This window comes from Raphanus sativus, chromosome 8, assembly GCF_000801105.2.
Source record: "Raphanus sativus cultivar WK10039 chromosome 8, ASM80110v3, whole genome shotgun sequence".
Lineage (NCBI taxonomy): Eukaryota > Viridiplantae > Streptophyta > Magnoliopsida > Brassicales > Brassicaceae > Raphanus > Raphanus sativus.
In genome coordinates, this window is record NC_079518.1 from 1,880,079 (window position 1) to 1,935,727 (window position 55,649).

General features: G+C 34.0%; 6 protein-coding genes, 1 long non-coding RNA gene and 1 pseudogene across 9 annotated transcripts; 3 read left to right on the plus strand and 5 right to left on the minus strand.

Annotated features, from left to right (window-relative positions):
• Positions 1-713: 713 nt before the first annotated feature.
• On the minus strand, positions 714-2,866 carry LOC108819665 (G-type lectin S-receptor-like serine/threonine-protein kinase At1g61360; annotated as a pseudogene).
• A 3,791-nt stretch (positions 2,867-6,657) lies between these two features.
• LOC130498761 (G-type lectin S-receptor-like serine/threonine-protein kinase At1g61360) lies at positions 6,658-11,099 on the minus strand. Its single transcript, XM_056992321.1, has 8 exons — positions 11,032-11,099; positions 8,468-9,057; positions 8,264-8,374; positions 7,980-8,149; positions 7,702-7,912; positions 7,389-7,626; positions 7,157-7,307; positions 6,658-7,070 (listed from the first exon to the last, which is right to left on the minus strand). Exons 1-8 carry the CDS (start codon positions 11,097-11,099, stop codon positions 6,765-6,767), a joined length of 1,845 nt encoding a protein of 614 aa, XP_056848301.1. The 3' UTR covers positions 6,658-6,764.
• A 1,615-nt stretch (positions 11,100-12,714) lies between these two features.
• On the minus strand, positions 12,715-15,865 carry LOC130494745 (G-type lectin S-receptor-like serine/threonine-protein kinase At1g61360). The gene is made up of 7 exons (XM_056991993.1): positions 14,525-15,865; positions 14,321-14,431; positions 14,037-14,206; positions 13,759-13,969; positions 13,446-13,683; positions 13,214-13,364; positions 12,715-13,127 (listed from the first exon to the last, which is right to left on the minus strand). Exons 1-7 carry the CDS (start codon positions 15,792-15,794, stop codon positions 12,822-12,824), a joined length of 2,457 nt encoding a protein of 818 aa, XP_056847973.1. The 5' UTR covers positions 15,795-15,865; the 3' UTR covers positions 12,715-12,821.
• Positions 15,866-17,399: 1,534 nt separating this feature from the next.
• On the plus strand, positions 17,400-22,342 carry LOC130498762 (G-type lectin S-receptor-like serine/threonine-protein kinase At1g11300). Its single transcript, XM_056992322.1, has 8 exons — positions 17,400-17,914; positions 18,361-19,194; positions 20,741-20,848; positions 20,930-21,108; positions 21,177-21,387; positions 21,458-21,695; positions 21,826-21,955; positions 22,031-22,342. Exons 1-8 carry the CDS (start codon positions 17,482-17,484, stop codon positions 22,340-22,342), a joined length of 2,445 nt encoding a protein of 814 aa, XP_056848302.1. The 5' UTR covers positions 17,400-17,481.
• A 408-nt stretch (positions 22,343-22,750) lies between these two features.
• LOC130494279 (MLO-like protein 2) lies at positions 22,751-26,741 on the minus strand. 2 transcript variants are annotated; one of them, XM_056992179.1, is made up of 14 exons: positions 26,373-26,738; positions 26,125-26,182; positions 25,262-25,515; positions 25,072-25,188; positions 24,930-24,990; positions 24,683-24,846; positions 24,308-24,411; positions 24,180-24,229; positions 24,062-24,102; positions 23,808-23,981; positions 23,682-23,717; positions 23,529-23,596; positions 23,383-23,443; positions 22,751-23,288 (listed from the first exon to the last, which is right to left on the minus strand). In XM_056992179.1, exons 1-14 carry the CDS (start codon positions 26,493-26,495, stop codon positions 22,932-22,934), a joined length of 1,668 nt encoding a protein of 555 aa, XP_056848159.1. In that variant the 5' UTR covers positions 26,496-26,738; the 3' UTR covers positions 22,751-22,931. The 2 variants fall into 2 exon arrangements, with proteins under 2 accessions (XP_056848159.1, XP_056848158.1); XM_056992178.1 differs by having other exon boundaries at positions 23,682-23,981; positions 26,373-26,741.
• A 2,061-nt stretch (positions 26,742-28,802) lies between these two features.
• On the plus strand, positions 28,803-32,102 carry LOC108822239 (G-type lectin S-receptor-like serine/threonine-protein kinase At1g11330). 2 transcript variants are annotated; one of them, XM_018595269.2, is made up of 7 exons: positions 28,803-30,221; positions 30,312-30,404; positions 30,497-30,690; positions 30,763-30,973; positions 31,056-31,293; positions 31,367-31,511; positions 31,594-32,102. In XM_018595269.2, exons 1-7 carry the CDS (start codon positions 28,943-28,945, stop codon positions 31,900-31,902), a joined length of 2,469 nt encoding a protein of 822 aa, XP_018450771.1. In that variant the 5' UTR covers positions 28,803-28,942; the 3' UTR covers positions 31,903-32,102. The 2 variants fall into 2 exon arrangements, with proteins under 2 accessions (XP_018450771.1, XP_018450772.1); XM_018595270.2 differs by having other exon boundaries at positions 28,804-30,221; positions 30,500-30,690.
• A 7,352-nt stretch (positions 32,103-39,454) lies between these two features.
• Positions 39,455-40,470, plus strand: LOC108821607 (uncharacterized). Its single transcript, XR_001944606.2, has 3 exons — positions 39,455-39,932; positions 40,034-40,103; positions 40,197-40,470. It is a non-coding gene; the product is annotated as an uncharacterized LOC108821607 (long non-coding RNA).
• Positions 40,471-46,125: 5,655 nt separating this feature from the next.
• On the minus strand, positions 46,126-48,563 carry LOC108819666 (pectinesterase/pectinesterase inhibitor 18-like). The gene is made up of 4 exons (XM_056992324.1): positions 47,964-48,563; positions 47,611-47,613; positions 47,235-47,502; positions 46,126-46,820 (listed from the first exon to the last, which is right to left on the minus strand). The coding sequence occupies exons 1-4, from the start codon at positions 48,561-48,563 to the stop codon at positions 46,126-46,128; spliced, it is 1,566 nt and encodes a 521-aa protein (XP_056848304.1).
• Between the last annotated feature and the right edge of the window lie 7,086 nt (positions 48,564-55,649).

A 55,649-nucleotide genomic window follows, 5' to 3' on the forward strand; every position in this document is an offset into this window, starting at 1 on the left:
TTTACTTTTGTAAATATAATATATATTATGTAAAATGAATAAACATAGAAAATACTGCAAGAATCAAGTTTTGAAAGACGGATAAAAATTTAACATAAATTAAATAAAAAATAATTATCAAATATGATTTTCATGCACATATTAATATGTTTAATAACTAAATGCAAATACAATAAAATAAATATATAATAAGAAACAACAAATACGTATGATGGTTTAAACAATTGATTATTTACAACATGGAAACTATACATTATTGTATTTTAAATAGCTTTATAAATATTTAAATATATGATTAAAATTAAAAATATATACTACTAATGATCTAAATAAATATATATGCATATAAAATTGAAAATAGAATCCGCACAGTTGTGCGGATCGAGATCTAGTATGGTCTTAATTGTGATAGTCTCTACTCTATAGGCTATAATTTACCTAGGCATATGTTTTGACCCCCACCTTTTGAATGGATTTTGGTTAACTATTTTCTGGTTAAGTTTTTGAGTGTATATATACATATAATTACTTTTATATCTTCAAAGTGCTCTTTTATTTGCTATTAATTTACACTATAATATTCCTGGTATTTTAAACTTAGTATGATGTTATTTCCATTGTGAAAAAACAATTTCAGTTACATACAAAATCCACACTGAACCTGTTAACCATATATATAGGAATCGGTTCAATACTTAATTAGGGGATTCTGGTTACTCCTGAACCGGTTTGTTTTCATCATCAGAGAACAAATACTTATCATCATTAGACTTAAGGGACAGAGAATCCTCGTCACTAGTATCCAAAACAAACATTGGTTGTTTCGGCTTTGGAAGATCCATTGTAGACGTCAGCATGGTGACAACTTGTTTGATGTTTGGTCTGTCCATTGCTTGGTGCTGAACACAGAGCAAACTTACCTGAACACATCTCATTACTGCTTCAACTGAATCTGACTCAGAATCAACTATGTCTTGATCCAGCAGTTCTACTCCTGTTTCACTCCATGATTCCCATGCCTGTTACAAGTACAAAACCATAACCATCAAGAAACCAAGATTTGTCTCAACTTGATTGTAATGAGATTGTAACTATGTTTCTTACGTGTGCAAGAAGGTTCTTATCTTCTTTTCCATATCTGAAGCTTGATATCTCTTTTCCGGTTATAATCTCCAGCATCAAAACACCGAAGCTCTAAATGTCAGATCTCTCAGAGAATGTCCCTGTCCATGCATACTCAGGAGACATGTATCCCCTGTTCGAATACATAATGATTTTAGAATAAAAAGAAGTGAAACTTTGATTTCAAGATGAGACGAGAGGAGTGATTCTTACAACGTTCCAAATACTCTGCCAGTGCTGTCTTGATTCTGAGTTCCTTGAAACATCCTCGCCAATCCAAAATCTGATATCTTTGGATTCATCTTCTCATCCAAGAGAATGTTGCTGGCCTTAAGATCGCGGTGTACAACTCTGAGGAATGAGTCACGGTGGAGATAAACAAGTCCACGAGCAATACCTTGAATGATGTTGAACCTCTTAGGCCAATCAATCTCCAGCTTCTTCTTCAAATCTATAAGATTATCATGTAAAGCCACAGAAAAAAAACAATGACAAACGCAGATGCACACATGAAGAAGTAGAGGCTCACCAAAGAGAAAAGTATCAAGGCTTTTGTTCACCATGAACTCATAAACCAATAGCTTCTCTTCTCCTTCAATGCAATATCCTAAAAGTCTAACCAAGTTTCTGTGTTGTAGTTTTGAGATGAGTTTTAATTCGTTCATGAACTCCTCTGTGCCTTCTACTGAGGTACTAGAAAGACGTTTTATAGCTATCTCTTTTCCATCTTGTAGCTTCCCCTGTAATTAGAAAGAGTAGTAGAGAGAGAGACAATAATAGAAAAGAGCTAAATAGAGACGATCTTTGTACCTTATAAACTGTTCCGAATCCACCTTGACCTAGTTTGTATGGTATGCATCTCAAAGAAATTTAAACCCGAGACATCTTGTAACTTCAAACTACTCTTCCAAGAATCTTCTGAAGTCTCCATGGCTACACGAGCTTCACCTACGAGTTACAAGTATCCATCCATGTATTAGTACTTAAGTTTCCAGCATTTGATGATTGGTTCCAAAACTCAAAAACAGAGGAGCTTCAAGAAAAAAGATCAAGAAAACAAATTAATGGACAATAAGTTTTGGTTGAAGTTCTGGAGTCTCACCATTTTGTTTCAGTCTGTATCTCCAACACCAAAATGCTGCAAGCCCCAAGATTATAAACATGCATAGGCTGATAGCACTAACAACTACGATTTTGATTCGCTTGCTTCCAGCTGAGAGAATCACCAAGAAACTAAACTATAAACCATATTGCTATTGAAAAAATTTGTGATGTCTATAAGCCTCACCTAACTCAGAACGTGCAAGACGGATAAAAAGAAACTCTCCTTCTTCAGTAAACTGAACCATGTCCAAGAGCTCCTTGTTCCACACCAAGCATCCAATTCCTTTGATATAAGCTAAGGCCAAGCAAGAACAGTTCCTGAGACATCCTTGACGGCACTGTTCTGCATCACCAAAGCTTACCAACTCATAAGAATCCGGTGGCTTCATATTAGCAACACGGTAGAATCCATCTGATGTATCTTTTCCCCGACACGATGATAACTCTGTTCTTCTCACACACCCACGAGTCCAGTTCCCACTATTCCACTCATCATCTGACTTTGGCACAAACCCTTTCAAGCATTCACACGTTGGAGTACTTTTAGTGGACCTGATACACAAACCATTAGGTCCACATGTACCGTATAGATCACATGAGCTTCTAGGACCTTCGAAATGCTTGATCCAACCAGTTGCTTGATCCAACCAGTGGTGCCACCGTTGCTTGTGTATATCCAACGATCCATCTGGTGTTAGCTTTATGTATGACACATCAAAGTTTTGAAACACCGGATCGTTATTACATGTAGAACTTTTATGAAATCCTGACTTTCTACATATTGTCTCCTGTTATGTATCTTAACTATGAGGATTAATCTACTAGGTATTTCATAAATGTAAGAATGTATTTAACTTATATATTTATTATCCTGACGAGCAAAAAACGTTGAGATGGAGACAAAAGAAGCCTATAACAAGCTCAATTATTACTTGCAATGTTCTAAAAATCACTGCGGTAACTAAGTGTTTTGTAGAGGGTTAAGGACAAGGCGGATTATTCGGGATTTATGTGTTAACAAATTATTATTTGGAGCCACAGTGAACCATCAGTTTGGTTTATTTTATGTAATTTTGGATAAATTTAGTGGGTGTTAGATAAAATGAATAATAACTGAACCGGATAATACCTTATTAAATGAAGATTTACATATATTGGAATCAAATTAGTTGATTTGAGATCATGCAATACCCAACTATAATCAAACTAAAATTTTATATATGTGTGTATATATATATTGAAAATTCTTTTTATATGTAAAAACTTAATTCGATAAAAAATGTCACTATTAGTTTTGCAAAGTAACTTTCATTCTCGTCAAGTCTTATTACAACACAACAAAGAAAACACAAAAATACCAATTCTAACTATGTTGAAGCAAAGAAAAAAAGATTTGTTTTTTTTGTTCATTTTCTTTTCTAATGTTTTTGAGTGTTTGTAGAGAGTTAGAGAATCGTCCAACGAGAAAAAAAAATTGAAAAGGCAAAAAAATAAAGATGTATAAGATGAGAATGAACATGGATTTTGAGAGAAGAAATTGAAAAGACAAAGAAAGAGATGAATAAGATAAAAATGAACATGGATTTTGACAGGGAAGTGAAAAAGAAAAACTATAAATAAGAAAGTAGAGTCTTAAGGATTTATATAATTAAATTAAACTAAGCTCTTGTGAATGTTTTAATGATACAATCGTTTATCTTTTGGTTGTTTTCTTTTAGATTATCTCTCTCTTATGTGTTTCATATTAATTTATGTTGAAATGATCGAATATAGATGAAATCTTTCTTACAAACAATAAAGTCTATATATGAAATCTTTCTTACAAACAATAAAGTCTTGAATAAATCAATTGCAAGAAAAACACATACGGAACTAAATCAATATGTCACATCAAATGCCTTAGAAAACAAGTTTACCGATCTCTCTATTAAATTTTCTACATTAAATATTTGGATCTCTATTTTTCTGGGAAATTTGGTTTTATAGACCAAAAATTTACAACGTTTGTCCTAATGAGATAAAAAAGTTGTACTATTTTTGCTTTTATTTTCCTTTGTTTTCAAAAAATTAATGAAATAGATAGTTTTACAAACTTTGAAAATTTTGTACTATTCTTACCTTTATTTCCCTTCCTAAAAATTTTTTTTGTGAAATTTTTTAGTGTCTATAATTATTTTACATCTTCAATAATATTCCTGGTACTTTATTGTATATGTTCTTTATTTTCTTTGATCAATTTACCTTTTAAGGAAACAATTTCAATTACAATTTGGATACACACTAAACCATATATATATGGTATTGGTTCAATACTCAATGAGATTCAGCTTTCTACTTAGCCAGTTTGTTTTCATCATCAGAGAACAAATCCTTATCATCATTAGACTTAAGAGACAGAGAATCCTCGTCACTTGTATCCGAAATGTATCCTAGACATTAATAAAGTACATGAGATCTCATAAAGTATTTACCTAAAAACTCTTTATTAATATAAAGTATTAATAATATCTCTATAAAATCAGTAGACCTCCGAAACTGCTTATAAGAAAACTTAGAAACCTTGGAAACTCCTTACAGCACTTTTTTCAAAACAAAAAAAAACTCCTTGCAACACAAGATGGATACCAACAGGAACTCTGTGGAAGCGAATGCTTACTCTAACTCTACCCAAGTGAAGAAGACAGGTTTACTGTCTTTTGGTTCATCATTTTAGTTTTTTTATGCTAATAGAGGATCCGTGATCAGAACAAAAGGGCTTCAGTCGTGTCAGTCACTGGATTCTCAGAGGTTAGAAGTCGCTTAGGGTTAGAGGTCATTTCGGGCTTAGGGTAGTAGACATCATTTTATGGTAAAGCCTGTCACTATTAGTCATCATCACTGTAAGTTATCGTTGCATAAGGGACTACAATATATTTTTGTAATGATTTCTTGTTTATTAGTATTAATTTTGACTATTAATTTTCTTCTCCCCCCTCACCTAAACAACTGAAAAATGTTACACAAACATCAAATACTATTCTAAAACATACCACAAGTAGTTCTTATATGTTAAAAGGTATTTTGAGCGGAGGTTTTAGAGATGTATAGATTTTTACGACGAGTAAATTTGAAAAATCGCAACGATATTCCTTATCTTATAAAAGTCTTAAAATTTTCTAAGAATATTCTATTTATTCGAAGTTAAACTAAAAACAATTACGAAATCTTATTCATATTAAATATAGTTTTCTGTAAATGTAAATAGTTGCAAATGAATTGAATGCTGTAAATTACAAAAAACTTATACACCATAATACCATATGGTGATTATAAACTTATATACCATAAACCAATTACGATATAAACAATTATCTAGAACAGATTTTAATAAATAAGAAAGTATAAGACCATTATGCTATGTTTTAACTTTTAATGATAAATAAGAAAGTAAAGTCTCATGTCTTTAATGTGTTACGTAAGTATAAGACCATTATGCTATGTTTCTCGCTCACAAATAAGAGAACAAATGTTAAACGAAGGGCGCCAGGAGGCCACCACAAGCATTTTAATAAGAAGCTGACTGGGGCAGGGGGACGTGCCGTCGAAATTTAAATAGAGCTACTATCTGTTTGCCACCACGCGGCAAGCCTCTTAACTTCTCATCGACTGGTTCTGATTCCTGGATACACTAATCCATGACTGAAGTTTAGATTAAACTAGAAAGCAAGACAGGAATTGTTTTTATAGCATTTTTTTCAATTAAAAGTAAATTTTTTTAAAGTAACTATAAAAGTCAAATTATATATCATAAAAATTAAAAATGGAAATAAAGATAACAAAAACGAATAATAATATATTTAAAATAATTTTCAAAAAAAACAATTTTGAAAAATACTATATTAGATATTATTTTTTTCCCTTACTTTCCTCCCGTAGAATAGATCTACCCTAGTTTGTTTAATTAAGTTAGATGTTCATGTCCGTAGAATATTTTTTTCAATTTAGATAGGATTCAGTTTGATTCTTTTAGATTTTGGTTCAGATATAGAAAATAACCAATATCTTAATTCACTATTAGAAAATCAAAAATACACAAAGCATTCTAAAATATCTAAAAAGTCAGTAAAATACAATTCTCTTTTTTTGGACAACAGTAAAATACTATTCAAACAAACTATCTAAAATATATTAAAAAGAACTTGCCGAGCCATATATTGACCATTAAAAAAAAACAAAGAAACTGGCACTTATTAATCGTGATAGTTTCTACCCTATAGGCTATACTTACCTAGGCCTATGTTTTGACCCTCCCTTTTGAATGGGTTTTGGTTAAATATTGGTTAAACATTTTTGGTTAAGTTTTTGAGTGTACATATATAATTATTTAATATCTTCAAAGTGCTCTTTTATTTGCTATTAATTTACAATATAATATTTATGGTACTTTAAATATAGTATGATGTTATTTCCCTTGCGAAAAAACAATTTCAGTTACATTCTGGATCCACACTGAACCATATATATAGGAATCGGTTCAATACTTAATTAGGGGATTCTGGTTACTCTTGAACAGGATTGTTTTCATCATCAGAGAACAAATCCTTATCATCGTTAGACTTAGACCCAGAATCCTCGTCACTTGTATCCAAAACAAACATTGGTTGCTTAGGCTTTGGAAGATCCATTTTAGATGTAAGCATTGTCACAACTTGTTTGATGTTCGGTCTGTCCATTGCTTGGTGCTGAACACATAACAAACTTATCTGAACACATCTCATCACTGCTTCAACTGAATCTGACTCAGAATCAGCAATGTCTTGATCAAGTAGTTCTACTCCTCCTGTTTCACTCCATGATTCCCATGCCTGTTACAATGTAAACAAACCATAAACATTAGGAGACCAAGATTTGTCTCAACTTGATTGTAATGAGATTGTTCTGTGTTTCTTACGTGTGCAAGAAGGTTCTTATTTTCTTTTCCATAGCTAAAGCTTGATATCTCTTTTCCACTGATGATCTCCAGCATCAAAACTCCAAAGCTATAAATGTCAGACTTCTCAGAGAATGTTCCTGTCCATGCATACTCAGGAGACATGTATCCCCTGTTCCAATACAATAATGATTTTAGAATAAAAAGAAGTGAAACTTTGATTTCAACATGAGACGAGAGGAGTGATTCTTACAACGTTCCAAATACTCTGCCAGTGCTGTCTTGATTCTGAGTTCCTTGAAACATCCTCGCCAATCCAAAATCTGATATCTTTGGATTCATCTTCTCATCCAAGAGAATGTTGCTGGCCTTAAGATCGCGGTGTACAACTCTGAGGAATGAGTCACGGTGGAGATAAACAAGTCCACGAGCAATACCTTGAATGATATTGAACCTCTTAGGCCAATCAATCTCCAGCTTCTTCTTCAAATCTATAAGATTATCATGTAAGCCTCAGAAGAAACAATGACAAAAGCAGATGCACACATGAAGAAGTAGAGGCTCACCAAAGAGAAAAGTGTCGAGGCTTTTGTTCACCATGAACTCATAAACCAATAGCTTCTCTTCACCTTCAATGCAATATCCTAAAAGTCTGACCAAGTTTCTATGTTGTAGTTTTGAGATGAGTTTTAATTCATTCATGAACTCTTCTGTGCCTTCTACTGAGGTACTAGAAAGACGTTTTATAGCTATCTCTTTTCCATCTTCTAGCTTCCCCTATAAGCATAAAGAGAGTCTCATCTAGTGAACAAGAAAGACAGTAATAATAGAGTTTATTTTATACCTTATAAACTGTTCCAAATCCACCTTGACCGAGTTTATTTGAGATGCTGAAATTATCAGTTGCAGTTTGTATGGTATGCATCTCAAAGAAATTTAAACCTGAGACATCTTGTAACTTCAAACTACTCTTCCAAGAATCTTCTGAAGTCTCCATGGCTACACGAGCTTCACCTACGAGTTACAAGTATCCATCCATGTATTAGTACTTAAGTTTCCAGCATTTGATGATTGGTTCCAAAACTCAAAAACAGAGGAGCTTCAAGAAATAAAGTTTTGGAGTCTCACCATTTTGTTTCAGTCTGTATCTCCAACACCAAAATGCTGCAAGCCCCAAGATTATAAACATGCATAGGCTGATAGCACTAACAACTACGATTTTGATTCGCTTGCTTCCAGCTGAGAGAATCACCAAGAAACTAAACTATAAACCATATTGCTATTGAAAAAATAAACAGAAGAAATAAGATTTGTGTTGTCTATAAGCCTCACCTAACTCAGAACGTGCAAGACGGATGAAAAGAAACTCTCCTTCTTCACTAAACTGAACCATGTCCAAGAGCTCCTTGTTCCACACCAAGCATCCAATTCCTTTGATATAGGAAAAGGCCAAGCAAGAACAGTTGCTAAGACATCCTTTACGGCACTCTTCAGCATCACCAAAGCTTACCAACTCATAAGAATCCGGAGGCTTCATATTAGCAACACGGTAGAATCCATCTGATGTATCTTTTCCCCGACACGATGATAACTCTGTTCTTCTCACACACCCACGAGTCCAGTTCCCACTATTCCACTCATCATCTGACTTTGGCACAAACCCTTTCAAGCATTCACACGTTGGAGTACTTTTAGTGGACCTGATACACAAACCATTAGGTCCACATGTACCGTATAGATCACATGAGCTTCTAGGACCTTCGAAATGCTTGATCCAACCAGTTGCTTGATCCAACCAGTGGTGCCACCGTTGCTTGTGTATATCCAACGATCCATCTGGTGTTAGCTTTATGTATGACACATCAAAGTTTTGAAACACCGGATCGTTATTACATGTAGAACTTTTATGAAATCCTGACTTTCTACATATTGTCTCCTGTTATGTATCTTAACTATGAGGATTAATCTACTAGGTATTTCATAAATGTAAGAATGTATTTAACTTATATATTTATTATCCTGACGAGCAAAAAACGTTGAGATGGAGACAAAAGAAGCCTATAACAAGCTCAATTATTACTTGCAATGTTCTAAAAATCACTGCGGTAACTAAGTGTTTTGTAGAGGGTTAAGGACAAGGCGGATTATTCGGGATTTATGTGTTAACAAATTATTATTTGGAGCCACAGTGAACCATCAGTTTGGTTTATTTTATGTAATTTTGGATAAATTTAGTGGGTGTTAGATAAAATGAATAATAACTGAACCGGATAATACCTTATTAAATGAAGATTTACATATATTGGAATCAAATTAGTTGATTTGAGATCATGCAATACCCAACTATAATCAAACTAAAATTTTATATATGTGTGTATATATATATTGAAAATTCTTTTTATATGTAAAAACTTAATTCGATAAAAAATGTCACTATTAGTTTTGCAAAGTAACTTTCATTCTCGTCAAGTCTTATTACAACACAACAAAGAAAACACAAAAATACCAATTCTAACTATGTTGAAGCAAAGAAAAAAAGATTTGTTTTTTTTGTTCATTTTCTTTTCTAATGTTTTTGAGTGTTTGTAGAGAGTTAGAGAATCGTCCAACGAGAAAAAAAAATTGAAAAGGCAAAAAAATAAAGATGTATAAGATGAGAATGAACATGGATTTTGAGAGAAGAAATTGAAAAGACAAAGAAAGAGATGAATAAGATAAAAATGAACATGGATTTTGACAGGGAAGTGAAAAAGAAAAACTATAAATAAGAAAGTAGAGTCTTAAGGATTTATATAATTAAATTAAACTAAGCTCTTGTGAATGTTTTAATGATACAATCGTTTATCTTTTGGTTGTTTTCTTTTAGATTATCTCTCTCTTATGTGTTTCATATTAATTTATGTTGAAATGATCGAATATAGATGAAATCTTTCTTACAAACAATAAAGTCTATATATGAAATCTTTCTTACAAACAATAAAGTCTTGAATAAATCAATTGCAAGAAAAACACATACGGAACTAAATCAATATGTCACATCAAATGCCTTAGAAAACAAGTTTACCGATCTCTCTATTAAATTTTCTACATTAAATATTTGGATCTCTATTTTTCTGGGAAATTTGGTTTTATAGACCAAAAATTTACAACGTTTGTCCTAATGAGATAAAAAAGTTGTACTATTTTTGCTTTTATTTTCCTTTGTTTTCAAAAAATTAATGAAATAGATAGTTTTACAAACTTTGAAAATTTTGTACTATTCTTACCTTTATTTCCCTTCCTAAAAATTTTTTTTGTGAAATTTTTTAGTGTCTATAATTATTTTACATCTTCAATAATATTCCTGGTACTTTATTGTATATGTTCTTTATTTTCTTTGATCAATTTACCTTTTAAGGAAACAATTTCAATTACAATTTGGATACACACTAAACCATATATATATGGTATTGGTTCAATACTCAATGAGATTCAGCTTTCTACTTAGCCAGTTTGTTTTCATCATCAGAGAACAAATCCTTATCATCATTAGACTTAAGAGACAGAGAATCCTCGTCACTTGTATCCGAAATGTATCCTAGACATTAATAAAGTACATGAGATCTCATAAAGTATTTACCTAAAAACTCTTTATTAATATAAAGTATTAATAATATCTCTATAAAATCAGTAGACCTCCGAAACTGCTTATAAGAAAACTTAGAAACCTTGGAAACTCCTTACAGCACTTTTTTCAAAACAAAAAAAAACTCCTTGCAACACAAGATGGATACCAACAGGAACTCTGTGGAAGCGAATGCTTACTCTAACTCTACCCAAGTGAAGAAGACAGGTTTACTGTCTTTTGGTTCATCATTTTAGTTTTTTTATGCTAATAGAGGATCCGTGATCAGAACAAAAGGGCTTCAGTCGTGTCAGTCACTGGATTCTCAGAGGTTAGAAGTCGCTTAGGGTTAGAGGTCATTTCGGGCTTAGGGTAGTAGACATCATTTTATGGTAAAGCCTGTCACTATTAGTCATCATCACTGTAAGTTATCGTTGCATAAGGGACTACAATATATTTTTGTAATGATTTCTTGTTTATTAGTATTAATTTTGACTATTAATTTTCTTCTCCCCCCTCACCTAAACAACTGAAAAATGTTACACAAACATCAAATACTATTCTAAAACATACCACAAGTAGTTCTTATATGTTAAAAGGTATTTTGAGCGGAGGTTTTAGAGATGTATAGATTTTTACGACGAGTAAATTTGAAAAATCGCAACGATATTCCTTATCTTATAAAAGTCTTAAAATTTTCTAAGAATATTCTATTTATTCGAAGTTAAACTAAAAACAATTACGAAATCTTATTCATATTAAATATAGTTTTCTGTAAATGTAAATAGTTGCAAATGAATTGAATGCTGTAAATTACAAAAAACTTATACACCATAATACCATATGGTGATTATAAACTTATATACCATAAACCAATTACGATATAAACAATTATCTAGAACAGATTTTAATAAATAAGAAAGTATAAGACCATTATGCTATGTTTTAACTTTTAATGATAAATAAGAAAGTAAAGTCTCATGTCTTTAATGTGTTACGTAAGTATAAGACCATTATGCTATGTTTCTCGCTCACAAATAAGAGAACAAATGTTAAACGAAGGGCGCCAGGAGGCCACCACAAGCATTTTAATAAGAAGCTGACTGGGGCAGGGGGACGTGCCGTCGAAATTTAAATAGAGCTACTATCTGTTTGCCACCACGCGGCAAGCCTCTTAACTTCTCATCGACTGGTTCTGATTCCTGGATACACTAATCCATGACTGAAGTTTAGATTAAACTAGAAAGCAAGACAGGAATTGTTTTTATAGCATTTTTTTCAATTAAAAGTAAATTTTTTTAAAGTAACTATAAAAGTCAAATTATATATCATAAAAATTAAAAATGGAAATAAAGATAACAAAAACGAATAATAATATATTTAAAATAATTTTCAAAAAAAACAATTTTGAAAAATACTATATTAGATATTATTTTTTTCCCTTACTTTCCTCCCGTAGAATAGATCTACCCTAGTTTGTTTAATTAAGTTAGATGTTCATGTCCGTAGAATATTTTTTTCAATTTAGATAGGATTCAGTTTGATTCTTTTAGATTTTGGTTCAGATATAGAAAATAACCAATATCTTAATTCACTATTAGAAAATCAAAAATACACAAAGCATTCTAAAATATCTAAAAAGTCAGTAAAATACAATTCTCTTTTTTTGGACAACAGTAAAATACTATTCAAACAAACTATCTAAAATATATTAAAAAGAACTTGCCGAGCCATATATTGACCATTAAAAAAAAACAAAGAAACTGGCACTTATTAATCGTGATAGTTTCTACCCTATAGGCTATACTTACCTAGGCCTATGTTTTGACCCTCCCTTTTGAATGGGTTTTGGTTAAATATTGGTTAAACATTTTTGGTTAAGTTTTTGAGTGTACATATATAATTATTTAATATCTTCAAAGTGCTCTTTTATTTGCTATTAATTTACAATATAATATTTATGGTACTTTAAATATAGTATGATGTTATTTCCCTTGCGAAAAAACAATTTCAGTTACATTCTGGATCCACACTGAACCATATATATAGGAATCGGTTCAATACTTAATTAGGGGATTCTGGTTACTCTTGAACAGGATTGTTTTCATCATCAGAGAACAAATCCTTATCATCGTTAGACTTAGACCCAGAATCCTCGTCACTTGTATCCAAAACAAACATTGGTTGCTTAGGCTTTGGAAGATCCATTTTAGATGTAAGCATTGTCACAACTTGTTTGATGTTCGGTCTGTCCATTGCTTGGTGCTGAACACATAACAAACTTATCTGAACACATCTCATCACTGCTTCAACTGAATCTGACTCAGAATCAGCAATGTCTTGATCAAGTAGTTCTACTCCTCCTGTTTCACTCCATGATTCCCATGCCTGTTACAATGTAAACAAACCATAAACATTAGGAGACCAAGATTTGTCTCAACTTGATTGTAATGAGATTGTTCTGTGTTTCTTACGTGTGCAAGAAGGTTCTTATTTTCTTTTCCATAGCTAAAGCTTGATATCTCTTTTCCACTGATGATCTCCAGCATCAAAACTCCAAAGCTATAAATGTCAGACTTCTCAGAGAATGTTCCTGTCCATGCATACTCAGGAGACATGTATCCCCTGTTCCAATACAATAATGATTTTAGAATAAAAAGAAGTGAAACTTTGATTTCAACATGAGACGAGAGGAGTGATTCTTACAACGTTCCAAATACTCTGCCAGTGCTGTCTTGATTCTGAGTTCCTTGAAACATCCTCGCCAATCCAAAATCTGATATCTTTGGATTCATCTTCTCATCCAAGAGAATGTTGCTGGCCTTAAGATCGCGGTGTACAACTCTGAGGAATGAGTCACGGTGGAGATAAACAAGTCCACGAGCAATACCTTGAATGATATTGAACCTCTTAGGCCAATCAATCTCCAGCTTCTTCTTCAAATCTATAAGATTATCATGTAAGCCTCAGAAGAAACAATGACAAAAGCAGATGCACACATGAAGAAGTAGAGGCTCACCAAAGAGAAAAGTGTCGAGGCTTTTGTTCACCATGAACTCATAAACCAATAGCTTCTCTTCACCTTCAATGCAATATCCTAAAAGTCTGACCAAGTTTCTATGTTGTAGTTTTGAGATGAGTTTTAATTCATTCATGAACTCTTCTGTGCCTTCTACTGAGGTACTAGAAAGACGTTTTATAGCTATCTCTTTTCCATCTTCTAGCTTCCCCTATAAGCATAAAGAGAGTCTCATCTAGTGAACAAGAAAGACAGTAATAATAGAGTTTATTTTATACCTTATAAACTGTTCCAAATCCACCTTGACCGAGTTTATTTGAGATGCTGAAATTATCAGTTGCAGTTTGTATGGTATGCATCTCAAAGAAATTTAAACCTGAGACATCTTGTAACTTCAAACTACTCTTCCAAGAATCTTCTGAAGTCTCCATGGCTACACGAGCTTCACCTACGAGTTACAAGTATCCATCCATGTATTAGTACTTAAGTTTCCAGCATTTGATGATTGGTTCCAAAACTCAAAAACAGAGGAGCTTCAAGAAATAAAGTTTTGGAGTCTCACCATTTTGTTTCAGTCTGTATCTCCAACACCAAAATGCTGCAAGCCCCAAGATTATAAACATGCATAGGCTGATAGCACTAACAACTACGATTTTGATTCGCTTGCTTCCAGCTGAGAGAATCACCAAGAAACTAAACTATAAACCATATTGCTATTGAAAAAATAAACAGAAGAAATAAGATTTGTGTTGTCTATAAGCCTCACCTAACTCAGAACGTGCAAGACGGATGAAAAGAAACTCTCCTTCTTCACTAAACTGAACCATGTCCAAGAGCTCCTTGTTCCACACCAAGCATCCAATTCCTTTGATATAGGAAAAGGCCAAGCAAGAACAGTTGCTAAGACATCCTTTACGGCACTCTTCAGCATCACCAAAGCTTACCAACTCATAAGAATCCGGAGGCTTCATATTAGCAACACGGTAGAATCCATCTGATGTATCTTTTCCCTGGCACGATGATAACTCTGTTCTTCTCACACACCCGCGAGTCCAGTTCCCACTATTCCACTCATCATCTGACTTTGGCACAAACCCTTTCAAGCATTCACACGTTGGAGTACTATTAGTGGACCTGATACACAAGCCATTAGGTCCACATGTACCGTACAGATCACATGAGCTTCTAGGACCTTCAAAATGCTTGATCCAACCAGTGGTGCCACCGTTGCTACGGTGTATATCCAACGACCCATCTGGTGTTAGCTTTATGTATGACACATCAAAGTTTCTCAACGCACAGAAAGTCAAAACTCCTGTGCCGTTGACCACATCTTGGACCATTGTTAATGGATTCACATACGTTTCATCCATCTCTGGTATCCCTGAGAACCTTGTCTCCGCCCAGGGCCCGCTTCTCCAGTAAGGTGATGAGCCTTTCCACACAAGTCCTTGTGGTGGAACTTCAGGAGTAAGCTCCGCTAGAAACTCGCCAGGAGATGGATCTGTGTTGCTTCTCCAAGAAGTCAACACACGCCTCGTGTTGTTAGGTATATCATACATAAGAGAAGACAGAGGAAGCATAGTGTCTGTAAGATGGTCAAAGCTTTGCCATAGATATGTTCCAGTAACGTTATCTACGACCACAAGGTTTCCAGAGTTCGAAAGCTCTGCATGACACTGATTAGATGTGAGGAGAGATTCTTCTCCAGATGACCAGAGAAGTGCTTGTTTCTCATCGAGCAAGATGAGAGTTCCATTACTGCTGATTGTGAGATTTGCGGTGAGGCTAGTTACTGGATTCTCTCTGTTAGCTACCCAAACGTAGACACGAGGAGTGACTCTCTTGAACCAGATTCCAAGATACTGATGGTTCTGAGAGGTGTTAGGACTGAAGAATCCTAGCTCAAAGGATCCATCTGGAGAGCTCAGAGTTTGTCTTATAGACAAAGGAGTAGATGTGGTTATATCTGCAGAGCCATAAGTCCAGAACAAGGTTAACAAAAGCAAGCATGGAAAGTAAAAGGTACTACTCATCTTTGTGTGGTGTCTGCAAGAGATCTTCCTCCAGAGACTTCAATGTATAAATACAAAACTTATTATTTTTTCATATGAATATGAATATGAATATGAATGAAACCTAATAGTTGTTGGTTTGATATTCAAACTACTTTAATTCAAGCATCCAAAATTGACCAAAGAAGCCACACGCCTCTGGCTGCCTATATCACATAATGTTGACTTTATTCTTTTCAATTTTTTTTAATTCTTGGTGGGTGCATGAGTGCCTAAAAAGATCCAAGTGGATTAAGTACAATACTGTACTTTGAATGTTTCAACTGATTAAAAAAAAAGTTAGAAGACATTTATTTACAATTTCAACGAAAAACAGAGCCCTAAAATGATGTATGTTACTTGACTCCTACGAAACATATGATAATTTGCCGTTAAGTGTACGGATTTAGACCCAGTCATGATCATCTGATCACTTATATTTCAATGATAAACGACGGTAACCAGTTAGTTAACTACAAGTGGATCAATCAAAATTCAAATGAATACAACAATGCATAGAATGTTTGACTAACTACACAAGATTTTCAAATTTGTGGTGAATAATAAAATAGTAACAGCCAATCAAAGAGACTTTCTGTGTGTACCTGATTTCAAGATTTTTTTTTGTGGTAAGTTGTAGACTTCACACGAAGCCAAATCTACATTTCAACAAAGATTTTAGGTGTTCCTTGTCAAAAAAAAGCTAAACTCCTCCAAAGCCATTGCAGTAACGTTCGAGAACACAAACTGTTCTCTAATACTTAGATTTGTTCCTTTGAGATAAGGAGTTACGTTGTTTAGCAGTGATATGCTATTATTATCATGGGACATTTTTATGAACTTTGTACTCTAACCAACTCAAGGTTGCAGAAAAAAACGGAACGAACCGAACCATTCATTAAATCAGTTACTAAACCAATTTTCAATGTCTCAAAAAAAAAATCAATAACCCTTGAATCAGTAGATAACCGGATCCAAACTAATCCAAATTTCGCGCAACCAATAGACCATGAACTTGGGACCACCAAAATTTTGAAAATTCATATAGTTGGGACCGTTTGTCTTTCGGCCCTTCAGTTACTGTTTGTTAGGCCCTCTCTCTGTAGTGTTTGTTGGGCTTGGTCCCTGTTGGGCTTTATCCCACTTAATAAACTCCAGTTGAAAAGAAGAAAAAAAGCAGGCGTTTTCAAAAACCACACATTGTCAATCAGTGAGAGGATACGTAATTAAATAGAGAATTATTAACAACAAAGCTGGCATTATCGTCTCATTGATCGACACCTAACAGGCAGTGACGTTTAGTCGATTACTAAAAGAAGATGAAATGACTCTCACAGGTGAAAAAAGTCGCAAAGGATGTGCCAATATGGTCAGTCAAACGTACGAAGACCGCCGTTAATAGAAAAAGATTATAATTATGCATCTAGAATAATTATCTTTAGAATTAGAACAGTGCCACTTGACTTGATCCCTTCGCCGTAACAATATTTGGACTTGTCTCCTGATAATTTAATGCTCATGACACCATCACAACGCATTTTTAACTCAAAACTCTATGCTTCTTAAATGCTACGTTCAGTGCTAGAATCTTACCATATTTAGCTCTGTTTTGTTTGGTTCCGTTTTAGTAAAGATATTGAGAAAAGCAAAGTTATTATCCAAAGAGAGCATGAGTCCTTTAGTTCTTGCACTCGCTTTCTTGCTGTCAAGTGTCTGTCTTGCTCAGGAAAGTGCTTTCTTCTCCGGAAACCTCAGTGACTCTGACACGATCGTTTCCAGCCTTGGCACGTTCCGGTTCGGTTTCTTCACCCCTGTTAACTCCACAAGCCGGTACGCGGGTATATGGTACAACAACATTCCTGTACAAACTGTGATATGGGTTGCTAATAAAGATACCCCCATCAACGACTCCTCTGGAGCTATCTCTGTGTCGGAAGATGGAAACCTCGTTGTCATGGATGGCCAGAGACGTGTCCTATGGTCAACCAACATCTCTACTCAAGCCCGTTCCAACTCTACTGTCGTCGCTGAGCTTATGGATACAGGGAACCTCGTGCTGAAAGATGACAACAGCGAAACGACTCTCTGGGAGAGTTTCAGGCACCCTACTCAGAGCCGTGCTCACCTTGTTATTTTTAAGGCATTGGCCTCAGGCCCCTCTCATATCAATACAATTTGGGGCCCCCATATTCATAAATAATAATACAATCAAAATGATAATATGATCAATGAAAAACATACTAGCTTTAATATTTTTAATAATAAAATCATTTCTGTTTAGTTGTTGTGGACATTAATTTATTTTTCTTTTTATTTTATATGTCAAAATACTTTTTCCATATAGAGTTTGAGTTTATATTTATAAATTTTCAGTAGTAGCCAAAATATATCATTTACAGTTAATCTTCATAAGATTAATTTTTTCTTAAACATAATGTCAAAATCATTTAAAAGTTATTTCTGGTTCATAATAAAATAATAATACTATTGTTTGAGATAAATTAAATCATTTTTGCCTCAGGCCCCTAATAGCCTTTGCACGGCACTGACCCTACTGATTCTTGGTTACCGAACATGGTTGTCGGGACAAACGCAAGAGCCTCAGGAGAGAACATCACGATAACTTCATGGAAAAGCCCTTCGGATCCTTCTCCAGGGAGCTACACCGCTGCACTCGTTCTCGCTGCGTATCCTGAGCTATTCATCATGAACAAGGATGATAATAACGCTACCGTGTGGCGCAGTGGTCCTTGGAACGGCCAGATGTTTAATGGTCTACCAGATGTGGAACCAGGAGTCATATTCCTTTTCAGATTCACGGTTAACGATGACACCAATGGATCAGTCACCATGTCGTATGCTAATGACTCCACTTTGAGATACTTGTACATGGACTACAGAGGATCTGTGATCAGGAGGGACTGGAGTGAAGCTAGGAGAAACTGGACGGTGGGGTTACAAGTTCCAGCAAGCGAGTGTGATATCTACAGAAGATGTGGTCCGTTCACTACTTGCAACCCACGGAAGACCCCGCCGTGTTCTTGCATCAAAGGGTTTACGCCAAGGAGCCTCATAGAGTGGAACACTGGAAACTGGAGTGGTGGATGCATAAGAAGGACACCGTTGCAGTGTGAGAGACAGAACAATAACGGAAGTGCTGATGGGTTTACAAGGCTAAGGAGAATGAAGCTGCCTGACTTTGCAATAAGATCAGAAGCTAGTGAACCAGAGTGTTTAAGGACTTGTTTGCGGATATGTTCTTGTATAGCTTGTGCTCATGGGTTAGGTTATGGTTGCATGATTTGGAATGGGAGCTTAGTTGATTCGCAGGAGTTGCCTGCTGGTGGAATGGATCTTTATATTGATAACAGAACTTTTCAAGGTCCCTATCAAATGCAGTAGTATAAAAGATTGTCGAACCAATCCTAGGTGATTTCAATGCACTGAGAATACAAATCCATGCTTAATCTAAGTGCAAACCAAAAGTGAAACGAGTTTTAAACTAGAGCAATACAATACTGAAATGCAATAAAACAATAACCTTTCTTTGATTATGAGATGGGAGAACTCATGGGATAAGGGATTAGACCTTGGGTGATCAAGTTTTAAACTAAAGGTGGCAGCTTTCAATCAATCTATTAACCTTAGGCCTAGACACAATACTAAACAAACTCTATCTCTAGATGGATGCTCATTTGCTAAGATGACTCAAGCATCAAATCTCTTTGGTTGAATGTCATAAAAGCAATCATTAAAATCAAGTCTACTAGCCATCTTAACACCTTTAACAACAAATCTCTTTGGCAAAGTGTGTTAAAAGCTTAGGAGAGTTGGCTCAGACATTTCATCAAACACCTTGTGGGTGGGAAATGTCTAAAGCTCAACTTTTGAGAGGCCAACTCAAAAGATGCATTAAGAACACTCTACAAGCAAGGAAATAGAAAGATTTATACCTAAACACCTTAGATCTAGCTTAATCACCCTTAGTCTCCCTAACCCATGAATCCAAAAGTGGACTACTCACTAATCACCATGATTCCTCTTAAACTCATGAGAGATTTAAGCTTAATCATGTAAAGAAAGGAAGAAAGGAACTTAAAATCACTCAAAAACACAAGAACAAGATGATGATTTGATTAAAGGAAAGAGCTTTCACCAAAATGGTTTGTGTTTCTTAGGAGAAATTAAGATGATTACAAAGATTAGGTCTACAAAGTATTTATAGTAGCTAGAAACATAAGGATAAAAGAGTAAAAACAAGTCTGATCAACTCTCAAATGCTAACTATGAAAATGGTCGCAACTGCCTTTTGGCGCTGACAAAAAGCCGTTGAGGGGTGCAGAAACCCGCTGGGATATGCACACCGGCTTCTCGTCACGTTCACCAAGCCGCTGCAACATCTCGAAGTCGGGCAGGGAGGGTCGATTTTCTCCAGCGGTTTAGTGAAGCCGCTGCACCAAAGGCCGCTCCAACACTTAGAATTTTCAGCAGAACTTCTGCACCGGCTTCTCGTCAGGACGCCAGGCCGCTGGGTGACGCTAGGCCGCTGGGTGATGTGCATCGGCTTCCTGCGAGGTCAAAATGCCGCTGCCTGTCACATGAAGCCGCTGGGACACTTGGTCATCACACCATGAACTCGAAAAACACCAATCTTGCCTCCAATCCACCTCCAATTGCTCCAAAGTCACCATTTGGCATCTCCATCACCTGATAAGAACAAATGCAATGCAATGCAAACTAAACAAGTCTAAATGCTATCCTATATGATCAAAATGCATGATAAATGAATGATAAAACCTATTAAAAACACAAGATATCATATATCCGTCTTGCTCATTCAGAAATCAGTTAAGTTATTACTACTCCTTAACTCTTACTTAACATGCAGATTTACTAATTTTCTTTATGTCTTGCTTACTCTCTACTAGAAACTCCGGATAGACGACCGGTTATAGTTGGTTCATCATTGGCTGGAGGTATACTTGTTGTGGCAGCTTGTGGTCTCTTGGCAAGACAGCTTGTAATGAAGAGAAGAGGTCTGAGTTTAACTAAACTGTGTTTTATTCTTGTAAGCATTGGACATTTTGGTTTTAATAGTATCTGTGATTGGTCCTCAGCGAGGAAGAAAGGAAGAGATGCAGAGCAGATTTTTAACAGAGTAGAGGCTTTAGCTGGTGGTGATAAAGCAAAGTTGAAAGAGCTACCATTGTTTGAGTTTCAAGTGTTAGCTGCAGCAACCAATAATTTCTCTCTGAGAAATAAGCTCGGACAAGGCGGCTTTGGTCCTGTTTACAAAGTAAGTATCACTTTTAACCTAAAGAGTTGTGGCAACAAGTATTTATGTCTACTAAAAAATTTTTGCAGGGGAAATTGCAAGAAGGGCAAGAGATTGCTGTGAAGAGACTGTCAAGAGCGTCTGGACAAGGGCTTGAGGAGCTTGTTAACGAAGTGGTTGTGATTTCTAAGTTGCAACACCGGAACCTGGTGAAGTTACTTGGTTGCTGCATTGCAGGAGATGAAAGGATGTTAGTCTATGAGTTCATGCCCAAGAAAAGCTTAGACTATTATCTATTTAGTAAGTGTTCACTAAATTGTGTGTTTGAAACCTCTGTTCCAATATTAACAGAAGTTACTGTGTTGTTCAGACCCGGCAAAGGCCAGACTTCTTGCTTGGGAGACACGGTTTAACATAATCAATGGAATATGTAGAGGTCTTCTGTACCTTCACAGAGATTCTAGGCTGAGAATCATCCACAGAGATCTAAAAGCTAGCAACATCTTGTTAGATGAGAATCTGGTTCCCAAGATATCTGATTTCGGTTTGGCTAGGATTTTCCCAGGGAATAAAGATGAAGCAAACACAAGAAGGGTCGTTGGAACATAGTAAGTTACCATATGTTACTCCTTATTCTCTATAAAGACAGTACTAAACCAACCGGTACTCTATTCTAAGTTTCTAACCATCTGTGATATGTTACACCTTCTCCATAAAGACAGTACATGTATCTTGCAGCGGCTATATGTCACCAGAATATGCAATGGGAGGACTGTTTTCGGAGAAGTCTGATGTTTTCAGCTTAGGAGTAATACTCTTGGAGATTGTCAGTGGAAGAAGAAACTCAAATTCAACTCTTTTGGCTTATGTAAGTCTCTCTTAACTCTACTAAAGTGCTATAACTATCTTTAGATTATTCTGAGCTTCTCTGTTTTTTTTATAGGCTTGGTCAATCTGGAACGAAGGGGAGATTACTGAACTGGTAGATCCTGTGATCTTTGAGCAAGTCTTTGAGAAAGAAATAAAGAAATGCGTTCACATTGCGCTTTTGTGTGTGCAAGAATCTGCTAACGATAGGCCAAGTGTTGCTACAATGTGTTCAATGCTCAGCAGCGAGACTGTAGACATTCCAGAACCGAAACAGCCTGCTTTTATATCAACGAACATTCCTGCTCCAGAAGCTGAGTCTTCCGAGAACAGTGAACCTAAAGCCTCCATCAACAATGTCACCATCACTGATGTTTCAGGACGTTAGAACCCTCAGAAACAAAACATATATGTTTATTAGAGATACATCATCCATCTCTGTAGATGGTTAAGGTCTCAAACATGTAGTATTGTAAAAGTGTTTATTGTGATATAACAAATTGTACGATCATTGAGATGATTCTCCAGCTCTAAGGAGCTTCTCTGTTTTTATAGGCTTTGGTCAATGTGGAACGAGATCCTTTGATTTTTGACAAAGTCTTTGGATAAGAAATAAGGAAATGCGTTTTGTGTGTGCAAGAATCTACTAACTATAGGCCAAGTGTTGCTACAATGTGTTCGATGCTCAGCAGCGAGATTGTAGAAACACTCCAGAACCGAAACAGCTTGCTTTTATGTCAAGGAACGTTTAAAGCCTCTATCAACAACATCACCATCACTGAGGTCTAGCAGGACGTTAGAATCAAAATGTATGTTTAAATTTTAGGAACCCTTATTATAAGGGTGGCCAGAATACATTATCCATCTTTATAGATGGTTAAGGTCTCATACATGATACATGTAGTAGTGTAAAAGTGCTTATGGCAATATATCAATTGCAGGACATGAAAATGTGTAAATCAAGAATCTCCGTCTCTTTAAGCGTTTGCTGGTCGTTTAGGAGGAAGTTCCACGGATGCACTTTCATGTGCAGTAGAATGATGTGTGGAAGATTCAGCTGCTTTATGTTGAGACTCAGGATCATAAAACTGATAGTGGTCATGATGATTGGGAGAAGGAGGATTAGGATAACTTTCAACGCTTCTGTGGTTGAAATTGTGAAGAAGATGGATAGGAGATGAGCCATGAGTTGGTGTAGTTGGACAGCTAGGGTGAGGTGTGTTTGATTCAGAGCGTCTTCCGTGTTGTGTCTCCTCCTGTGCTTTGTGATGCCACTTCTTTAGCATCTTGGATACTCTTCCGTTGAATACCGTTGGCTTCATCTTAGTACCCATCTACACACATTTCACCAAACAAAATGTCAGAAAAAAACTAAGAACATATCGAAAATGCTGTATTGATCTCACTAAAAGTATTGTTTTCTATTACCTGAGTGACAAGAGCATAGAGTGGAAGAGTCACATAGCTGCAAAGTATCTGTACAACAAGTCTGCAAGTTGTTGATTTCCTCAGTTAAATAACGGTTTTTTCCCGCGTATTTTTCAGGACCAACTATCAAGTTAATGTTAGCTTACCCAAGTACAATTCTTATGGCTATATCTTGAGGTTTTTTGTGGAAACAATTACTGACACCGAATTCATACTGCATATACCAAAAGTTAATGATATAAGAAACAGTATGGCTCAATTTTTTTTTTCTGGAAAAAAAAGTGAAATGAATCTCTTACAGAACTCCATGCAAAGAAAGCAAGTTGAAATGCATTCTGAAAAACTGAAGTGTTTTTAGTACTCATAGGCTTATTATCAAGGAGAAAGAAAAACCAAAAGAGGATAAACAGGGTGGTGAATCGTACCGTGAAAAGAACCAAATGGATAAGGAAAAGTATGTAGCCAGGTTGGTCAAACCAGAAGAGATCATCACCAGGCTGAACCAGAGGGGCACCTCTTACCACATCGCCTTTGTCTTGGATTCTTAAACCCAGTTTGGTTATAATCACTTGAAGCTTTGTTCCAACTATTAGAACCACCTACAGATTACATTAATTTGTTTTAGAGAAAGACGGTAAGTGAGAAACCATTTATCGGTTCAATAGTTTGTGGTTCTTACTATCAGAGGAATGAATGGTAACCAGAGGTAAGAATGTAGTCCTGTTTTAAATAAAAACTAATGTCAGGTTTGTGATGTAGAGATATTGTGTGTTTGAGAAGTAAGCAACGAAAGTTACCATCTAAGTTGGTCAATAGGAATAGCACAGTTACAAACCAGATGACGGGACTGCATAAAGTTAGCAAAATTTTAGACAAAAAATTCCAAGTTGGGCTATAAGAAGCAATCTAGTAGATAGATCCAAACCTGATCTCGACAACGGTTTTGAAGTCTTTTTCTAATGATCTCTGAATATAGTTGCAGAAATCATATGGCATTTTTTCGCTCCCGCTCCCAGGAGCAAATCGCGCCTAAACACAAAAATGTAATTTATACTACTTATAATCTCTTCCAATGTGGGACATTGTCCCTAGTTAGTTATATCACTTTCTTTAGAGACAACTATTAGGAGTGTTATAACTAAGTTTGTTATGGTGGTTACTGATGGTTGTACTATTAAAAGTGTACACATTCTTTTAGCTCTTTTCGGTTTTGCATTTTTCATGTTATACGTCTGATAATAACTGTTCTACTTAGCAGTAGATAAAGAAAAGAAAAAGATAAGTTATATAAATTCCCTACCGTGATGAAACCATGCCGCAAAGTCAAGTAATCAACTTTGGTGACAGATCCAAAGAACTGTCTGAAAAAACAAACAGTCCAGAGCGTAACACTAGTCTTGCTCCAGGCATTGAGATGTCTTCGTCCGAAAGTTGTGTCTCTCGCAAACCTGAACCTCTCAGGGTCTGCATAATAATAAGAATGCATTCATCCTAAAACTTCCTACGTACAACTTCGGTCTTTAAATCTCTTATTTAATAAAACATACCGTTGGAATATTGATATTCTATTGTCTTCGTCTCGTCCTCCCACTTCTCCCACTTCCTCATCTGCAATACTCAAGAAACAAGACCAATACAATATTTTTTTTATTTTCAAGTCACTGAAGAACACACAAGAAAAGTAGCTACCTTGGTCTTTCCCAAAGCATAAGTAACAATGCAGTAGATAACATGAACCAATGCGAGCACGAAAATGAATATATGCAGCTGGTGGATTCCGTAAGCAGATACAAAAGGCACTTTCCCCTGAGATAACCCATCAGTCAAAATTAGAGAGGATGATTAACAGGCATAGGGTCGTTTGAATATACATATTTACCTTTGGGCATTCGTTGTAACCTTTGGTGGCTAAACTTCTTCTAGGGATGTAAGATTCAGCTAACTCAAGGAGAAGTTTTCCAGTGGATTTTTGTTTATCGGCTTCTTTTTTAGCCATTTCCGCTTCTTTTTTAGCTATTTCCGCAGCGCTGCAAGGACGCATTGATGATGCAACGCTTTTTGGAATGCAGAAACTTGAGATTGGTGTTTGTGCTACTGTTAAGAGTAGTGATATGAATCCCAACAGCATAAGCTCTGATTACAATAACAAAATAAATTTATGTTAAAATAAAAATACGCTGGGTAGCTAAATATTTTTTTAGGGGGGGGTGGTCAATTAGTCTTATAATTAACCATAATATAATCAGTACTAAAGCTTATAGAATTTCTATATAAAAATTGTATAATTTAACCAACACAATGAATCATTTATGTCAAAATGTTATAAAGCAAATATGGTGAAAATGGTGAAAAATATGTAACTGAAAGTAAAATAAAAATAAAATAGGTAGAATAATACTTCCTCTGTTTTTTTTGTATGATGTTTTAGCATAAAACATAAATATAAAAAAAATTCTTAAAAGCAATTGACTACAGCAAAAAAAAGTAATTAATCATTGCTGTTCTGAACAAATAAAACAAAAACTATACATTAATTTTAATATTTTAATCAGTTAATTTAACAGTTTAACATAAAAGTTTCAAAACATCATACAAATTGAAACAAAAATATTTTCTAAAACATCATACAAAAAGAAGCGGAGGGAGTATCACTTTATTTTTGTTGAATTATAATGTTTTATTGCTCATAGTTTCTCTTCAATTGCTCAAAAACAAAAAAGTTAATTTCTCTTCAATTTTTACCAGCTTTAACTTTTTCAAGAGCTTCATAAAGATTCCCCTTGTGCTTCTTTTTGAGCCACTGCCATTAAAAAGGAAAAACAGAAAGAGCATATAGAGTTATAAGAGAAGAGGACTGAAACAGAGCTGGAAAAGGAAGAAGAAGTAATAAAAACAAAGTGACAACTAACGCAGAAACAGAGTAGGAAGCAGAACAAGAACATGAAACATGATTAATGAGCAAGAAGAAGATCTAAACGATGGGGACTTACGGTTCCAAATTTGTGAATCAAATGTTCAATAACAAGCGAAATGACTATTAAGACGAAGCAGACCACAGCGACTGCCCACGTAGAGGTCTCCTCTAAAGTCTTCTCATATTCCTTACCTGCCATTAGAGTTTCTTGTTCTTCTTTTGATCTCAAGTTTAGTTAATTAGTACGCTACGAAATTGTCATTATATAAGAGGAAACATGAGTAAAGAAGTAGATGAAGATAAGATCCGCAACGAGAGATTGTAATCTAATTCGGCGTCTCTTTTAGAGCCTTAATTCAACCCTATTAATTACTCCCTCATGTGATGATTTCTCAGTTACTAATAACTATCCTCCTCTTTCTTCTTTGGTTCTTATTTAATATTGTGGGTCAATCATGTTTTGCTTTCATTTCACTTAAGATATTTTTATATGACATCTTCAATAGGTATGACTCTCCAGCACACGACCATAAGGAACGATTTTGTTTGCAACATCCTAAAATTTCCTATAAACTTTCCATCATAACATTTTCAAAAAAAAATTAATGTCTTGAGAATCGCATTCCAAACTTGATGTAAAAACCTTTAAGTCTTTGATCATTAGGCCAATGAACTTGAAGATTATATATGTGAGCCAGTGGCGAAACTAGGTTGAAAGGAAGGGGTGCACGTGCACCCATAATTATGAGTAATTATTTACAAACTAAAATTTTTACATTGAACATATTAGGTGATAGTAGCATATTTGGTTACGGTGCACCCTCAATATCTCAAGATCATGGGTTCGATTACCCCTATTTTAACTTTTGTCATTATATATATCAACTATTGAATAATGTGCACCCACTTTGAAAAAGGTCTGGCTTCGCCCCTGATCTGAGCACATAGTAAACATCATGTACGATGCATGCATGCAACAATGATTAGTTAATAGTTACATTAACTATCTTGTTTAGTGGAAACTATTGTGAAATTAGTCGGGTCTCCATCAGCCATCGCATCTTCGCTAGGTGACGTGGTTAAATAATGAATGAGTCTGACGGATAAAAGATTAAACGTCAGTTTATTAAAAAGAAAAAAGATTAAACGTCATCAATCATATCTAGACGTACAAATAGCTGATCAAATCAATGATTTTTTTTGCTAATAAGAAGAGCAAATCAATGATTGCACGCTTATACAAGTTGCTAGCACTGTTAAACCATTTTGCGAGTGACACAAGTGACAAGTGCAACTTATTTGAAAGAGTTAACAAATATAAATTCACATAATTTTTGTGGGCAGGCAATTAAACATACATTGTTAGATGTATAATGTATTAAAGAAAATATCAACGTTGTTATCTTTGTATAATGGACCCGTTTACACCATTCCTTCGATTCGAGACAATTGAATATACATAAAATTCAATTCGTATGTTAGTAACATTTACTACTACTGAAATATAGTCCATTCCTTTTGTCGGCGATATCGACTCGTATTAGCTAGCTGCATAAAAGAAAAAAGAAAAAAACTGGACTAAATTCTTTGGTTGGTTTAATTTCGATCAAATCTCTAAAACCGAATCGAACCGACGGAACAAACATTCATTTCATTTTTTGAAATCAAAATCCTCAAACCCCCCCCCCCCCCCCCCTAACTTGGCTAGTGTCTCGTCAACGAGACGAACTAATCCAGAGGTTTTGCTGGAATCATCATCATCACTCTCTGAGGAAAAGAATGGATCCAATCGCTTCTGTGGTTGAGAAAGTGAAGCTCTTTGCGAAATCGAGCGGGGACTTCTTAGTCTCCCGCCATTTCGGCTTCCACGAGTCTCCTCCTTCACGCCAGAATCCGGTATCGTTCTTGGAATCCGCCTCTCGTTTGAAATCTCTGTAATGGGTTGAAGAAAAGTATATACATTGATTTGTAAAAATGTGATCTTTAAAGCTCAAGAGGTTTTGTGTGTTGGGTTGGGGATGATACCATGTTCAGATCTTTAAAGCTCAAGAGGTCAGTTTCTATCACAGACAAACCAGAGGATGAAGTGGGCTGGGGCATGGGCGCTGGGGGAGTCTTCATCGATGGTTCAAGAAATCATGATCGGTTTCAGGTGGAATCGTATCTCAAATTCAACATAGGACATCGGTTTAGCTTAAGTCCAGGTCTTGTCTATCTCACAAACAGTAAAGGAAGAACCGTAGGCCTCATGCTACAGTCTCATTGGTCTCTGTAATCTTTAATGTTAAAAGTCATGACATGTTCATTTGTATTTACCACTGATTGTAATCTTATTTAGAGAAAGAAAAAAAGATGTAGCTGCCATATTGGAATAGTTAAGCCTGTACCAAAAAGGACAAATATAAAACCAAGTTGATCATTAATATCCCTAAGTTATTATCAGCGGTTATGGTAGGTGGATTTTACACCACTCAATAACTTTTAAGAAAAAAAAAATCTGAAGACTTGCTTCTGTCTGAGTCAATGCCCTCTCTCTTAGGGCTCATGTGTCATTCCAAGTCTTATCAGTTTACCTAGCTTTTCTTAGAGAAATATCTTCTAAAGAGAAGACAAACAAAAGGAAACAAAACTGGAACAGTTCTAGTTATGGTGGTTCTTGTGAGCACACGTTGTCGTTTTGTTCTTCTTCTGCTTGCAGCATTCTCTTGCTTCTCCTTGAAGCTCTGTTTCGGTAGTGAAGATAGTATCACGTTCTCGACTTCAATCAAAGACTCAGAGACACTTCTTAGCAGAAATGGTGTGTTCAGGTTTGGTTTCTTCACTCCTGTAAACTCCACTGCTCGGTTACGTTATGTTGGGATTTGGTACGACAAGACTCCAGTTCAAACCGTGGTTTGGGTTGCTAACAAAGAGGCTCCGGTTAATGACACTTCCGGTGTTGTTTCCATCTCTGAAGATGGAAATCTAGTGGTTAATGATGGTCTAAACCGACTTCTATGGTCTACAAACGTCACTTCTCCAAATGCTACTTTGGTTCAGCTAATGGATAATGGGAATCTTAGGCTACCAGATAGCAGAAACAACGGTGAGGTTCTTTGGGAGAGTTTCGAGCATCCTTATGACACTTTCTTGCCGAGAATGAGTCTAGGGACCAACAACAGAACCGGAGAGAATCTGAAACTTACTTCTTGGAGAAGCTCTGATGATCCTTCAACAGGGAACTACACAGCTGGTCTTGCTCCTTTCGCGTATCCCGAGCTTCTGATCTGGAAGAACAATGTTCCGATCTGGCGTAGCGGACCGTGGAACGGTCAGCATTTCATCGGTTTACCGGATGTGGATGGGTTTAGTCTAAACAATGATTACCAAGGAACAGCTTCGTTGTCTTACGCTAATGATTCTTTCATGTATCACTTGGATCCTGATGGAGTCATGTACCAGAGATACCTGAGTGCTTCCACGAGAGGTTTGAGGATCGGTGGGAGTATTACATCCACAGCTTGTGATGCATACGGTGAATGCGGTCCATTTGCGAGCTGCAGTTCTCGGGAAGTTCCACCTTGTAACTGCGTTAAAGGGTTTGAGCCAAAGAATCAAAAAGAGTGGTATAATGGGAACTGGACTGATGGATGTGTGAGAATAGTTCCATTGCGTTGCAAGAAGGAGAACAATGTGAGTAGTAGTAGTAGTAGAGGAAAAGGAGATGGGTTCTTGAAACTGCAGAAGATGAAAGTACCAGTCTCTGCGGAACGGTCACTAGCTGATGAGAAGGATTGTCCTGAACAATGTTTAGAGAACTGTTCATGCACAGCTTATGCTTATGATGGACGAATAGGATGCATGGTTTGGAGTGGTAGCTTAGTTGATATGCAATCATCTTTGGCAAGTGGCATTGATCTTTATATTCGGATTGCACATCCTGAAAGTGAGTTTCAAAAAAAATTAAAAAAAATTCTCTAGTAGCCTCACTTGATATCTTCTCATTTGACTTGTGTTTGGTCACCAAATCTTGTAGAAAGACATAGCTATCTAGCAATTGCGATAGGCGCTGCGTTTGTAGCTGCGGTCTTTCTTCTTTTAGCATGCCAGAAATTCAAAAAGCGTTCAGGTTAGAGTTTTGTTCACTCGTTTATAATAGCATTCAGATTGTTTTTCTTGTGTCATAATTGGTTTTGTGAATCATTTGCTTATTTGCCATAGCAGCACCAGAGAGCCGTAGAAGGCCAGAGCTGATGTTTAACAGAATGGAACCGGTTACAAATGAAAACGAGTCTCCTTACACGTTCAAGCCTAATGAGTTTCCACTTTTTGAGTTTCAAGTGTTGGCCAAATCAACGGATTACTTCTCTCACAGAAACAAGCTCGGACAAGGCGGGTTTGGTCCTGTTTACAAGGTAAGGCATTAAACAAGAATCCTTCAACAACAGTCATGTGTAATCTGTGTGTGTTTTTTGTTTCTTATTCAGGGGAAGTTACCAGAAGGGCAAGAGATTGCAGTAAAGAGACTCTCACGGGCCTCTAGACAAGGGCTGGAGGAGCTTATGAACGAGGTGGTTGTGATTTCGAAGTTGCAGCATAGAAATTTAGTAAGAGTACTTGGCTGTTGCATTGAAGGTGAAGAAAGGTTGTTAGTCTATGAATACATGCCTAACAAAAGCTTGGATGCATATATATTTGGTAAAACTTCTCCCCTCTGTTTTTCAACTCTGTTTTTTCAACTCTGTTTTTTTTTTTAACTATTTAGTAATGTTTTTCTCAGACCCAACTAAGCAAAAGATTCTTGATTGGAAGACTCGGTTCAACATCATGGAAGGAATTTCCAGAGGTCTTTTGTACCTTCACAGAGATTCAAGACTTAAGATCATACACAGAGATCTAAAAGCTAGCAACATTTTGTTAGATGACAATCTGAATCCAAAGATATCTGACTTTGGCCTTGCAAGAGTTTTCGAAGGGAATGAAGATGAAGCAGAAACAAGAAGAGTTGTTGGAACGTAGTAAGTATCCATTACCAAAAGACACTAACAAAACATTGTGAAACCAATATGAATGAATCTTTTGTTATTGTAGCGGCTATATGTCACCCGAATATGCAATGGAAGGTTACTTTTCTGAAAAATCAGACGTTTTCAGCTTGGGGGTTATCTTTCTAGAGATCATAAGTGGGAGAAGAAACTCTCATAAGGAAGAAAACAATCTCAACCTTTTAGCTTATGTAAGTTTACTACTACTACTACTAATCACTGTTTAGTAATTTTGCTAGCTCTGAAATTTACCTTTACATTTGTATTTTACAGGCGTGGAACCTGTGGAATGATGGCGAGGCTGCTTCTCTAGCAAATCCAGCCGTCTTTGATGAGTGTTTTGGGAAGGAAATAGCCAAATGTGTTCAGATTGGTTTGTTATGTGTGCAAGAACTTGCGAACGATAGACCGAATGTTTCGAACGTGATTTGGATGCTAACTACCGAGAATGCACACCTCCCCGAGGCAAAGCAGCCTGCGTTTATAGCGAGAAGAGAATTTTCTGTGGTTGGATTATCTGACCGGAGTAGTCAAATGGTCACTATCGATGATGCGAGTGTCACAGCTATAACAGGACGTTAAGCTCACAAAACCAATATGTGTGTTTATATATATGTTTTGAGAATCTCATATGTTTACAAACTTTGTTATTATGCTTATGTTTAATGGTTAGGTTAAAGATTAGGAGATGTATTTTAAAGAATTTATGTCAGGTCACTGACAACATGTTTTGTATTATTACCAGAGTTAAAACAACTTGTGTGAAACAATAGATTCTAGTACTGAACAAAACTACAAAACCAATATGTGTGTTTATATTATGTTTTGTGAATCTCATATGTTTACAACCTTTATTATTCTGCTTATGTGTTAAAGGTTAGGTTAAAGATTAGGAGATGTATTTTAAAGAATTTGTCAGGTTCACTGACAACATGTTTTGTATTATTACCAGAATTAAAAACAACTTGTGTGAAACAATAGATTCTAGTACTGAACAAAACTACAAAGAGAAGCCAATGCATGTTTACTTATGAAACTATTTCAAGATATCTTAATAAATGTGGAGAAAGTTATTGGTTAGGTTAAAGATTAAGGGATGTTATTTCAAAAAAGTTATGTCAGGTTCACTGATATACAAGACCGTATTGAGAGTTGCCATTAGGAAGGTTTTGATACCGCTGAGACTGCTGGTGAGAAGTGTTAATTCTCTGCCATCACCTAAGATGGTTATGTTAACCTTTCTCTTCCTGACATTGACAATCTCTTCATAGACTCCTTTCTTCATGTAGGTGATGTAGCATTCCTTTCTGTTTTCTGGAGCTGCCGCGACAGCGTCTGTCAAGTTTCCTGTCCTGTCCTTTGAAACAACAATATCAGCTTTACCCTTGATCGTCTAAATATATGTAATAACAAACAGAGAAATGTCATTTAACAGATAGATTATGTTATTGCCAAGTAGAGAGAAGAGATGCGTTTATTGAATGGCTCTTGGACTAATATATACTACAATGGATATTAGGTTAAACCAAAGATATAAAGAAACAAGATAACTTCCATAATATGATATGGAATATTTCCAATATGTAATGACTATATCCGTAATATACAAAGTTGTTGGACATCATTTGTCATCGCTCTATGGAACCCAATTCGCTAGATCCCGAATCGCCATTATTTTGAATTTGAGGATAGAAAACCACATTTTTTGTTTGGTTTTGTATTTGAACTTTTTTGTGTAGAGTGTTTGATAACTGCATGATCCAATTACCATATATTTACTAGTTAGTATATTTGTATTATATTTTTATTTTTACTTATTTTTTACTTATTTTTTACTTATTTTTCTTAAATCTTCACTTTTTATATTTTCATCTCTAATAATTTTCTGATAATTGCATGATCCAGTTACCATGTATTTATAGTTAGTGTGTTTGTATTGTGTTTCATTTATTTTTACTTATTTTTCTTAACTTTTCACTGAGTTGGTATCTTTTTAGAATAAAATTTATTCTCCAATTTATTTTTGTTTACTAGTTTTTTAAAGTTATTTTGAATGCCAATGTGTACAAGTTTCAAACTTGTTAGAAAATTATTTTACACACCTAATAAAAAACCTTGGTCCGCATGGTAATTTTTATTTGCTAACAGGGAATTTCACTTTATATTACTCTTACTAATATTTTTCTCTTTGTTTCAATAAAAGTGGTGATAAAAGTTTTTTGCAAAGATTAAGAAAATGTTTTTTATACAATTTTTTTGTTACATAAGAGTATCATTAATTAAATAAAACTAATTCAACCAATAAAAATACATTATTTTATAGTTGGTAACAAATTTCAAATGAGATTAATTTATTTGTTATAATAAAACATAATTTATTTTGCAATAATAATATTTTTAAACACCACTTATAATAAAACACAGAGAGTATCTAACAAATACATGATCCAATCACCATATACATACTGGTTTACTGTATTTGCTTGATTATGTTTATCATAGTTTTTTTTTTTACATTTCTTACAATTTAAAAGATATACCATTTTGAATAAATAATGTTAAACTAAAAAAATTTGATAAACTTTTTTTTTTGTCATCCATTTGATAAAAATATTTTGGATAAAATAACGTTATATTAAATAAAAGAAATGACAATAATACTGAAACTACTGACAACAGGTAAGATCGTATGTTTCATATGGATAAAAAACAAATGAATGAGGTTTTTTTGGTCAAATCATCGATTTTTATAGAAAGAATGAGTATTTATGCTATATAATTTAGTATATACATACCAAAAATTATAGTCAAAGTCCTATTTTATTAGAAACATTATTAGTTTGGTATTTGATTAGCAAATCTTTAGCTTACATTTTTTTGTTACTTTTTTTGGAAATTATAAAATCCAAATTTTATGGAACCATATCAATCTCCACTATCAATATATTCACGTGGCAATGCCTATAAATTTGGAACAAGACACACAATTCATTGTATAGTAAAATCTCATTTTAAGATGAATTTCTCAAAATTATGGGCTGAAACATATCTTCACATATTAGATCACTATTATCAAGAGTATCTTCGTATAATAGTATACATAAATTAATTGTCTGTAAATCCGTTGCATTGCCGGCAGACAACTTTCTTTGGTTCATTGCATCTGAATCGGAGAATTTAACATACATGTATACACAAAAAAAAAATCAAGATCTTCTCCTTAATCTTTCACAAAATTATGGCAAATCTTTATTAATTATTTTTATATTAAAAAGGCAATGACAACACCAGACCAAACAATATCATTACAGCTAGTAAACTAACATTTTGCTTTTTCTTTTACTATGTAACATTGCAGAATATAGACAATTATGGAAGGGTGGAAACACCGTAGCCTAGTAGTCAATGTTTAAAAGGCTTCTACACCCAAGTCTGGGGTTCGAATCCCAGGCGACGCAATTTCTACACCAGGAGGTCTGGGTTTCAATTCCCGGAAAAGGCGAATTATGCAGAATATTGGAGACAAGTTTTACAAGGGATCTTCAGCATGGCGCAAAGAATACCGTCAGTAATGGATTTCATAGGGCGGCTCAGGGTGATGCAGTCAGACATGAATTCTTATAAGGCTGATAAAATGGTCAGCTGTAATATCATCTATGTAATATTTCTCGTTGTTTCTAATAACATAATAAACCCGACAAAAAAAAAAGACAATTATGGAAGGTAGTTTTCTGATGACATTACCTCTCTTGATCAAGACTTCTAGTCTTGGCTTCATTTGTACTAATTCATCACTACATGTAGAAATATCAGTATCCACGCTGATGAGTTTATTTTTCACATCGAAGTATTTCTTGTCCATCAAAGCTTCGAGGGATAGATCACTATCTTGAAGAGCATCTTCATATAATCTAGCACATAAATCAATTGTCTGCAAATCTGTTGCGTTGCCTGCAGACAACTTTTTTGGTTTACCGCATCTGAAATGTTTCGAGACTGATATTTGATCAAAAGTTTAACGAGGTCAGAAAAATCTAAAGTTACAATTTTAGAGATTGGTTTTAAAAGCTCGTAACAAAGTGAAGAATCGACGCTTTCTTTTGTGCATATTATGTCGATCTCATCTTTTGTAACCATCATACCAAAGTTTTCATACGATAATGACACAACAAAAGGAAGTATAACAATTGTAAGAACCAAGAAAAGGTTTTTTTTTTCAAGTATGCAACCCATTTTTTGTTTAAAATGCTGGGAAAGTTATGTTAAATTTATATTGGCTGAAATATTTTCACATTTAAATGTGAATAGATTTATTTTTTCTCTTTCCTTATTAGCCGTAAATGTTAACATATCATAAAACAATTTGATTTGGTATTAGCAAAATCTTTTGTTAGCCATAAATGCTAACATATCATAAAGATTAATGCATTCAATGTTTTCTTTTCTCCTTTTATAGTTTGGATAACTTCTAATTTTTTTCTTACTTCCTGGATGTAAAACGATATAAAATAACACAAATTTGGAATAAGACTCACAATTCACTGTATAATAAAATCTCAATTTAAAATGAATTTCCCAAAATTATGGGCTGAAACATATCTTCACATTTGAATACCAACAGATTGTGTACCGTAATAAACTGATTTGAATCGATAGCAGCAATATCTCAAACAGTTAAAGCATTCAATGTTTTCTCCTTTTCTCTTTCTTGCTTTCATAATTTAGATAATTTATAAATTACAGATTTCGTTGGTGTAAAAAAATACACAAAACAACATAGATTATGGAATGAATCTTCGCACAAGTTCTCGGTTTCAATTGTAAATTTTATTTTTAGAAGAATATCACAAAGTTAATACAAAGATATCTAATGCTGCCGTTTTCGTGGGTTATATAAATGAGTTATGATTATGAGCTGAATTATTACAATCTACATTAAACATCTCTAACAACCCTTTAGCCATCCATTTTTTTTGAAGGTTTTTGCATTCTAACAGATTTTCACCTTCTTAAATTTGAAGAGGATGTACTATTCATCCCATTAAAATATTATTTATTTTTTACTTTACTCCCTACAACTATATATGTTTTATAATATTACGAATAACTTTTTATATATTATATTTTAGTACGTACTTATAGTTATAATTTCATAAATGTATTTCGAATAAAATTATTTTATTAACACGTTTTGTACTATTTATAAGTATATTTGACTACATATTACTTTATTTTCTCAAAATATTTTAGTTTGATATGTTTTAAATAGTATGTTTTATTAGCTTCTGAAAATTTTATAATCATAGATAAATATTATTAGTATTAAGGACTGAAATATAAATTACAAATTCTTTATAAAATAAATTTGAAGGTGATTATTGGAAAACCATCTCTTTATCTCTTTATTTTAAGGATAGACCCCGTTAAAAATGACGAGACTTGTCGGAGATTCCTTAGTGTTTAAACAGGCAACACCATATACAATCGAGGTTGTGGAGGTATAAAAATACCATTATTCCATTTGCATGTTCCTAAAAGTCAAAATTCAAAGAAAAAACAAGTGTTTTTGGCACAATTTATTTTGCTAACGGAAATAGTGCATGGGGGGGGGGGGAACAGAGAATCGAATGAGTTTTTTTTTTGTCAAACCATCTATTTTTGTAGAACGAATGAGTATTTATGCCATATAGTTTAGTATATACATACCAAAAATTATAGTCAAAGTCCTATTTTATTAGAAACATTATTAGTTTGGTATTTGATTAGCAAATCTTTAGCGTACATGTTTTTTGTTACTTTTTTGGAAATTATAAAATCCAAATTTATGCAATCTCCACTATCAATATATTCACGTGGCAATGCCTATAAAGACGAAATATCCACATAGCAGTTTTTTATTTTGATTTTGATTTGGCTTTTTGAATAATTTAGTTACCCGCCAAATCACCGGCACTCTGCTTCGGTTCTGTTAAAACCATTGTCAAACTCAAATCTGAACGGCGAAAGGATAACGTGACAAATCAGATGCGCAGAGACATACATGGATGTAAACACTTTATTCAAACTCTCTGGACCATTCTCAGGCAGACTTTTGCATTGTTTTATGTCACTGTTCTTCAGTTCAGAGAACAAACGGGAGGTTGATACAGAAAATCAACAGCGTAAATACAATCTATGTAGTTAGAACGAACTAGACTCCATAACAACAAAGAGCAAAAAGAACAAAAAATAAACAAAGAGGAACACAAGAACATGTACTTTCTTTCTATGTTCTCTCATCTAAGATGTGTGTTAAACTTTTTTTTCCTCCTATTATGATGACAAACAAAATTTGAAAAAGATAGAAACATCTCTATCTTGATAATCTAAGTGTTTTCTCAGCAGCAGTCCGGCCATCCCTAAGCACAACCGCCTTGAAAAAAACAAGTTCCCTCTGTCGTTCTTTGAGAGCTATGCAGTCATTCCAGCATCAAGGAAACAATGTGGGGTTTCTTCGTTTCTGAACACTCTACGAGAAGCCTTTTTCCGGACAAGGATGTATGTCAGCGTGAATAAAGTTATCAACCTGAAAATCATAGTTCACTTCAGATGGTGAAGAGGTAATATAAAGACGACAAAGATGCTAGTACCAGGAGCACCTTCAAGATAGCATGAGCCATGAGTACATGACTCCATCAGGATCCAATTAATAGTACAATTCACTAATTCAGCAAAAAATAAGCAAACCTCATATTTCATCTGAAACGTTACTAATATGGTATTTGATTAGTAAATCTTCAGTGGTACATATATTTTGTTTGTTACATTTGTGGAAATTATAAATTTTTTTTGTCAGTGGAAATTATAAAATTTAAACTAGATTTTGACCCGCGCTTTTAAAGCGCGGGATATCTTATGATGTAAAATTCTTTAACAATATTATAAAATGCATGGTATGTTGTCTATTTAACTTTTTCCATTTTAATCCGCATTTTTAAAACTCAATCTAGACCCGTATTCAATTTGTACTCACGATCTAACCGGTAAATCTATTAATCCGATATATAATTTAGCTTGAGTTTTAAGAAATAACCATTATTTAAAACTTCAATAAACCAGCAAAATAGCAAAAACCCGATGCTACCAGTTTAATTGAGAAATGATCGGTGTGTAATCCAATTTGATTTAACTTGTTATTTTTTAATTTAAAATATACTCTCAATGTTTTCATTAGATATTTAAATACTTAACCATTTTAATTTTATTGTACTTTTTATTATATGTGGTAACTCCACCTGTTACAAAAACTGTTTAATTGTTTTTTATATTTTATGTGAAACAAAAAATATAGAAAATATATTTAAAAATTTAGTAAATTTTTAACATGATTTTAATTGTATTTTTAATATTGATATATATAATTATATATTGAATTGATTAAACTATTGACATACATTTTACTTGCAGCCGACCCAATAACCAAATGACTAAAGCAGTCGGGTACAAAGTCTGCATAAATTTAAAAAACAGTGACTTAAACATATTTTTACTTTTTATAATTTTTATAATTTACAATTTTATTAAATTTGAACAAAATGATATATGATTTTATATACTAATACCGCGTATATTGATCATATATCTCGAAAGCTGATATAATTTATTGGTTATTTCAGATCTTAATATTATTTGAATACATTGAGTATTAGTAGGATAGTGTCGATCTATTAATTTTAGTAGTTAAGTAGGATTTTCTATTTGTGAAAAAAGTTATTAGGATATTTTTTCTAACGTATAAGACTTATTTTATGATTATTTGTAATCTTATGTAGTATTTAGAAGTTATCATTTTTTAAAAAATTGTCGAATATACTAAAAACTCTTAATGTATTAAAATTCATTAATTATTTTATGTTGCATATTAATAGGAAAATAGTATCTGCAGTGTACCAAATTTTCCATATTAATAGGAACTATATCTTCTCAATTTAAATAGTTACCATAATATTTGATTTTAAAAATTAAATGATAATGGCACTCATGTAAATAGTTTGAAAAGGCAAGGGGAAGTCTGAAAAAGTGCTGCTGTTTTAATTGTATTGATATACGGAATCGTATCACTCACTCCGCACTATCAAAATATCCACGTGGCACATCTGTACCGTTACGAATGCTCAAAAAAAAAAAAAAATCAATAGCGGATTCCGATAAACTAGAGAGCGGAGGAGCCGCCGTAATCGAGATGACGGCGGCAAGGCGGTGGAAGAGAGCGATAATTGGAAGGAATGTCACTGTGTTGGATTTCGAGCTGCTTTGCCAACGGTAACGCTTCACAGACTCAGGGGAAATGGAGGAAACTCGAGAGAACAACGATGGAGAATAAGGCGGCGATGTTATGCAATGCCTCGCGGATCGTCATCTCTGCATAGAATCCGCTTGGTACCATCTTTCATTCGAATACCAATTCAGTACAATGGATCTCTGAATTGTCTGCTTACCTCTGTTCTTGAGTTTGTAAATCATTGAAAGATGCTTGACTTTTTCTATGTATCTGACATCTTGCTTGCGTACTATTGATTGCATCCTAACTCGGTTTCTTGCCTATGCGGATAAGAAGGAAGTTTAACATTATAGTAAGAATATTCTCATTCTTTTTGTTGTTTTCTCTATGAATGTGTCAAAAAAGTTATTTGTTTTTTTGTCCTGCATCCTGACCTTTTCGATTCTCTAACAGGCTTGCTTGTGGTAGTTTCTTTGATGATTGCATCCAAAATTTCATCCGTCCATTCTGTACATTAACTCAGGTGTGTATTTATTTGTTCACAGATGATTTCCCTTGAGATCAAGCTGTATCTGTTGTGCCCTTTTGGCTTCAGTTTGCCTGTGATGTGTTGCAGGAGTCTGTATCTGGCATGGTCGAGGAGACGCACAATGTCCCAATGACCCTTTCTTGAGCTGCATTCGCCTCCCTTTATTGCATTCGCCTCCAAAATAATAAATTTATGGTTCCACCATAGCTACTAGACCTGGTGAAGCCTAAAGGATCATCTTTATTCTTATTTTTACATTTTAGCTGAAGAAACAAATGGCAATCGATATGTTGATCTTGGACGGACAATCAAATGTATATGTGCCAAATGAATCTTTTATATTCAGACATATATAAACAAATGGCAATCGAACCAAATCTGCATACTCAAAGAATCAAGATCTTCTCCTTAATATTTCGCAAAGTTATGACAAACCTTTATTAGATATTTTTATATTAAAAATGCAATGACAACATCAGACCAAGCAATATCATTATAGTAAATTAACAATATGCTTTTTCTTTTGCTAGATAACATTCCAGAATACACAAAATAATGGAATAGAGATTTGAAATCACTTTATTTCTCGTGATCAAGACTTCGAGTCTTGGCTGCATTACTACTAATTCATCTCTACATGTACCCATATTGGCATCTAAGCCTGTGATGTAAATGTTTACATTGAAGTATTTCTTGGCTGCCAAAGCTTGGAGAATATAATGATCAGTGTCATAAAGAGTATTTTCATATAATCTTACACATAAATCAATTGTCTCCAAATTCGTTGCGTTGCCTGCATTACTACTTTATTTGGTTCATCGCATCTGAAACATTTCGGTACTGATATTTGATAAGAAACTTAGTGAGGCCAGTAAAATCTAAAGCTGAAATTTTAGGGATTGATTTCAGAAGCTCAAAACAAAGTGAAGAATTGACATATTTTTTTGTGCATATGATGTCGATCTCATTTTTTGTAACCATCATACTAAAATTTCCATATGATGATGACACAACAAAACGAAGCAGAACAATTATAAGAACCAAGAAAAGATTATTTTTGATGTATGCAACCATTTTTTGTTTAAAGTAAATTGAGAAGTTAAGTGATATTTATACAGGGTGAAACATATTTCACATATAAATGTGACCAGATTTTGTTTTGTTTTTTTTTCTTTGTTAGCCGTAAATGCTAATATATCATAAAACAATTTGATTTGGTATTAGCAAAATCTTTTGTAGCCGTAAATGCTAACATATCATAAAGATTAATGCATTCAATGTTTCCTTTTCTCTTTTTATAGTTTGGTTGACTTCTAATTTTTTTTCTTACTCCCTTGATATATAACGATATAGAACAACATAAATTTGGAATAAGACAACACAATTCATTGTATAGTAAAATCTCATTTTAAGATGAATTTCTCAAAATTATGGGCTGAAACATATCTTCACATATTAGATCACTATTATCAAGAGTATCTTCATATAATAGTACACACAAATTAATTGTCTGTAAATCAGTTGCATTGCCGGCAGACAACTTTGTTTTGTTCATTGCATCTGAATCAGAAGAATCTAACATATATGTATACACAAAAAAAAAATCAAGATCTTCTCCTTAATCTTTCACAAAATTATGGCAAATATTTATTAGTTATTTTTATATTAGAAAGGCAATGACAACACCAGACCAAACAATATCATTACAGCTAGTAAACTAACATATTGCTTTTTCTTTTACTATGTAACATTGCAGAATATAGACAATTATGGAAGGTAGGTTTCTGATGACATTACCTCTCTTGATCAAGACTTCTAGTCTTGGCTTCATTTGTACTAATTCATCACTACATGTAGAAATATCAGTATCCACGCCGATGAGTTTACTTTTTACATCGAAGTATTTCTTGTCCATCAAAGCTTCGAAGGATAGATCACTATCTTGAAGAGCATCTTCATATAATCTAACACATAAATCAATTGTCTGCAAATCTGTTGCGTTGCCTGCAGACGACTTTATTTGGTTTATCGCATCTGAAATGTTTCGAGACTGATATTTGATCAAAAGTTTAACGAGGTCAGAAAAATCTAAAGTTGCAATTTTAGAGATTGGTTTTAAAAGCTCGTAACAAAATGAAGAATCGACGATTTCTTTTGTGCATATTATGTCGATCTCATCTTTTGTAACCATCATACCAAAGTTTACATACGATGATGACACAACAAAAGGAAGTATAACAATTGTAAGAACCAAGAAAAGGTTTTTTTTTTCAAGTATGCAACCCATTTTTTGTTTAAAATGCTGGGAAAGTTATGTTAAATTTATATTGGCTGAAATATATTTTCACATTTAAATGTGAATAGATTTATTTTTTCTCTTTCCTTATTAGCCGTAAATGCTAACATATCATTAAACAATCTGATTTGGTATTAGCAAAATCTTTTGTTAGCCATAAATGCAAACATATCATAAAGATTAATGCATTCAATGTTTCTTTTTCTCCTTTTATAGTTTGGATAACTTCTAATTTTTTTCTTACTTCCTGGATGTAAAACGATATAAAATAACACAAATTTGGAATAAGACTCACAATTCATTGTATAATAAAATCTCATTTTAAAATGAATTTTCCAAAATTATGGGCTGAAACATATCTTCACATTTGAATACCAACAGATTGTGTACTGCAATAAACTGATTTGAATTGATAGCAGCAATATCTTAAACAGTTAAAGCATTCAATGTTTTCTCCTTTTCTCTTTCTTGCTTTCATAATTTAGATAATTTATAAATTACAGATTTCGTTGGTGTAAAAAAATACAAAACAACACAGATTACGGAATGAATCTTCGTACAAATTCTCAGTTTAAATTGTAAATTTTATTTTTAGAAGAATATCACAAAATTAATACACTTTTTCGTGGGGTATATAAATGAGTTATAATTCATCCTCTTAAATTTTAAAAGGATGCACTATTCATCACATTAAAATACTATTTATTTTTCATTTTACTCCCTAAAACGATACTCCTTCCGAGAAGTTATGTGAGATTTATATATATATATATATATATATTATTATTGTTTTGAAACAACGCGAGATTTATATAGGTAGTAACATATTTTCACATTTAAATGCAAACAGATATTGTATTTTCTTTTCTTTTTGGCCGCAAACGCTACATTTCATAACACAAATTTGGGATGAAGTCACATCTAACCTTGTAGTAAATCCTCATTTTAGGGTGAATTTCTCACAAATTATTAACTGAAACATATCTTCACATTTAGATGCAAACAGATTCTGTACCATATTAAGCTTATTTGAGTTGATATAAGCAATATGTCAAAAAAATAAATTCAGTGTTTATCTCATTTTGATAATTTACGTAATTTGAAATGTTCATATTTATTGATATAAACAATACAAAATAACATAAATTTGGAAATAATTGTTGTCCTGCTTGTGGTATATGGTAGTCCATGTTGAAAAGTAAAAATGTTGTCTAGATTTGGTTATTTATGTTATTAAATTATATTTTCTGGTCATGTGTAGAAAAGATTTTATATTTAATCGTGTGATTCAACCGGAGTACTAGAATGATACTCTTTCCGTTTTTTTAAAATGTATTCTCTAAAATTTTCGCACTTATTAAGAAACTATATTAAAACTTAGTTATTAATGCATAATTTTTTGTAATTTAATTTTCTTATATTTTAAAACTAATAGGATTTCAAAAAAATGTAACTAATATTTTTGAAACACACAATTTTCATTATTAGTTGACAAAATATGTTTTGAAAACATAAAAAAATATATTTTTTTGAAACATTTTTTTCCTGAAATATACATCTTTCTGAAACGGAATGAGTATATAACATATCAAGAAGTAATTTGAATATCGTATATGTGTTGATTACATAGTTAGTAGATAATATTTTTTAAAATTTATGTTAATCATAGAAAGACTAGTGGAACCCACAAATCATTATGAAAGATATCAAAATATTTCTAATGTACGTTATGACTTCTGAGCCTAATCATTACAAGTTTTAATTAAAAAGAAAGTATATTGTGTGACTGGATGTTGAAGAAGACAAGAGTTTACAATACATGATGCATCATCTTAAAGTTAAGGCCCAGGTACAGTTTATGGGTAACTTAATTAAAGTCAAAGTGTTTAAACCTGTTTAAAAGGTGTTTAACTAAACCTATTGCAACGTGAATGTATGGGCTTTGTAGAACGGAAAAGTGTACCAACGAATTAGACATGGGAGATAAAAACTTAGTTGAGTTGAAGAAAGGATGAACGGGCTTTGCCAAACATAATGATCATCTTTAAGCCGATAACTACAAGCATTTTGGTGGTGTACTGGTATTGGCAGGCCCGGGTTTGAGAGCAAACATTCAATACATCCGTATGGGCCTACTATTTTTGTCAAATTTTAAGGCCTAGTTTTTTTATTGGTATTACTTATAAATATATAAAGTTGTTATGTGTATGGTATATTGTCGATAAATAAGAAAGGTGGTGGAAAATAAAAATACTGTGTTATTAAACAAAAATGAATTAAAAGGCCAAAAAATATTATGAAGATAACAAAAAAAAAGAAACTAAATGATTTAGAATAATTTTATGAATTGCCTACCTAGTAATGTTTACAATTCTGGTTTCAGTTGTCTCAGCCGAAAAAACTTCTTGAAACTAAAGTTGATAATGTCATATTTACGGTCAACTATGTTACAGGAAAGATTAAATGGTTTGACAATGTTGTCAACTGATAATCAAGAACTTTGATTACGAAAGTTTTGAGGATATTGTAATTTTTTAATTATAAATTTGGGGTTTCTATCGACAATTTTTTATATATATTATTTAGAGCATCAGTTTTGTATTTCGTATTGAATCATGAATATCTCAAGACCGGCACTGGGTATTGGTTCTATTTACATTAAACAACCCATCAATGTCTAAAGTGTTTGGCTGTATCCTTTCACACTTCGAATATGTGATTTTGTATTTTTAGAAGTTTTCTTCGTGTAGTTTTAAATAGATGAATACTTGTTTAATGTCAATTTCATGTATTCATAGAATTGGTGAACCTAAAGGATTATCTTTACATGTTAGCCAGCTGAACGAGACAGATAGAAGTGGGTATGTTGAACTTTGACAAAAAAACTCACATGTATATCTCCTATACGTACATGTCAAATGAATCTTTAGTTTAATGATATAGACTTAATTCAGAAAATGTCATTTGTTTGTTCTTGTTGGTCAAATGAGTTCTATCTGGCTGTCTATTTCATAGTAGATGTTGAATACATGAATTACAGTTATGTATGTTAGCAATTTAAACAAAATGTGTTCAAGCGAACAATGGAATATATTAACGAAGGTAGTAAGAGTAGACAGAACAAGTTTTTTGTTGCCAACCAGAACCATCCATATGCTAAGTCCATAAGAGCTGTTTTAAGCTTGAAATATATTTCGGCGGCTTGGATTTGCAATAATGTTGTGTTATATAGTGCTACTCCTTTCTAAATGTCCTCAAGCTACTAATGTTGCGTTACAATTTCTCTCCTCTTTCCGTAGAAATGTTAATGGGCCAAGAAATGTTTTTTGGCGTAAAAATACTTTGGGCCAGGCTGTCGACGATTACAGTACACTAAAATATAATCCTCAAAAGTCATAATTGTTAACTAAATACAATTTAACCATAATTGGAAAAGTGTGACTTGAACAAGCAACCTTTTTAATTAAGTACGGTGTTTTGACTCACAATTCGCGTTACAAATGATATAGACAAAGAAATGTATAGCAATGACTTTGGCTGAAGTTATAAAATTTTAAGTTTGAAGAATTGTATTTGAGAAAATATGATAAGAATAATTGTTTTTTCTTTCTCTTAGTGCCGATAGTTGATTGAGAAACGAAAATTCATAGCTTTTCAATTTCAGGGTTTATAACAGAAAATAATACAAATATAGTTAATTATGAAAATCACTATTTGTATTCAAAGTCCTTCCTCGTAAGGAACTCCCCTAGATCTAATCCACGACCCTCCTTCTAGAAGTTTTTCAATTGTGAATTCTGCAGCTTCTTTCGGATCCTTTATTGATTCGAATCCTTCCCATTTAACTCTCTTGTTTGTGTACGCCCCCGGGCCAATGTTCTGATATTCCCCGTAGTATAATGTTGACAAGCGTCCTTTATCGTTGTCCCACGGTGCCCAACCCGCTGGATCAATGAGGTCGTCTATAAAAGACTTCATAACTACGACTGTTGCGTAAGGACCCCACGGACGTCCTAGAAATGTCTTTACCGTGCCCTTGACTGGAGCAAGATCCTGAGTTGCCATTATTCTGCATTTGTGGATAGAAAAACACGTCTTCAGAACCTTTTTCTCGCACTTTTGAGCAGTGATCATGTTCTGTTGCCCCTGGAGTGGTTTTCTGGCCTCAATGTCGCATTTCTGGAACACGGCTGTCGCATTTCCACAGATGAAATCTACCGTGCCTGTGATGTAGCAGTCGCGGTAGAAATGTGTCCCCTCGTGCGCGTATAGGGTATCTTGATAAGCATCGATAGTGCAACGGTATACGATTGCTCTATTGGCAGTGATTCGGAGAGCCACGGCCTGTTCCTTAGCCGGCCCGGCTATGTTCCTGATGCAGATGTCCTGGGCCATAAACCCATCTGCATTGACGCCTGCAATTAAGCGAACCCGTAATTGTTTTAACTGATGTGTTTTTTTTAACACTAACTGATGTGTTTTTTTATATTTACATACAAAATGATATAGTCAAACTTTTCAATGATATTATATTATTTTTATTTTGAAAAACCATAAGACATCTTTTAATAGGAAATGATTTAAAAAAATTTGTTAAGTATGTGAATTCATTTCATGAGAAATGGCAAAATGATACAAGGTAATCCTTGGATCTCAAGCTGTTACCAAGCGAATTTCTGCCTATGAATCCCCAAGAAAATTTTAAAAACCCATATATAATTAATTAGGTCTAATCTTAGTTGGTTGATTAACCATGATTAAGGCTAAAGCTTAGACGATACCAAAAATGATTTTAAAAATGATATTCTAAAAAGCAATGTGAATATTACCAAGTGTTGCGGAATCGTATGTACTGATATGATGATCAGCGCAGTTCAAACTGCCGGTGAGAAACGTGGAGTCCCTTCCCTCGCCTAGGATTGTTATATTCCTTTTATTCTTCTCGATCACAACGTTTTCATGGTAGTCACCTTTCTTCACTAATATGGTGTACCGGGTCGCGCTATTCTCCGGGGCGGAGGCGACTGCCTCCTTTACAGTCTTAAAATTTCCGGTGCCATTCTCTGCAACAATAACGTCTGCTTTATTTGCAAGAGCCTGTAATAATATAACATATGAAATTAAGTTAATGCCAATAAAATGTTATAACAAGATATATATATATGAAATTCAGTTAGGAAACTCAAGGAGCAGTGATAAGTTTACATGCTATACAGAATTAAAAGAACATAAAGGAAATCCTAGAAGCATTAAAAACAAGGATACGGTTTTAATCTCTCGGTTGTCGCTATTTTTATTCGATAAACGTCACAATAACTAATTCACGAGGAACTTATAAAAGAAGACTAATAACTCACGAAAAGCAGAATTAGGGTTTTGGGCTATAAATCAATGGATCCGTATACCGTACGTATTGGTTCGTATTTGGCTTTGTCTTGGGTAAGAAGTTAAATATCTATATTCTTTGGTAATTTCGAATCATGATTGACTACTAGAAATTAAAGATCTTAATAAACGCTAACTTAACCAATGAAATTTAACGTGCAATTGTTTATAACCTCCATGGATATGTTCTTGGTGTGACCTTCACGTTGACCTGAAGAGAAAGATGGCAATTGGGACGTATCTGACGGATCTTGGAGGAGGTTCGAACCAACATCCCATGGTACGGCCAACCCGGAAGAAGAAGAAGGCAGATGGATCTTCACGGGTTCTTCCCAAGCTCCAAGAGTAGGTACAAAAGGACCTGGAGCCGGAGACACGGCAGTGGTTCTCAGATCAGCTCCACCAGCGAGAATGCCTTCTACAGCAGCGACGGTTACCATAGGGCCTTTGTTAGTCGCCTGCGTGGCTATGTTCTTGGTATGACCTTCATTTTGACCCGAAGGGAGAGATGGCCACTGGGACGTCGGGTACGACAGATCTTGGGGGAGGTTCGAGCTAGCCTTTCCTTCTACGGACGCTGAAGGAGAAAGCTTCAGTGGCTTTGCCCACGCTCCTAGAGTAGGTACAAAAGGACCAGGAGCTTGAGACACGGCAGTGGTTCTCAAGTCAGGAGAATCGACAGCAACGGGAGGATGTGAATCTCCACCAGTTACAGTGCCTTCGACAGCAGCGGCGGCTACGATAGCGTCTTCGTTAGTCACCGGTGATTGCATTTTCGAGGAGATGGAGATCGAGAGAGAGAGAGAGATAATTAGTTTCTTTTTAGGGTTTTCTGTAAATTTGTTTGTACTTTGATATTTTCACCAACTGCATTGTCTGCTATAAATAAGAGTTCAACACCCTTTTCTGTGGTAAAAGTATAACTTTTTTATAAAGTTTTTTTAAGTAAGCAAGTTACTGTTCGACTTCTTTCACATAATGACAATGCAGAAATATCGTGCGCGTGGAGTTAGGTTTGACTGTGCACAAAGAAAAATCCTCCCTTTGGGTTTAGTTTCAAACTCGTTTTCTATAAAAAGGTGTCTATGGTTTTTCAATAAAATTAATAAAATCATTTTAAATAGTTTGAAATAATCATTTTATATGTGCATGTGAAAAATAAATATCTCAACTAAAACAAACCGTTTGATATAAAAGTTACTCTACATGATAATATATTATCTCCTTTGTTTGAAATTATTTTTATTTGTACCATCATAAAGATATACCTCAAAGTGATATTCAGTTTATGGTTGATTAGTAGATTATTAAGGGGTCATTTTACGCTAGTTACGGTACGTTGAATTTAGTAGTGCTAAATGGGTGAAAAAGGTATACTATGACAGAAAATCATGATCATCTAGTATTTGCTCAGATTTTTTTTAACATACATATTACCTATTAATCTATTATAGTAGTAAGGATGTAATTTTGTTTGTTAAATTTTGTTTGACCCTGATTGAAGTTTGTATTGATTAGTGGTGGTATAATTCAAATATACATTCCGAATCAGTCACATTGAATCTTGGGTATTTGACATAACCAATTTTATTGTAAAAGACATGGTATTACCATATATATTAGCATATGGGCAAAAAATTAGAAGAAACAATATATAGTGTAAATGCTGATTGTATATATTGCATATGCATGCACGAATAAGAAACACGCAATACTGAAACTATCTATGATAATGTGATGGCAAATCTACTCATGCGTACGTGTACATGCAAATGTATAACAACAATTTTGGTGGTTTCGCATGTAATCACCATCTTAATGTCATCACCTAACTACTTAATCTTTTTTTCTTTTACTTTTGATAAAGTTAATGTATAGCGTGTTATATCATACATAAATTATTACGATGACCAGACATTTATGTGTATCATTTTAATAATAAATAAACAATAACTAGAAGAAAACTCAATTTCAGGTCGCTCGATATATTTTTAGTTACTTGCGAACTGCAACCATACATTTTAATTACATGTGAAGTTATGACTTCTTTTCGTGGATGCACAAAGAATATTTATTTACCTGTTGGCTGGTAGTGAAGAACCCATTTCTAAAAATGCCTATGGTTCTTTATTCGTTATATACAGATAATGCATTTTCTTAAAACCTTTAGAAAACAATTATTCAGCATGTGTTATCTTTCCATAGATGTCTAAGATCATTTTAGACGGTAAAATTCTTATCAAAATATTTTAAATAAAATGATAAGAAGTTTAAAGAAAAAAAAAAGAGAAAAGGCAGCAGGTTTTCAAATGAGGATTCGTAAGAAATCCTCTAAAACATTTTAAACCATTTATCATCCTGTAATTGGATTTATCTTTCAAGTAAAATTAATTTAATTATCTAATAAAATCATAGTGGTTTAGATATCTATTTTGAGGTATTGGGCGTCGGAAATGATCTAATGTGAACTATATGTCAATCTAAACAAACCGGTTGAGGAAAGTATTAGATGCTTATGTTTTTCTCCCTTCTCTCTGAAGATGCTATATTAGGATTAAAGACAAATGTAATTTTCAAGTTGTGGTTGTTCACCTGTTTATAAAGAGTATTGTAGTTTCCTACTTAATCTCAAGAGACTGCAATATGCGTAGTGCACAATCTAACCGTTAATGGTTATACACTATGCAAACCAATCAAATATTTGGAAGAGATGATGATATACTAGCGATTATATTAATCAAACATTAAGATTACATCCTATTCATTTATTTTCTTCTTGCTACTAGTTAGTGCACTAGCCAAGTTGTCAAATCCATAATTCGGCTAAAATAATTCTTACATGCTAATTACGGATCATTATATACATGTGTTTAGGACTTAGCTAGTGAAATATGTAAACGCGCGCGCAGTGACCTATTTGCAGCTTAATGTTGATAACAACCATTTTGGATAAATAATGCTAAATAAATAAAAGAAATCACAATACTTACGAAAATACTGTCAAAAGTATTGTCACCTAGATAGTAAAGTAGTATGTCTTATATAGGTTTTAAAAAAATATATAACTATTTATACTATATAGTATAGGCATACAAAAAATTAGTCATACTCCCATTTGGTTATACGTTATAGGCGATTAAAACGTTATTAGTTTGGTATTTGATTAGCAAATAGCGTCACATTTTCTGTTGAAAAAAAAAAAATCTTACAGTCACATTTTTCTTTTTTAATTTGGATTTATCTTTAAAGACAGATGAAATTTAATTCTTAATAAATGCATAGTCGTTTGGTTTGAGATACTGCGCGTTGAAAGTGATCTAATGTGAATTATATCAATGTAAACAAACCGGTTGAGGAAAGTGATCTAATGTGTATTATGTCAATGTAATCCTATATTAAGATTAAAGACAAACGTAATATTCAACTTGTGATTATTCTTGATCACTTGTTTATAAATACATATTATTATAGTTTCCCACTTAGTCTCAAGAGACTGCAAAACATATATGCATGTGTAGTGCATAATCTAACCGTTAATATTTAATTTCTCATTCGGTATTTGGAATGAGATGGTAAAATTACTCATCGGTTATATAATCAAACGTCTATATGATTATATATTTCAAGGCTAAAATTACTCATTGATTCTTACATGCTAATTACGGATCATTATATACATGTGTTTAGGACTTAGCTAGTGATATATGTAAACGTTTAGTGAAATATAAACGTCTATATGATTATAAACGTTATTCATTCGGTATTTGATTAGCAAATCTTAGTGTTACATTTTTCTCTTGTTTTCCTGTTACCTTTTCGAAATTATAAAATTGAAATATAAGAAATCGTATTACTCTCCACAATTAAAATATCCACGTGGCAGCATTTATACCGTTAATAATGCTGGGTGAGCCGATGGTAATTTTTACTTTTTTGAAAACAAGCCGATGGTAATTTTTTATCGACTATATATAACTCATTTTCTACAATTTTTTTACTGCGTACCCCCCAATTCTGGCTCAGAGAAATGATGAACGTCTCCATCGAAATAAGTTTTAAGGATACAAACAGTTGTTGTTTTTTTCTGCGTACCCCAATTCTGCTTCAGAGAAATGATGAACGTCTCTATCGAAATAAGTTTTAAGGATACAAACAGTTGTCCTCCCTGTTCAAATACTTAATGCTGTAATATTTTTTTTTTTTCCGGTCGGAACAATTTTGTATATACAGACACTGCAGTTGGCAGTGGCATTTAGTCTCACAACCCTCTTTCAGTATCCAAGCTACCTAATCCAAGCCACGTGGATCGACACATATCAAGAGTTGACTGTATAAATAATATCGTTTTGTCAAAGCTCTATTTAACTACAATGTTGATTTTCTAAAAGGCCATTTTACAATATAATTATTTTTGAAGAATTTTGTAGAACAAAACTAGTTCTCATATTTTTTTTACTTTGTTTTCCACTTAGACATTAGTTAGTACCCCTTTAAAAAACTAATATAATTATTATCATCTATATGTACACATAGATTATAATACAATATTACTAACAATGAAGAATTATTTATTTTGACGAGTATAACAACATGTGTTGTTTCAGTAAAAAAAAAAGCTATTCTTGGGTTCACCCCTAGAGTGAACCTAGAGGTTCACCCAACCAATAATAATCACTCATTTCACAATTGATATTTTTTAAAAAAGGAAACAAAATATTGTCAATTAATATAATCTTTAAAATAAATAAAATAAAAACAAATAAAAATAATAATAGTTACAAAAAAAGATTTTAATTTTTTTTTTTAACATTATCAACAAAAATAAACCCTAAACCATAAATCATAAACCCTAAACCCTTGAGTATACCCTAAACCCTTGGGGTATACGCTAAACCATTGGGATATACGCTAAACCCTTGGATAATCTTAAACTCTAAACCCTAAACTGTAGTACTGTATATGCAAAAAAAAATAGATATTTTAACGCCATCATCGAAATACTAAACACTAAATCCTAAACTGTAAACCTTTAACCTTTGGGTAAATCATAAATACTTGGATAATCCTAAATTTTAAATCAAAAACACTAAACACTAAAACAATAAATCTTAAAAATACTAAACCCTTAATCTTAATCTCTAAACTCTTTTTATGATTAAAGATTTGGTATTTTTAAGATTTAGTGTTTAATGTTTTTAATTTAGAGTTTAGAGTTTAGGGTTTAGTGTTTTGATGACGGAGTTAAAATGTTTTTAATTTTTTATGTATATATTACTATTTTTATTTATTTTTAACATTTTTTATTTTAAAAATATAATATAACTTGATAATATTTTGTTTCCTTTTTTTAAAGATATCAATTATGAAATGAATGATTCCTATTGGTTGGGTGAATCTCTAGGTTCACTCTAGGGTTGAACCCAAGAATAAATAAAAAAAAAAGGAAAAAACAACATGTGTTGTGTGTTACATGTAAATAACATAGATAAAGAATATATAATGTTGTTGACACTTATTTGTATTGTTCATGTTTGAGCGCGTATGATTTGTTGTTCTTTATCGAAAAAGCGCGTATGATTTGTATGGTTGTGAGACAACGTAAATGTGTGTATAGATGAATGGTGGATATCATGTTTGGTGGTTGCCCCTTAATAAATTATTATATTGATGAACACATATACTTTTCCAAGCGACTTGAGCATGATGAGTAACTACATTTCTTGCAGAGGCGGTAGTAGCACAACGACGTGGCATGTGATTACTCAAAACGCTTACTTACTTTAAGATCTCGAATGGACAATGTACAAATAATATCGTTTTGTCAAAGTTCTATTTAACTATAATGTTGATTTTCTAAAAGGGAATTTTACAATATGACTACATTTTGATGAATTTTGTAGAACAAAACTAGTTCTCATTTTTTTGTTTGTTTATTTTACTTTGCTTTCTACTTAGACATTAGTTAGTGTGTGTATGGATGAATAGTGGATAATGGATATCATGTTTGGTGGTTGACCCCTAATAAATTATTATTAATATTATATTGATGAACCTTTTTTTTTTCTTGAAACACAGATTACTTTTAATTACTTCTCAACTTGATCGATTACAATAACTAGAGAGAATTTGCCATCCTCTTTGATTGAAAGCATAAACTACAACAATGTAAAATAAAAGAGATAATTCTTCATGAGAAGATGACAGCGGATTCGAGACTAAGCTTGAATTCGTCGATGTAGCTTTTCCGACGGAGTCCGACAGCAGAGAAATAATCACATATAGTGACGCTGAAAACCAGTCCTCACGAATGAGGAAGCTGAAGCCGAAACTTGATACCAAGTCCGGGAAATCATCTCCTTTCAAAGAAAGGAGGCATGGTGGCGAAATCCATTCCTCGATTGAGGAAGATGATACAAACATGAATTGAGACAGGGAAGCCCTCGGTGAACCCACCGATAAATTCTTCACAAAAGCAAGATATAACAGTAAGCTCGAACTATAGATCCCGGTGAACCCATCGGAAATCTTTAAACTAGCCAAGACCACATGTGATTGTAACAAGAATTTCAGTTCATTGAGCCTTGGAATCTTAGTTGATATGCTACCTTGAGAGAAGGTGTGTGTCGTTGAGGTACTAGTTCCACCGGAGTAGCAGTGGTGGATGGTGAGACAGATCGGAAAAGTGGCCGCGAGATCTGTCGGGGTGGCGATGGTGGGAAAGAGACGATGTGCTCTCGACTTCAACACACTTCGAAATGCCGGATCTGTTCGTCGAGTCATACGTGGAGCCCCACCGACAAGTGACATAAGAATTCCGGGATCAGAGAGGAAGTGGTACTGCAGTGGAGGGGTACGGAGAAGATGGACCAGATCTGTACGTAGTGCCTTCTTGACGGCATAGCTTGATTTTGAAGAGTACAAGTTCATAGATCTGGAATGCACGGGAGAGGAGATGATGGTACGACGATAACAGCGAGTCAAGTTAAACCGGGACCTGACTTTCCGGGAACCCCCGGAGAAGAGGACTGTTCCGGACGAGAGTGACGACCACGAGTGCACGCAGAACTTCAACGGTGGTGGCGACATCAAGTCTGAAACATGAGCAATACGAAAGAGAGAGTAACAAAAGTTGAAGAGAGTGATAGAGAAAGACAAATAAAATGAAAAGAAGTGGCGACGCCGGCGAGCTCCTCCGCCGCCGGCATCGGAAATCAGATTCAAATTTGAATTCTCGATAACTGTGCTTAGGAGAGAAAACCTGCAGCAAGCTTGTAAACTCTATTTTCTTTACCTCTTATTGATGAACCCAATACTCGATTAGTTGTCGTTAGAAATTTATTACAGAGCCATACTGTCACGCCTAGATTATTTCGATTCAGCGCAATACGTTCGTAACTAATTCCATATATGCATAGTAAAGATGGTCTTGTTTAATAAAAATATTATATGGTTTCCATTTTCCAATACTTTTAACTTTTTAGTGTGTCACCCTCAAGTTTCCGTTGCCAACCCTATAACCAAAACCGATTGAAACCCTCTAGAGTTTATTATAGACAGACAGTAACTGGATAAAACTCATACTCTAAGCTACAAACCGTTTCGTCGGCAAAAAAGAAGCTACAAACAGTTTCAAATGTAATATCTTTAAAGCTTAGTTATCGGTCCTAATAGGAATGCATTACTACACCAAGTTCCATGTTCTGAACTAATGTTGTAACCATCACGGTGCACACATTCCCGTCGATATTTAACTCTATGACCGGAACCGGTCTTGGACCATACGTAGTGAAACATTTGCAACAAACTTCCATAATTTTTGAAGAAATTTTCAAATGATAACTTCCATCTATATATTTGAC

What these genes read in the sequence shown, in the direction of transcription:
- LOC130498761 (XM_056992321.1), bottom strand. Translation starts at nt 11,099, where the DNA reads ATGACCTCTAACCCTAAGCGACTTCTAACCTCTGAGAATCCAGTGACT. An exon ending in TCTTGCACGTTCTGAGTTAG is followed by an intron (nt 8,375 to 8,467) that starts GTGAGGCTTATA and finishes TGATTCTCTCAG; the next exon opens with CTGGAAGCAAGCGAATCAAA. An exon ending in ATACAGACTGAAACAAAATG is followed by an intron (nt 8,150 to 8,263) that starts GTGAGACTCCAA and finishes TGTAACTCGTAG; the next exon opens with GTGAAGCTCGTGTAGCCATG.
- LOC130494745 (XM_056991993.1), bottom strand. Translation starts at nt 15,794, where the DNA reads ATGAGTAGTACCTTTTACTTTCCATGCTTGCTTTTGTTAACCTTGTTC. An exon ending in CCTCGACACTTTTCTCTTTG is followed by an intron (nt 13,684 to 13,758) that starts GTGAGCCTCTAC and finishes ATAATCTTATAG; the next exon opens with ATTTGAAGAAGAAGCTGGAG. An exon ending in GGCAGAGTATTTGGAACGTT is followed by an intron (nt 13,365 to 13,445) that starts GTAAGAATCACT and finishes GTATTGGAACAG; the next exon opens with GGGATACATGTCTCCTGAGT.
- LOC130498762 (XM_056992322.1), top strand. Translation starts at nt 17,482, where the DNA reads ATGAGTCCTTTAGTTCTTGCACTCGCTTTCTTGCTGTCAAGTGTCTGT. An exon ending in TCTCTGGGAGAGTTTCAGGC is followed by an intron (nt 17,915 to 18,360) that starts ACCCTACTCAGA and finishes TGCACGGCACTG; the next exon opens with ACCCTACTGATTCTTGGTTA. An exon ending in GCTTGTAATGAAGAGAAGAG is followed by an intron (nt 20,849 to 20,929) that starts GTCTGAGTTTAA and finishes ATTGGTCCTCAG; the next exon opens with CGAGGAAGAAAGGAAGAGAT.
- LOC130494279 (XM_056992178.1), bottom strand. Translation starts at nt 26,495, where the DNA reads ATGGCAGGTAAGGAATATGAGAAGACTTTAGAGGAGACCTCTACGTGG. An exon ending in GTTACAACGAATGCCCAAAG is followed by an intron (nt 25,189 to 25,261) that starts GTAAATATGTAT and finishes GGGTTATCTCAG; the next exon opens with GGGAAAGTGCCTTTTGTATC. An exon ending in CCTATTGACCAACTTAGATG is followed by an intron (nt 24,103 to 24,179) that starts GTAACTTTCGTT and finishes TATTTAAAACAG; the next exon opens with GACTACATTCTTACCTCTGG.
- LOC108822239 (XM_018595269.2), top strand. Translation starts at nt 28,943, where the DNA reads ATGGTGGTTCTTGTGAGCACACGTTGTCGTTTTGTTCTTCTTCTGCTT. An exon ending in GGTTTGGTCCTGTTTACAAG is followed by an intron (nt 30,691 to 30,762) that starts GTAAGGCATTAA and finishes TTTCTTATTCAG; the next exon opens with GGGAAGTTACCAGAAGGGCA. An exon ending in CTTGGATGCATATATATTTG is followed by an intron (nt 30,974 to 31,055) that starts GTAAAACTTCTC and finishes TGTTTTTCTCAG; the next exon opens with ACCCAACTAAGCAAAAGATT.
- LOC108819666 (XM_056992324.1), bottom strand. Translation starts at nt 48,563, where the DNA reads ATGCAATCACCGGTGACTAACGAAGACGCTATCGTAGCCGCCGCTGCT. An exon ending in ATACGATTCCGCAACACTTG is followed by an intron (nt 46,821 to 47,234) that starts GTAATATTCACA and finishes GCTTAATTGCAG; the next exon opens with GCGTCAATGCAGATGGGTTT.